The 71,653-nt window shown below is 34.6% G+C and overlaps 5 protein-coding genes and 2 long non-coding RNA genes across 23 annotated transcripts in view; 5 read left to right on the top strand and 2 right to left on the bottom strand.

Annotated features, from left to right (window-relative positions):
• The first annotated feature begins 2,967 nt into the window (after positions 1-2,967).
• Positions 2,968-4,579, top strand: LOC134277104 (uncharacterized). Its single transcript, XR_009994195.1, has 3 exons — positions 2,968-3,116; positions 3,209-3,292; positions 3,395-4,579. It is a non-coding gene; the product is annotated as an uncharacterized LOC134277104 (long non-coding RNA).
• Positions 4,580-6,476: 1,897 nt separating this feature from the next.
• LOC134277103 (uncharacterized) lies at positions 6,477-10,018 on the top strand. 8 transcript variants are annotated; one of them, XR_009994190.1, is made up of 7 exons: positions 6,477-7,288; positions 7,377-7,487; positions 7,578-7,739; positions 7,968-8,076; positions 8,571-8,671; positions 8,797-9,344; positions 9,640-10,018. It is a non-coding gene; the product is annotated as an uncharacterized LOC134277103 (long non-coding RNA). The 8 variants fall into 8 exon arrangements; XR_009994192.1 differs by having other exon boundaries at positions 6,479-7,288; positions 7,377-7,468; positions 8,834-9,344; XR_009994191.1 differs by having other exon boundaries at positions 6,479-7,288; positions 7,377-7,468; positions 8,831-9,344.
• A 12,500-nt stretch (positions 10,019-22,518) lies between these two features.
• On the top strand, positions 22,519-26,687 carry LOC134277081 (mammalian ependymin-related protein 1-like). Its single transcript, XM_062759352.1, has 6 exons — positions 22,519-22,708; positions 23,015-23,125; positions 24,357-24,432; positions 25,552-25,710; positions 26,279-26,385; positions 26,585-26,687. The coding sequence occupies exons 1-6, from the start codon at positions 22,568-22,570 to the stop codon at positions 26,627-26,629; spliced, it is 639 nt and encodes a 212-aa protein (XP_062615336.1). The 5' UTR covers positions 22,519-22,567; the 3' UTR covers positions 26,630-26,687.
• Positions 26,688-27,947: 1,260 nt separating this feature from the next.
• Positions 27,948-46,526, bottom strand: LOC134277098 (uncharacterized). 5 transcript variants are annotated; one of them, XM_062759383.1, is made up of 22 exons: positions 46,459-46,526; positions 44,339-44,428; positions 41,610-41,642; positions 40,790-40,959; positions 39,586-40,011; positions 39,373-39,405; positions 39,154-39,180; positions 38,848-39,009; positions 38,098-38,410; positions 37,810-37,883; positions 37,574-37,644; positions 36,981-37,172; positions 33,564-33,728; positions 33,016-33,084; positions 32,772-32,815; positions 32,477-32,681; positions 31,958-32,167; positions 30,738-30,822; positions 30,445-30,560; positions 29,784-29,951; positions 29,357-29,449; positions 27,948-29,050 (listed from the first exon to the last, which is right to left on the bottom strand). In XM_062759383.1, the coding sequence occupies exons 1-22, from the start codon at positions 46,497-46,499 to the stop codon at positions 28,916-28,918; spliced, it is 2,922 nt and encodes a 973-aa protein (XP_062615367.1). In that variant the 5' UTR covers positions 46,500-46,526; the 3' UTR covers positions 27,948-28,915. The 5 variants fall into 5 exon arrangements, with proteins under 5 accessions (XP_062615367.1, XP_062615366.1, XP_062615368.1 ...); XM_062759384.1 differs by lacking the exon at positions 46,459-46,526 and adding an exon at positions 45,890-46,105 and having other exon boundaries at positions 27,950-29,050; XM_062759382.1 differs by lacking the exons at positions 44,339-44,428; positions 46,459-46,526 and adding an exon at positions 42,038-42,774.
• A 4,426-nt stretch (positions 46,527-50,952) lies between these two features.
• Positions 50,953-58,845, bottom strand: LOC134277095 (NADPH:adrenodoxin oxidoreductase, mitochondrial-like). 5 transcript variants are annotated; one of them, XM_062759377.1, is made up of 13 exons: positions 58,511-58,695; positions 57,976-58,148; positions 57,221-57,316; positions 56,869-56,991; positions 56,223-56,267; positions 55,585-55,653; positions 55,392-55,493; positions 54,911-55,103; positions 54,462-54,652; positions 52,972-53,037; positions 52,757-52,865; positions 52,250-52,420; positions 50,953-52,092 (listed from the first exon to the last, which is right to left on the bottom strand). In XM_062759377.1, exons 2-13 carry the CDS (start codon positions 58,129-58,131, stop codon positions 51,962-51,964), a joined length of 1,452 nt encoding a protein of 483 aa, XP_062615361.1. In that variant the 5' UTR covers positions 58,132-58,148; positions 58,511-58,695; the 3' UTR covers positions 50,953-51,961. The 5 variants fall into 5 exon arrangements, with proteins under 5 accessions (XP_062615361.1, XP_062615362.1, XP_062615364.1 ...); XM_062759378.1 differs by lacking the exon at positions 58,511-58,695 and adding an exon at positions 58,489-58,510; XM_062759376.1 differs by lacking the exon at positions 58,511-58,695 and adding an exon at positions 58,778-58,841 and having other exon boundaries at positions 50,954-52,092.
• Positions 58,846-58,975: 130 nt separating this feature from the next.
• On the top strand, positions 58,976-65,395 carry LOC134277097 (rho GDP-dissociation inhibitor 1-like). Its single transcript, XM_062759381.1, is given in 6 exon segments — positions 58,976-59,046; positions 59,048-59,067; positions 60,311-60,493; positions 60,818-60,901; positions 61,828-61,968; positions 63,771-65,395. Coding segments are annotated over 6 exon segments (684 nt in total). The 5' UTR covers positions 58,976-58,990; the 3' UTR covers positions 63,971-65,395.
• Positions 65,396-70,232: 4,837 nt separating this feature from the next.
• The window catches only part of LOC134277094 (serine/arginine-rich splicing factor 7-like), a 22,899-nt gene continuing 21,478 nt past the window's right edge, over positions 70,233-71,653 (top strand). The window contains exons 1-2 of one of the 2 annotated variants that reach the window (XM_062759375.1): positions 70,233-70,435; positions 70,819-70,896. In XM_062759375.1, coding sequence (XP_062615359.1) covers positions 70,305-70,435; positions 70,819-70,896 — 209 coding nt within the window. In that variant the 5' untranslated portion in view covers positions 70,233-70,304. The remainder of the gene's footprint in view (positions 70,436-70,818; positions 70,897-71,653) is intronic. The other variant, XR_009994184.1, reaches the window with a different exon arrangement.

Genomic DNA, 71,653 nt, shown 5'->3' with positions numbered 1-71,653 from the left:
GGGTCGACCAACAGAGGAAGACGAGATGACGAGTCCATTTCCCATCTCTATACAGCAGCCAACATGGCCCAAAGTGGTAAGTAACTTTTCGTGATTTGTTGCATTCTTTTGAAGTTTTACTAACATTGTGCCAGTTTTATACTTTCAGGGACTGGGAAGAGGAACAACGATGGAGGAGCAGGGTCGACCAACAGAGGAAGACGAGATGACGAGTCCATTTCCCATCTCTATACAGCAGCCAACATGGCCCAAAGTGGTAAGTAACTTTTCGTGATTTGTTGCATTCTTTTGAAGTTTTACTAACATTGTGCCAGTTTTATACTTTCAGGGACTCGGAAGAGGAACAACGATGGAGGAGCAGGGTCGACCAACAGAGGAAGACGAGATGACGAGTCCATTTCCCATCTCTATACAGCAGCCAACATGGCCCAAAGTGGTAAGTAACTTTTCGTGATTTGTTGCATTCTTTTGAAGTTTTACTAACATTGTGCCAGTTTTATACTTTCAGGGACTCGGAAGAGGAACAACGATGGAGGAGCAGGGTCGACCAACAGAGGAAGACGAGATGACGAGTCCATTTCCCATCTCTATACAGCAGCCAACATGGCCCAAAGTGGTAAGTAACTTTTCGTGATTTGTTGCATTCTTTTGAAGTTTTACTAACATTGTGCCAGTTTTATACTTTCAGGGACTCGGAAGAGGAACAACGATGGAGGAGCAGGGTCGACCAACAGAGGAAGACGAGATGACGAGTCCATTTCCCATCTCTATACAGCAGCCAACATGGCCCAAAGTGGTAAGTAACTTTTCGTGATTTGTTGCATTCTTTTGAAGTTTTACTAACATTGTGCCAGTTTTATACTTTCAGGGACTCGGAAGAGGAACAACGATGGAGGAGCAGGGTCGACCAACAGAGGAAGACGAGATGACGAGTCCATTTCCCATCTCTATACAGCAGCCAACATGGCCCAAAGTGGTAAGTAACTTTTCGTGATTTGTTGCATTCTTTTGAAGTTTTACTAACATTGTGCCAGTTTTATACTTTCAGGGACTCGGAAGAGGAACAACGATGGAGGAGCAGGGTCGACCAACAGAGGAAGACGAGATGACGAGTCCATTTCCCATCTCTATACAGCAGCCAACATGGCCCAAAGTGGTAAGTAACTTTTCGTGATTTGTTGCATTCTTTTGAAGTTTTACTAACATTGTGCCAGTTTTATACTTTCAGGGACTCGGAAGAGGAACAACGATGGAGGAGCAAGGTCGACCAACAGAGGAAGACGAGATGACGAGTCCATTTCCCATCTCTATACAGCAGCCAACATGGCCCAAAGTGGTAAGTAACTTTTCGTGATTTGTTGCATTCTTTTGAAGTTTTACTAACATTGTGCCAGTTTTATACTTTCAGGGACTCGGAAGAGGAACAACGATGGAGGAGCAGGGTCGACCAACAGAGGAAGACGAGATGACGAGTCCATTTCCCATCTCTATACAGCAGCCAACATGGCCCAAAGTGGTAAGTAACTTTTCGTGATTTGTTGCATTCTTTTGAAGTTTTACTAACATTGTGCCAGTTTTATACTTTCAGGGACTCGGAAGAGGAACAACGATGGAGGAGCAGGGTCGACCAACAGAGGAAGACGAGATGACGAGTCCATTTCCCATCTCTATACAGCAGCCAACATGGCCCAAAGTGGTAAGTAACTTTTCGTGATTTGTTGCATTCTTTTGAAGTTTTACTAACATTGTGCCAGTTTTATACTTTCAGGGACTCGGAAGAGGAACAACGATGGAGGAGCAGGGTCGACCAACAGAGGAAGACGAGATGACGAGTCCATTTCCCATCTCTATACAGCAGCCAACATGGCCCAAAGTGGTAAGTAACTTTTCGTGATTTGTTGCATTCTTTTGAAGTTTTACTAACATTGTGCCAGTTTTATACTTTCAGGGACTCGGAAGAGGAACAACGATGGAGGAGCAGGGTCGACCAACAGAGGAAGACGAGATGACGAGTCCATTTCCCATCTCTATACAGCAGCCAACATGGCCCAAAGTGGTAAGTAACTTTTGGTGATTTGTTGCATTCTTTTGAAGTTTTACTAACATTGTGCCAGTTTTATACTTTCAGGGACTCGGAGAGGAACAACGATGGAGGAGCATGACCAACAGAGGAAGACCCCATTTCCCATCTCTAGCAGCCAACATGGCCCAAAGTGGTAAGTAACTTTTCGTGATTTGTTGCATTCTTTTGAAGTTTTACTAACATTGTGCCAGTTTTATACTTTCAGGGACTCGGAAGAGGAACAACGATGGAGGAGCAGGGTCGACCAACAGAGGAAGACGAGATGACGAGTCCATTTCCCATCTCTATACAGCAGCCAACATGGCCCAAAGTGGTAAGTAACTTTTCGTGATTTGTTGCATTCTTTTGAAGTTTTACTAACATTGTGCCAGTTTTATACTTTCAGGGACTCGGAAGAGGAACAACGATGGAGGAGCAGGGTCGACCAACAGAGGAAGACGAGATGACGAGTCCATTTCCCATCTCTATACAGCAGCCAACATGGCCCAAAGTGGTAAGTAACTTTTCGTGATTTGTTGCATTCTTTTGAAGTTTTACTAACATTGTGCCAGTTTTATACTTTCAGGGACTCGGAAGAGGAACAACGATGGAGGAGCAGGGTCGACCAACAGAGGAAGACGAGATGACGAGTCCATTTCCCATCTCTATACAGCAGCCAACATGGCCCAAAGTGGTAAGTAACTTTTCGTGATTTGTTGCATTCTTTTGAAGTTTTACTAACATTGTGCCAGTTTTATACTTTCAGGGACTCGGAAGAGGAACAACGATGGAGGAGCAGGGTCGACCAACAGAGGAAGAGGAGATGACGAGTCCATTTCCCATCTCCATACAGCAGCCAACATGGCCCAAAGTGGTAAGTAACTTTTCGTGATTTGTTGCATTCTTTTGAAGTTTTACTAACATTGTGCCAGTTTTATACTTTCAGGGACTCGGAAGAGGAACAACGATGGAGGAGCAAGGTCGACCAACAGCAAAAGACAGGATGACGAGTCCATTTCCCATCTCTATGCAGCAACCAATATGGCTCAAGGTTGTAAGTAACAAATTGATTATTTAAATGAAGTTTGTCATTTGTTAGGGAATGTGAGTGATTCTCCTTTGATGTGTTTGTTTTCTCTTTTTAAGCAGAAGAAATTTGAGGCTGACCAGGATCCTGAAGTGAAGAGCAGTCCCTCTCCCATTTAACAGCGTTCATGAGCAGAAAGTGCGGTAAGATTCATACTTGACCTCTGAGCACCTTTTCCCAATATTATGGCTTTCCAATTGATGTTGGCTTTTTCAGGCTTTGACCTCTTGAGTTTGAATTGACAGGAAGCAGAGATAGCCACCTCTGAAGGTCAGTCTGGAGTGTTTTCTGCTGCATTCAGAAAGTATGGGGTGTATAGTAGTTGTAAGTAGCGTTACAAAGGTGTTTCTTAGTCTTAGGTTTAGTTTGTATAGTATTTCCGGTAGGTGCAGTTGTGTTGTAGTTTGAGTTAGTAAGTAGGCTTTAGTTGATAGTTAGACAGCTTAGAGGAGTGTAGGTTATTATTGTAATTAAGGTATTTGTTAGTTAGTGCATGATTAGTGCTTGTGGTGGATAGGTTTGCATGATTAACACCCTAACAAGCAGGGTTCTCCATGAGCTGTTTTACTGTGTTGGTCCCGACACAGAAAAATGTTCTCCGACACAGTAAAGATTCAAATTTTATCTGTGTGACACATTAAAAATTTTGCTGACACAGTAAGATCTGTGATAATAAAAAAAAATTGAAACATACAAATTCTCTCTATCTGAAACATAATTGATCAAACAATTCTACCGTCTTTCAATTCTATACGATATCTAGATCACTTAATTATGCTTTCACCTTGCATAATCAATTATTTCCTAGACCCTCAATGGACTTGACGCATGAAGGAACAAAGACAAAAAATTGGATTTCAAACTTCCATGTAACGCTTAATTGGTACTAGTAGTTGCAATTAAAGTACATTGTATTATTTTTAAAAATATATTTAAATGTCTTTTCTTTAGAGCCATGGCTCTAGAATTATGTTTGCAATGTAAATCAAACATAACACTGTACCAAAATCATTTACTTGATGTAAATAAATAGTTTTCAATTTTCAAGGAACTTTTAAAAGTATTTTACTATTCCGAAGTCTCTTTTTTTGTAATTCCTTAATTCGATCAATAAAATTGACAAAAAAATTATGACAAATTTGCTTTAAAAAATTGTAAGTAGTTCAACTTTATAGACAAGAATTTCCTCTGCATTTCACAACATGTGCTAATATGTTCGACCATACTATTTTTGTAATGAATTGGTGATTTTTTTTTTTTTTAAATTGTGTGCATGTATTCTTAAGTAATTATAATGAATAGTGAGTCAGTTGCAAATTTGATCGCTAAAATACCGTGAAATTTTAGTGCTTTGCGTAAACTCTGCAACACAGTAAAATTTCAAACAATGGAGAACCCTGAACAAGTAACAAGCTACTAAAACTACTAACGTCTGCTAAATGTTGTGTGACGCGTCTAGTGTGTTGGTGTTAGTGTCTGTGTGCTTGTCACCTCTCGCTTTCAGCCATCACCGCTGGCTAGCAGCAATGCGAAAAGGGGGAAGAAATTCTAATGACTTCCCCTGCCAGTACATAGCCTCTCCACAACAAGTCCTATGCGATGCCTCCACGTGGAAGCAGACGGATACTGGGTATCATTTTGTCCCAGGCTAAGTTCGCAAGGACGCACGGGAAGATGAGTCTCAAAAGCATTGGTAAACATCTCATATAGGATCTCTCCTGATCACAAACCCAATTTAGTAGTAGAATCAATTGATATAAGTGCTGGTTTTTAAAAGAAGTGAACCTTTGTTCATTTTATGTCTTTGTCATCTTTTTAGCTCACCTGAGCCAAAGGCTAAAGTGAGCTTTTCTGATCACATTTTGTCCGTCGTCTGTCCGTTCGTCCATCTGTAAACTTTTCACATTTTCGACTTCTTCTCAAGAACCTCTGGGCCAATTTTGACCAAACTTGGTACCAAGCATTCTTGAATGAAGGGGAATTTAAATTGTTAAAATGAAGGGCCAAGTCCCCTCACAAGGGGAGATAATCAAGAACAGACAAAACTAGGGTGGGGTCATTAAAAAATCTTCTCAAGAACCACTGGGCCAGAAAAGCTGAAACTTCTGTGGAAGCATCCTGGGGTAGTGTAGATTCTAAATTGTTCAAATCATGACCCTAGGCGGTTGGACGGGGCCACAATGGGGAATCAAATTTTTACATAGAAATATATAGGAAAAATCTATGAAAATCTTCTGCTCAAGAACCACTGGGCCAGAAAAGCTGAAACTTGTGTGGAAGCATCCTGGGGTAGTGTAGATTCTAAATTGTTCAAATCATGACCACTGGGGGTAAGGCGGGGCCACAATGGGGAATCAAAGTTTTACATAGAAATATATAGTAAAAATCTTTGAAAATCTTCTTCTTAAGAACCACTGGGCCAGAAAAGCTGAAACTTATGTGGAAGCATCCTGGGGTAGTGTAGATTTCAAATTGTCTAAATTTTGATCAGTGGGGTAGGGTGGGGTCACAATATGTGTTACAAGGGGGAAATCTGGTATAAAACAGATTGGTCAAAGTTTCTCAGGTGAGCGATGTGGCCCATGGGCCTCTTGTTTGTAAAATTTCACATTTTCATCTTTGGTCAAATTCAACGAAACTTGGCAAAGAGTATCCTTGGATAAATGCCATTATGGGATTTAAGTTTATTCAAATGAAGGCCCACTCCCTCTTCAAATGGAAGATTACTACAAATAAAAGAAAAATTAAGGACATCTTTTAAAAATCTTCTTTTCAAGAACCACAGAGACAGGAAAGAGACACTTATGTGGCATCATCCTCAGGTAGTGTAGATTCAAAATTAGTCAAATCAAGACCCCATGTTGGTGTCAGAATAGGGATCAAAAATATATACATGTATAATACTGTAGATTCCTTATTTTTCTCGAGTAATTATCGCGAATAGGCTTTTCACCATCAAATCACAAGAATAATAATTCGCAAATGCATGGTTGGTTAAGAGATTTTACATAGATTTCAGCGCCATAAAAATAAAGGCGAGTAATTTAATTTTGTGTGTGGTGCTTCTCACAAAATTACGCAAAAATTAATTCCATGCACATATTTAGGAATCTACAGTATGTAGGGATATAATTTTTTTTTCTCAAACCACAATTACCCCGGTAGTTATATTGATAGCAAATCATCCTTTTTGGTAGTGAAGATTTCATTTTGTTCAAATCTTGTCTACCGGGAAAAGGTTTGGGCCACATTGGACAATCAAAGTTTTACGTTGGATTATATTGGAAATATTTTTAGAAATCTTCTCAAAAACAATTATGTCATGACTGGTGATATGTATACGGTAGCATCTTCATGTAGTGTAGATTTAAGTTTGTTCAAATCATGACTCCCAGGTGAAGGGCAGGGCCCCAACGGTGGATCAAAATGGACAGGGGACTACTGTAAATCACTTTTTCTTCGCGAGAACTTTATTTTCACATTATTACGCGAGACGGTATGGTCACGAAAATTTCATTCTCGCATATAATATAATTCCTTAAGATTATATAGAGTAATGACCACAATTTTGAAAATTTTGTCTCGCTAATGAAGAGTCATTGACTATCTCGCGAAAATAAGGTGTCGTGAAAATGAAGTGATTTACAGTATATAGGAAACGTCTTCTCAATAATACCAAAGCCATATATAGTCATATTGATATGGAAGCATCCTTAGGTAGTGTAGATTCAAATTTGTCCAAATCTTGATTCCAAGGGACAGGGAGGGGCATCAATGGGGATAAAATTTTAACAAAGGAATATATGGGAAAAAATTTTATGTTCAAGAACAGCTAAGACATTGTTATTGATATGAAAATGTCTCCAGGTAGTTATTCAAGCCCCCTTCTCCTCTTCCTAAATTTTATACTTTTCAATACTGGACTAATTTGTCATTTACTAGCCAATATGCTTAGGTGAGCATATTGCCCATTGGCCACTAGTTTATTTTAGAAATCTTCTCACTTGGTATGAAGTGCAAGTGATCCCCTTTTGGTGTCTGTTAATTTTTATCTTTGGAATACTTTTAAGGCTGAACAGGATCCTGAAGTGAGGAGGACTCCCTCTCTCATTGAACTGCATACAGCAGCAGAAAGCAGGGTAAGATTCAGATTTTACTTCTTGTATCTTTGCTTGCCTATTGGTGTTGGCTGTATCAAGCTTTAACATCTGGACTTTCAATTGACAGATTTCAGTTCCCCTTTGATTCAGAAGAGGAACAACAATGGAGGACCAAGGTCATTAATATAAGAAGAGTCTATTCCTGTCTGTGTTTTGCAGGTATTATGTTTCAAAAGTGGTAAGCAACAAGCTGCTTTTTACTGAAGCTTCTCACTTGGTATGAAGTGCAAGTGTTTCCCCTTTTATGTCTCTGTTTTATCTTTTTAAGCAGAAGAAAGTTAAGACTGACTAGGAATTCTAAGTGAGGAATATCATTCCCTTTCCCATTCCGCTGCAGCCATGAGGAGAATACTCTTAAGAATCAGACTTTACTTCTTTTTTACCTATGGAACTTCATCATGACCCACTTTAACAGGCAGGAGTCTTACAAGTATTTTTTATTTAATTATTTCTGACATATATTTGTCCTCCCTACTCTAAAGTAACTATGCTTTCCTCTCCTTGCCCCAATATTCCACCTTATTCCTAGCTATCATAACCTTATTGTCTCTATTTGCTTTTTGATTTTCAAGCTAATAATGTTGTAATGATTATGTTCATTTGAATTTCTGTGATTATTACATTGCTTTGTATTATTGCTTATCTTCTCTCCATCAAGTATTTTCAAGGAATTTGACAAGGGAAGAGGACCAGTGCTGACCAAGTGAAGAAAAAGAAGAGTCTATTGCCAAGCTTTGTACAGCAGCCAATATCTGATTAAGGAGTGGGTAAAAAGATTTATTTTTTGCAATTTACAAATTTTCTTTATTAACACTTATCAAATCATAGGTCCAGGGGGATTTACTTCTGCTGCACAACAGCAAGACTGTGTTGCAATAACAACAGGGCATCCCGAGGATGTGTTGTTTCAAATTACGTTACATCATGATCCCTTTGGACTAGGATTAGTGGAAAAAATATGAATTAAGAATTTTTCTTTTGATGACAAAGTCAAGGTGACTCAGGTGAACATTTTGGCGCAAGGTATTTTTGTTCATGTTTTTTTCATTATCTTTGGATTTCCTTTGTTAACAAGTAGAAGATGAGACTGATCTCAATCAGTTAACAAGAATGTGGAAAGTAAGGACTTACTACTGTCTAACCTAAACATTGATGGTTAGTCAGATCAGGTGCATGTAAAGCTCTAGACCTTGCATTATGTGAATTAGAGGAGATTTTGACTCTCTCATTGCTTGGATTCTTAGTGTCTTTTTGTTAATAGGCAGAGTGACGGTTATGCTGGCATTGATCCTGTTTCCAAAAGCAGATCAACATGATTCCTCAAGACTCCAAAGAGATCAACTATGGGACCTGAAAATAAAGGTAAGACACATGTACAAGCTCTGCAAAATTAATCCTTCTATTCTGTAAAAATATGTTAGCTATTTTTCATTTATTAAGATTTTATTAATATTTTTGTTGAGTCCTTGTGATTTCCTTTTTTACAGGCAAACTGCCATCAATTTCATGTTTCTTTGATAGCAGACAAATATGCTTCAACAATAGTGCAGAGAGTAATTTAAGGTTTGGACTGCAAGTGATGGACACACTACATAACTCAACTCAAAGAATTCAATGGATAGTGCTGAGTACAATATCTACAAAGTGATGGACACACTAAATAGCTTAACTTACAAAATTCAATGGACCGTACGTGCTGAGTACATTGTTATCTACAAAGTGATGGACACACTAAATAGCTTAACTCACAGAATCCAATGGACAGAGTTGAGTATGTACTAATATCTACAAAGTGATGGACACGGTAAACAGCTTAATTCTCAGGATTCAGTGTACCATGCTGAGTACATAACTCATTAAGGACAACTCATATGACATCCACAGCAGATTATTCAAAGTTGTGTTACTACATTATTGTACAACTTTTCATATACTACGTTATTTTTTCTGAATGTTTTTTTTTTGTATCTGTATATTATATTTTTTAATTTAAAAAAGTTAAAGATTGGATTTTTAAGCAAAAATATCAAGAGAGGTAAATCGGTGCTTGTCTTCAAATATCACGAAGCTACATAAGAGAAAGGGAAGTAATTTTTTTTATTGTGAATCCTTGTCCAGAGCATATGCTTTCTCCCCTTGGTCCAATGTGGCTAATACTTCTCTCACAGAGTGCCACTGTTCAATGGATGTGTAATGACCTTGAACAAAACAGTTTCTAGGATTCAACCATGAGTACAAGGTTAAAACCCCTTTCAGCTACTTTACATTTTTATGTTCATTGCTGAAAGTGGGACCCTTTGAGATGGCCACCATCTCAATGATATATCAAGAGAGGTAAATCAGTGCTTGTCTGAATATCGAAGCTTAAGAGAAAGGGAAGTAATTTTTTTTATTGTGAATCCTTGTCCAGAGCATATGCTTTCTCCCCTTGGTCCAATGTGGCTAATACTTCTCTCACAGAGTGCCACTGTTCAATGGATGTGTAATGACCTTGAACAAAGTTTCTAGGCCAAGAGTCAAGGTTAAAACCCCTTTCAGCTACTTTACATTTTTATGTTCATTGCTGAAAGTGGGACCCTTTGAGATGGCCACCATCTCAATGATATCTAATTTTAGTTTGAAAATTGCTAGAAAAGATAAAGTGATCTCATTGTAACATTATTATTTTTTAGTGTTTTAGATTATAAATAAATATAACAATATGCAAAATCTAAATTCTTTTATATTTTCTCTCCTTTGATTTACATAGCAGGCCTTGCAGTTTTTAGCTCATATGAGATTTTCTGATCACCTGTTGTCCGTCGTCCATCCGTCTGACTGTCCATTCATCTGTAAACTTTTCACATTTTCAGCTTATTCTTGAGAACCATTGGGCCAATTTTGACCAAACTTAGTACAAAACATCCTTGGGTAGTGGGAGTTTAAATTATAAAAATAAAGTCCCGTTCCGAGGGGAAATTGTCAAGAATATACAAAAATAGGGTGGGGTCATAAAAAAATCTTCTCAAAAACCACTGGGCCAGAAAAGCTAAAACTTCTGTGGAAGCATCCTGGGGTAGTGTTACTAGTGTAGATTCTAAATTGCTTGGATCATGACCCCTGGGGATTGGGAAACTGGTCAAGATAGGTATTAGGGGGAAATCTGTTTAATAACATAATGGCCAAAGTTACTCAGGTGGGTGATGTGGCCCATGGGCTTCTTGCATATCTAATTTAGTTTTATCTTTGTATGCAACACTTTTTCCTTCTTTTAGTTGTTAGGCCAAACAAAAAAATATCTTTGTTTACTGTTACATGCTGAAATAAAATACCGTATAGCGGGTTTTTTTTGGCGTTTTGCCTGCTCAAAAGTATGCCATTAATTTTGGCGTAATTTATTTTAGCGGGTACATGGATTCAGCTCTTTGCAGATGGATACTAAGAAGAGTACGGACTATTTACGCGATTAAATTTTAGCGGAGTATCATCAAAACGCCAAAATAAGCCAAAATTAGCACCCCGCTAAAATAACCCGCTATACGGTAGGGTCGGTAGGTAGGAATTTTTTTTTATTTTATTGAATTTTTTTATACAAAATTCACATGAATTGGTTGAATTAAAAAACAGTTTTACCATTGTATGGTGCCTTACTTTTGTTTGGCTTGTAATATGGGTGGTTTCTTGCCAACTGCCTTACAACTTTTTACTCAGGGGTGTGCAATTAAAAAAAATCAAGTACTAGCCCACAGGCTTGTAACAGCAATAAAGTTACTAGCCCGATTCGTTAAAAGTGAGCAGTCCAAATATAGGGGCAAAAAATTGTAAAAACAAATATTGTAAAAAGTTCATTGTTGAGAAAGTCAGGGTCTTAAGCCATCCCTTTTAAAGTTGAAATTTAAAAATTTTAAGAAATTATATTATCTTTTCTTTTCTGAACATATTGTACTAGTGTAGCTTATCTAAAATGAAGCAAAAATCATTTTATTTTCATTTCAAACCATTAAATACAATTGATATATATTAAAGTTTAACCACATAACACTTAGCTATTAGTTGATTGGGGGACCGTAAATAATGGAAAGAGATATCTGCATGTATCTACCATTACCAGAGGAATGGAGGAAATTCGGATTAGGAAAAAACGATCGTTTTTTGAAGTAAATAAGTCAGGTAGTACTTCAAAATGGATAAGGTTGAAGTAATTTAGGAACAGTTGGAGCATGTTGCCTGGAAAATTTTTATTAGTTGGAAATTAAATAGCAGAACAATGAGTGAAAATACCGTTTGTATTTCTCATGTATTATATTATATGCATAATTTTAATTTTTACTACCCCAAAAACGGTAGCACTGGGCACACCCCTGCAACTGCCATACAATGGTAAGCAAACTGCAACGAACTCGTTGGTGTAGAAATTGGTTTTGTTTCTGTACTTTCAATTTCGATTTCAAAGATGAATGTAAAAGGCGCAATAAAGTCCTTTTGAACTTTTTTTAACCTTTAAGTTAGTCTTTGACCTACTTTGGTAAAAAAAAAAAATGATGTGAATGATTAGTGCTAGGGCTTTCATATTTCAAATGTGTATTCCTTGTTATGAAACTTCTCTTTTTACCCCAAACAAAGGAAGGTTTAGGGATATATAGGAATCACATTGTCTGTGAATGTAATTTTGTCTAGGCTCTAACTTTGATATATGGAAACATTGGAAGCTTATACTTGTTATAGAGCTTGCCTGTAATGACCCGACAGTGAGTCCTGATCTGACACAAGGTCATTCCTGCAAGTTCAAGGTCACTGGCCTAAAAGTATGAAATTTTTGTCTGGGTCATAACTTTGTAGAAAGAATCACTGGAAGCTCAAACCTGGTACAGGGATTGCTTATGACCCAAAAATGTGTCGTGATCTTATCCAGTCATTCCATTTAGTTCAAGTTTATTAGTAGAAAAAAGTTAAGACATAACTTGACTTTGTAATAGAGAGTCAGTGGAAGCTCATACTCGGTACAGATATTGCTTATGATCGAAGAATATGCCTCGACCTTTATCCAAGGTCATTTGGCGATTTCAAGGTCACTGGTAGAAAAAAGAAAGAAAAAATGTCTCGGCTAAAACTTATTTGGAAAAGAATTGGTACAGGTATTGTTTTTGAAATAAGGAAAGTTCTTATTTTAATCCAGTGTCAATGCAGCAAGTTCAAAGTTACAGGCAGAATAGTGTAAAATTATTTTTTTAAGACTTTAATTTAACAATGTAGAAATACTAGGAGCTCGTACTTGATACAAAGATTGCTCATTGGAACCTGATACAGGTACTGTTTATGAACCTAAGGAGTGTCATGACTTTAATTCGAAGTCAAATAGCAAGTGAAAGGTTGGTGGTATAAGAATTAAAAATTATGACAAGCCTTTATTATCTGATGGAGAAATATCTGTACGTATGCACGATGATTCACTTAAAGTTTACTAATGATCAAAGTATATGTGAATTTTGACTAGTCTCAGTCTTTTTGGCAAGAAATTGAAATGAAATGGCAAATTGAAAAAAAAAATCATTTTGGACCAATCCCGATCAAAATAAAACCATAATGAATAAAATAACAATTTATTGCCTTCTTTATTGTCCCCCGCTTTAGCGAAAGCGAGGGGACATTAAATCTCATTCGTCTGTTCGTCCGTCACAAAAACTTTAACCTTGCCCATTATTTTTGATTTAGTGGAGCTATGACTTTCATATTTCACTTGTGTGTCCCTTGTGAGAAGACCTTTCTTTGGGTACCACCATATTTGACCTTTTGACCTAGACCTTGGAGTTTGACCCACTTTTACACAAAAAATCCAATTTTTTACTTTGGCCATATCTTTTGAATAGTAGAAACTAGGAATTTCATATTTCACATATGCATTTTTTGTGTCAAGGCCTTTCATTGGATACCAACAATTTTGACCTTTTAACCTTGACCTTAGAGACCTATGAAAAATCTTTTACCTTGACCATAACTTTTGAACGGAAAGGGCTAGGGCTATCGTACTTCACATATGTAATCCTTGTAAAAAGACCTTTCATTGGATACCAAGAACTTTGACCCTTTGACCTTGATCATGGAGATTGACCTAATTTTCAAAAACTTTGACCATGGCCACAACTTTTGAACGGTAGATACTACATGTAGGACTTCATATTTTTGCACATTTGTATTTTTTGTTGCAAGACCTTTAATTGGATACCAACAACTTTGACATTTTGACCTTGGAGATTTCCGTACTTATGAAAAAACTTTAATCTTGACCATATCTTTTGAATGGTAGAAACTAGGACTTACATATTTCACATATGTATTTTTTGTGGCAAGGCCTTTCATTGGATACCAACCATTCTGACATTTTGACTTTGACCTTGGAGATTTCCGTACTTTTGAAAAAAAAAGTTTAACCTTGACCATAACATTTGAACGGTAAAGGCTAAGGCTTTCGTACTTCACATATGTAATCCTTATGAGAAGACCTTTCATTGGATGCCAAGAACTTTGACCCTTTGACCTTGGAGATTGACTTACTTTTCCAAAACTTTTACCTTGGCCATAACTATTGAACGGTTAAGGTTAGGGTTTTCATCCTTCACATATGTATTACTTGTGACCTTTTTAATGAAATCAACAACTCAGATCCTTTCACCTTGGAGTTTGACCTACCTTTCAAAAATGTATCCTTGGCCATAACTTTCTTTTGAACAGGGGGATGGGATTTTGTATTTCACAATCGTATTTCTTGTCTGAAAACCCTACTTTGGGTAATATCAAATATATTTCATTTGAATTAAGAAATGTTAAATCTTTGTTATGTTGCCATACGAGGTCATCTGTGTTTCACAAACACATCTTGTTCCTTATATTGAGAAGAGATAGGACTTTCATATTTGACATGTGCATTATCTGTGACAAGATATTTCCGAGCATGCTATGAATTCTTACTCCTTGACCTTGACCTTCACAATTGACCTTATTTTTTTTTTAAAAATCAACTTCAGTGATAATTTCTAAATAAATGACATATGATAGGATGTTCATATTAGACACAATGTGACATAAAAAATGACATCTCATCCACAAAGACACCGAAAGCGGGGGACCACAATTCTTTGAATTTGCTTGTTCTATATATTCTCTTGCATCATTTACCTTATCTTGAACTGGCGTTCAGGCTAACAAATTATTGATTCAAATTTGAACTTGGCGAATCTTGACCAAGATTTCTGGAGAATTCTAATATGTGCAAAATTTGAAGACTATAAGGAGACAGGAATGTCGTTGAATTTTCAATACATTAATAGTTTATACATACTACTTTCAATTAAAAGAGTTAAATAAAAGGTTAATAAATGCTTCAAGAAAAATGAAAGTAGGACATTTTCCTACGCCGTAATATTGGTTATCCACTAAGTTACTTTCTTAATGATCACAGATTCTACACAAAAGTAGTCTGAAGTTGAAATTTGTAGGATGGTGGAGATTCATGACAATATTTATGTAGTTTTCGAAGATAAAGTCTTCCAACAGATTATAAGAATCCCGACATTATCTTTGTTTCTTTATTAGCTGACATGTTTTATATTCCTCTGAAACAAAATTTATTCAAAATCTTCTACAAAAAAGAAAAAAATGCAGTGGCCTTCATCTATACAATTAGATATATAGAAGATGCATTATCATTTAACAATACCTATACTTTCATTCATATGTCAGTTCGATATATCCCAGTGAACTTGAAATTAAAGACATCACAGAGTCTGCAATATGAAATATTATACAAATATGGACTCATTGTAGGTCAATATGCATTTATAATGACCCAGGATGACAGATATTGACCGAAGATACATGTAGTATCTCGACCGAGGGCGCTAGCCCGAGGTCGATATACTTCATGTATCTGAGGTCAATATCTGTCATCCTGGGTCATTATAAATGCATATTGACCGTGCATTGAGTCCATATTTATTATATTATATAAATAATAATTTCCCAAATTTATTAGTGCAATGAATATCATCCTATTATTTACAGAGATAGTATTATCCATAAATAAGATGAATGTAAATGTTTCAGAATTCAATGAATATTAATCAGAGGAAATTGTTTCGGCAATAAATTTCCCATATCATAATAATGACGCAAGATATCTATCTCCGAATAACACAGAGTACCCCCTTCCCCAGATTGAGAATCGCTCTCGTTTACACTTGCAGACGAAATGCACTGACAAAATATGAATACCTATGTCTTCTAAGAATAGATACAATCTTACATGGCATGCTTGTCTATATTTTCTTTAGTCTCCGTAATCGCGTAAACAGCGTCAAAACTCTGCTCGCCGAGTGGAAAGGTCGAACTCAACCATGAAATGGTATGTGCTAATTATTCCCGAAAAATATTCACAAATATCCTAGTAATTGTTTTGTATTATCAGTCTCAGAGTTCTTCAGTATATGTTTTAAATTTTCCTCACCTACAACTTGCGAACTTCCATGTTTGTCTAAAGCGAAAGTGAAAACGAGGCAGCTCGTGCGAGTCATTATTCGCTTTCAGCGGTCGTTATTAAAAAATAAGTACTTCGTATTGACCAATCAGATTACCGGATTTCACAAAGTTATATAATATATAGAGATAACGAACAGCATTAAAGTTCAAGAGTCCATAAAACAATACAAAGTGAACATTTTCGGAATCTCGTACAGCTGACACCGTAGTACGGACTGCGGACTTTCGAACAAAAGACCGCTTTCAGGGAACGTATAGAAATACGTTTTCGGTCTTTCTTAACTTTAGTGTACCTATTTTCACTATTCTGGGATTTTTTCCATGCATGTGACACAATTTAAACATGGAAACAGTTAAAAGAATCAACATAATTACAAGCATAATTTGTGTTTATTGAGTAATTAAAATGTATCTATATGCATCTTGATTATATATGCACAAACGTGTAGGTATTGTACAAGTATCTGCAATACTTTTTTAGCAATGGGAATAAATCAAAGATTGTGTTGGAATCTTCAGGGGCTTATGCCGCATAGCTTAGCTTCCGTTGCGGCAATGACGCAACTGCCTCACTAGATTTTTTCATCAACATTTCCCTTCCCATAATTAATTAATAATACATCACAGGAAACATTTAATTTATTTCTTAAAACCAAATGCTTTTATTTATCATTTAGATAAATCTGTAAATTACTGCTCTGCTTCAAATTTCATGAGATCGGGCTCTATAGTTCTAAAGCCTAAATTTTTTTTTGAAAAAAATATATATAGACCATAAAAACTAGGGACAGACAAAGTTGAAAACCTTTCTATGGAAAAGGAAAAATGAAAGTCTAGAATCAGCCGTCAAGTATTTCACAAAACCTGTTAACTAGTGAATAATTTTAGTATTTTCCAAATGATGCCGAATTCAGTTACTGATTTCGTGAATAAAAAGGCTCGTAACTCTAAGGTCTTATGTAAGTATTTCAAGCATTAAACATTTTTGGGGGAGGGAGGTTAAATCACTTTATATCAACTTCTGTAGGCAAATTTTAAAACTTTTGTTAAAATTTAAAGCATTAAATTGAATAAAAATAAATTGGAGATACATGTATTTATAATACTCTAACAAACGCACAGAAATAGAACGTTCTTATGATAACAAGATCCCTTGCTTAGTTTTGGATTAATACAAATCGTTTTCTAAAATGCTTCTTTTTATTCATTTTAGTCCAATTGATTAGATAAAAGAGAGTGCATTTTTTAATATGTGTTTTTTTTTCTAAATGAATATCTATAAATTGATCTTAGTCTAACCCCCACCCCACACCATATATTCAAGGTGATATATATATATATATATATATATATATATATATATATATATATATATATATATATATATATATATATATATATATATATAAAAAAAAGCACTAAAAACCAACAACACTGTATATCCTAAATGTCGGATCTACTAAGTAGATACAAGGTCACGGATGGAAATTTATATAAAGCACTAAAATGACCAACGACACGAACAATAAAAATTGTCAAATTTTCACGCCCTGTCCCTTCCTCAGGACAAAGAAAAAAGTTAAAAAGTCATAGAAACAAAGGAAAAAGAGAAACAAAAACAACTAGCACTACTACTAAACTACTAAACACTAGATATTTACATAATTACATGTTGAATTGGAAATTTTTAAGAACACTTATAAAGAAAGAAATCCGGATTTATGAAATGCGTCCGGTCTATCGGGTATAATTGGGTGAAGTGCGATTTACATAATTGAACGAATTAATTATGCTAATTAATTACGATAATCAGTAAATCGTACATTGTTTCATTCTCTCAAAATGGCGTAACTTTACTTAATAAAGAATACTAGTAATCAAAGAAAAATAATAAAGCAGGGATATTTAAACATATGAATTATGATCCATTATAAATTTTGAAATATTTAAGGATTTTTTACCGGAAAAAAATTAAGCAAAAGCGTAAACAATAAATAGTTTTCTGGGTTGTCCGAGAGTTGTCGACGCAAATTAACTGTAGAGTTAACACTAAATTGAGAGAATAATCTTGTTTAGTATCATCAGGAATTGGGTCTAGTTTACGTTCATTCTGGTGAAGTCATTCAGTTTGTTAATGCCATTAGGGCGGAATGACTTCAATCTGTGCATCCAGAACTTTTCTTTGCTTTTTCTCTGAGCATCTGTCCATCTTGGGTTATGGTCAATCAAAACTGTCATGTCCTCCCATTTGTGACCCTCAAGGTTGAAATGTTCCCCAACGGGTTCATTGAGTTTTTTTGTCCTAATGGTCGAGCGGTGGTTATTGACTCTCCTGCGGAAATCTCCTGTTTCACCAATATACTGTTTGGAGCAAACTTTGCAACTGATGAGATAAATGCAGTTGTCAGTCTGACAGGACAAATTCCCTAGTATTTTGTAGCTGCGGCCTGTAACAGGGCTGTTAAAACTATCTGTGTCAGTGCTGTGCTTACAAAGAAGACATCTTCTGTCAGAGCAAGTTTTAAAGCCCCCGTTAGGTAATGGGTTGTCCAGTCTGGTTCTTACTACCATGTCCTTTAGGTTCCTTGGGCGTCTGTATGCAGCCAGTGGGGGTTCCTTAAAGACCTCTGCCATTCGTTTGTTTGAATGGAGAATTGGAAGGTTCTTTTGAAGGATACCGCTAAGGTTCTTAAGGACGGGATGGTATGTGGTTACCAGAGGGACCCTGCCGCTTCCAATTCTCCATTCAAACAAACGAATGGCAGAGGTCTTTAAGGAACCCCCACTGGCTGCATACAGACGCCCAAGGAACCTAAAGGACATGGTAGTAAGAACCAGACTGGACAACCCATTACCTAACGGGGGCTTTAAAACTTGCTCTGACAGAAGATGTCTTCTTTGTAAGCACAGCACTGACACAGATAGTTTTAACAGCCCTGTTACAGGCCGCAGCTACAAAATACTAGGGAATTTGTCCTGTCATACTGACAACTGCATTTATCTCATCAGTTGCAAAGTTTGCTCCAAACAGTATATTGGTGAAACAGGAGATTTGTGGAGAGTCAATAACCACCGCTCGACCATTAGGACAAAAAAACTCAATGAACCCGTTGGGGAACATTTCAACCTTGAGGGTCACAAATGGGAGGACATGACAGTAGTGGTGATTGACCATAACCCAAGATGGACAGATGCTCAGAGAAAAAGCAAAGAAAAGTTCTGGATGCACAGATTGAAGTCATTCCGCCCTAATGGCATTAACAAACTGAATGACTTCACCAGAATGAACGTAAACTAGACCCAATTCCTGATGATACTATAACAAGATTATTCTCTCAATTTAGTGTTAACTCTACAGTTAATTTGCGTCGACAACTCTCGGACAACCCAGAAAACTATTTATTGTTTACGCTTTTGCTTAATTTTTTTCCCGGTAAAAAATCCTTAAATATTTCAAAATTTATAATGGATCATAATTCATATGTTTAAATATCCCTGCTTTATTATTTTTCTTTGATTACTAGTATTCTTTATTAAGTAAAGTTACGCCATTTTGAGAGAATACAAACAATGTACGATTTACTGATTATCGTAATTAATTAGCATAATTAATTCGTTCAATTATGTAAATCGCACTTCACCCAATTATACCCGATAGACCGGACGCATTTCATAGCGGTCCGGATTTATTTCTTTATAAGTGTTCTTAAAAATTTCCAATTCAACATGTAATTATGTAAATATCTAGTGTTTAGTAGTTTAGTAGTAGTGCTAGTTGTTTTTGTTTCTCTTTTTCCTTTGTTTCTATGACTTTTTAACTTTTTTCTTTGTCCTGAGGAAGGGACAGGGCGTCCCGAAAATTTGACAATTTTTATTGTTCGTGTCGTTGGTCATTTTAGTGCTTTATATATATATATATATATATATATATATATATATATATATATATATATATATATATATATATACACTGTCTACCTTAATACATTTAATGAGTAAAATCACTTATGAGTTATATACTCATCAATTGAAAATAGAACTTAGTGAAATATATCATCATTAATTTATCATGTTAATCATAATTTTAAGTTAAGTTATTGAAAAGTTTGGAAAATAAACAAGATATTTTGGATTGGATAAACAATTAGCAGTATGTATTTTTATGAAAGAAATATTGTAAAGAAGGCTTTAATACTCTCAAATTTGTAGGTTTGCAAGAGATTTATTGTATCTTCATAAAAATAATTAATAATAGTATTCTACTCGAACAGTAGAATTGCAAGTATCAATTTTAAAAAGAAATGCAATACAGAGAGGTATATTCGTTAAATTAAGCTTTTGACATGTTCCCTCACATGTAAAGTCCGCAGTCCGTAGTACGTTGTCAGGTGTACGTGATTCCGAAAATGTTCAATAGGAGCAGAACAAACACGCAGACCTCTAAAATATCAGAGGTGGGATCAGGCGCCATGGAGGAGTGAGCATCCCCTACCGACCAGTCACACCCGCCGTGTGCTCCTTGTCATGATCGGGAAATGACGGGAAAATCCGTCGTCAATTCATCGTATAAATAAAGGACTAACAATTAGTATGAAAAACGTCAGTCAGCATTTGACTCAATGATAAATTGTATTTTCTGACAAGGTCATTATATCGACCATAGAACTTACGAAATATTGACTTTAAAACGAGACTGCTGATATTCTTATTTCAACTTGTTTGTCAATAATTTACCTCGTATCAGAAATTGTTCATAAGTAGAGCATGCTCTTGCGGATCGAACCAACTGAGATATATAAAATCCGTATGCAGGTGATAAAGGTATATTGCTGCATAAATAAGGGAAGTTAGAAAAGTCATCACGTTTATCATAGAGCTTGACGAAGATGACGATAGAAAAATCATCTCGTTTATCATAGAGCTTGGTTGTTAGATTACCATTAACCTATTTTTGTCAGGTTTTATGGTATGTTTTATCTCAAGCTCACCAGGATACATGTTTATCGTATCGACAAAAGAATGAAAATTACTATTGTTAATGGACAATACGTCGTCGATATATCTAAATGTCGAGTTGAGGGCCACAGCCAGTGTTTTTCTTCTTTTCACGCATAAGAATTTGCACAAATTCTGCTTCATATGAGTACAAAATTTGGTCTGCTAATAAAGGATCGCAACTGGTACCCATGGGAATTCCAATATATTGTATATTTTACCAGAGAAAAGGCGTTAATCGTAATCTAACAATAGAGTTTTATGATAAACGATATGACTTTAACTATTCAGTCTATATATGAGCATTTTTTAACGTGGCAAGATATTGACAAACAGATTCATGAAACAAGAATACCATCAATCTCCTTTAAAGTCATCATTTCGAAGATTCTATGGACGATACAATGACCTTGTCAGAAAAAAAAACAATCTATCATTAAATCAAATGCTGACTTACATTTATCATATTTATTGTAAGGGTACTGAATTGTCGATGGATTTTTCTGTTATTTCCCCATAATGACAAAGAGCACACGACGGGTGTGACCGGTCAGTAGGGGTAGCTCACTCCTCGATGACACTTGATCCCATCCCTGATGGTTTAGATGCCCGTGATTGCTGTGCTTCAAACTTTGTATTGTTTAATGGACTTAAGCTTGAATACTGTTCGGTATTTCCATATATTTCTTTAACTACCGACGAATAGGGCTTATACTTACAACTAAATTGTATGACAAACGAGATTATTAATTTTCAACTTTTACTCGTTAACTGTTATTTGTGTTGTAACATTCCGCTATCACCTGAATATAGCGTTTACATGTACATCTCTCAAATTATTCAATACTCAAGAGCATGCTCCAAATTCGATCAGTTTTTTAACCGCTGCTGGCTACTCACGCATAAGTTGATGTTGCAGATATTTCAACATCTTCGTTTAAAGTCAGCAATTCGAAAATTCTCTGGTCGTTGTCATGACCTTGAAAGCAAATATAACATCACTGGGTCGTATTTTGTCTGACTTGTTTTATACCAATGGTTAGGGCTTTGTATTTATACTGATTTGGACTAAGGAATGTTCAGTCTTCCTGGTCAATACATAGGGCTTTCGGTGGATGTGACCGGTCAACGGGGGATGCTTACTCCTCTTAGGAACCTGATCCCGGAATCTGTGTTTATTCCCTCTTCACATTGTTGTACTGTTTGTGATTTTGAAAAGAGCGATCTCTGTGCGTTATCTTCACCCTTTTCTTGCAGACATTGCATGAGCACGAAAGTAAAAAGCTTATAAACAGTCTCATCAGTCCCACGTTCTTCTAGAGATCTGTATTTTAAAAGTTATCAAAAATGAGTATTATTGTGAACGTAATAATCGTAATATTAAGTTTTGTGTTCAAAATAACGTACCAACAAGGTTTTTAAACTGAATGGTGATATCTTTTCGACAAATTTAGATAAAATATAGGGAAATAAAATGAGATTTGGATCTGGGGTGCGAACAATGTATATATCGAAAAAAAATTCAACAATTAATTCCATGTAATATTTTTTTTCTTAAATTTTGAATGATAAAAATTACAGTTTATCACTGGGTCCATGGCTAGGAGCTTTGTCTAGTACTTTATATTCTCTGTGATGTTCCTTATCTCGATTAATTATTGTCAACAAAGATAAGACACGGCCTGCACACTTCTATCTCCTAAGTAAGCTAAAGTCTTCAGATAGAACTATTCTGCAAAGACTCACAGAAGCATGCTGCGTGTTTTGATCTTTCTCTCTGTTGCATATGTTGCTAGATGCAGCATTTGTTGCGTGCCCCGTCAGTGGGAGGGCACGGAGGGATCAGCCATCGGAGTCGTGCGGGAGGGAGCACCAAATTCTAATTTCATCCAGGTTCGTACTCTCAGCATCCGAAAACAAGGCACACTAACACTCTAGTCATACAGTTCTTGTTGGATTCTTTCCCATTTTAAAAGTTTCAATTGATAAAAGTATTTTTTCTGGTTAGAACATCTTCGGATGACTCGTTAAGCTGTTAAGATTCAAACAAATTCCGACAAGAGCACAAGGCACACAAATAATGACTTTTGTCTAAAATTAACTTTCTATAAAATCCATTTGCAGCACGGTCAATTTTTGGTGATACTAACAACCTCAGCTATCTTTCTGTCTAAATTGTTTAATAATGGACATTTTCAGAGCTCGGTAAATATAGCTTATGACGCTATTAACCAGAGGGTAGCTGCAACGCAATATGTGGATGTCGATGGATACCCACTTAATGTAAAAATCATCATGGATTATAAAAATGTGAGTACTACCAGAGGTACATATACATGTAATTAAAAGACATTTAGGGTATCGGAGAGCAAATTTTCTGCACGTGTAATTTATCTAACATGATCGTTTTACAATAAGCATCCAAATATGAAACAGATGATGTGGCAAACCCTGTGGTATCTTTTATTTCAATTTCCTTGGATAAATCCAGTCGACATAGAAATGGAAATAGCTAATACTAGTATTATTTAATTGATAAAACGTCGTCGATATATCTGAATGGCCACAATAAGTGTTTTCTTCTTCTCGCGTAGAGGTTTTTGAATGAAATCTGCTTCATAAGAATATTAAAATAGATAGGTTTATATAGCAACATAATTATTATATCGTGAGGATCAGTTCGATAAAGTGTAGAAAAGTCCTTCTGTTTGATGATGTAAACTTTTGAAAAAAAAAATGTTATAAGATTTCATGCCTTGCATACAGGTACATACATGTATAACACATTTTCTCATAGGCATATCATGTTTAAACTACTTAGAATAGGCAACTTTCAAATTTGAAATTTAACTCGACAAATTTATTTCTAATTTTCATAATGATGTAGTGTCAGATATTTTGATTGATTCCATTCTATTAAAGTTGTACAAATTGACTTTGTGTCATCATCTTCCCTTACTAGCAAATAACAATATACTACAGTACCCTTGTCACCTGCATATTGGGAATGTATCCCAGTATAAGTTGATTCGATACACGAGAACATGCTCTATGTACTCACAATTAATAAAATTATGCAAACGATTGACAAACAAGTTGGTGAATCAAGGATATCAGAAGTACCGTATGAATTCATTATTTCGCAAGTTCTATGATTGTTACGACGACCTTGTCAGCAAGTACAACCTATCGTTAAGTTGAATTCTAACTGATACCAATTGTTAGTCCATTTTAACACTCTGCATTGTCAATGGATTTTCCCAATTACCGATTATGACAAGAAGCACACAACGAATGTGACCGGTCGACAGGGTATATACTTATTCCATCATGGCACCTGATCCCAAATTTGATATATTAGAGATTCGGATTTGTTGTGCGCCCGATTTTTATTGTTTCAATGGAGTTTGTAAACTGTTCATTACCATATTTCGTTTATCTGCCTGTCGAGGCAGTGGATTCCATTTGTGAATGAGTGGGTTTGTTTCAAAGGTTTTGTGTATAACTTTCATTGTCCATTATCCTATATTCATGTTTACAGGGTGTACAATACTCAATTAATGGTACAACGTGTGTACGAACAACTCTACCACCATTCCAAGAAAACTGCATCCCAGGTAAGTCACACTGACAAGACCTTTCCCAATGTCTTATGATTTTTGCAATCATGGCCTTAACCTTAAAAGTTTGACCCTCTTTACAAAAATGTTTAATTTTAGCTTTTGAACCTGAACAAACAGGGGTTTCATATTTGTACTTGATCAATGACCTTGACCCTTCTTTTTCAATTTCAACCTTTATCATAACTTTTCAGCCATTTAGCATCGTTTTTGAAAGGGGGCAGGCAGAGAAAACTAGAAAACTGACCAGTCAGCAAGGGCCCCGCCATGGGGTAGAATTATAAGGGTGCAGCTTATGGAATGATTAAAAAATATATTAAGAATGTGCGACAGCAACTGTATTCTTAAAATTTCAAGATATTTCATGGGGGGGGGGGGGGGGGGGTAGTAGCCAACTTTTTTCAATGCCAATTTCTTTCATTACCAATTTTTTTATACTATATTTTCCTTATACCGGGTATTACAAAAAGTTGGTGGGCCAACCAGCCTTTCAAAGAACATTCCTATACTATAAGTAAAGTTGGGGGGGGGGGGGGGAAGTGAGCCCCCCCCCCCCCCCCCCCCCCCTATTGCTACGTACCTGCTTTTGCAAGAAAAGAGACAGTGTTCTGATATTTTTAAAATGTATATTTCCTGTGATTAGACTTTTCTGAATGAAATATGAATTTTGATCTTAAAGCCCTGACCAAGTAGATTGCAACATAAACAGTAAAAAAATCAGGCAAGGTTACACTGTTGCACCTGTTTGTACAGGTTTGAAATGCAATGAGGGCAGAGTGTTCTAAATTCACAAAAAATACAATTTTTAATAACTACAGTAAAACTCGTTTAATACGAATATAGTACGGATATTGCGAATTAACGAATATAGAGGTCATCTTGCATCCCCAGCTACATCTCTTCTTTTTCAAACGGATACAACGAATACCGTATATAGCGAAGTAATTTCATTGGTCCCGGTGACTTCGTTATAACCGAGTTTTCCTGTATGTACTTCAAAAGTGCAAAACTTTATAGTATGGTATTGACAAACAAGAATGTCATATATCATAAGACCCAGAAAACAAGGTACCCCAATATGTTGTGCTCAAGCTTCTACTTTCATCACTGAGACAGATAACGCTCAGGAGACCCAGACCACTATTGGTGCCGGTGGTAAGACTCTGTCCCTGAAGAGTTACGTCATGGTGGTAGGAAACCTGACTGTCACTTCCTCTGTGACGGAAGCCGGGTGTATTCCTGTCTCAGAGAGCATTGTGGGACACTCCCCAGGACGTAAGTTTCAGAACATCCAAAACGCAAACTTCTAGAATAAATGTCAAGTTTAGCAAATAAAATTTAAAAGTGCTTATCTATACTATTAAATTACTAATACCTAAATACATTCTTATGCATGCACAAATTTTTAAGCAATGGCAAACTCACTTGTTCCAAAAAGTGGGCAGGTAAACAAAGAAATTTTATTGAATTTTGACACTATTTTTTTGCTTTTCAATTTTGTTTACTTTTTTTCTTATAATCTTTCCATCAGCTAGAAATCTTTATAAAAGTTGTACAATATAAATCACTTATTGTGCTAGAACTTTATTTTTGCTTAATTTTCGTCTCATCAGTCATGTACTCGGTATTTGTATTCTCAATGATAATTAACGAAACAAAAAGCATGAAAACTGTGTTTTGATTATTAAAAGAAAATAAATATCTCACAAAACAGAGTGACCTTGCAAAATTTTGTTCATTCTTTGCCTGTCTATAATTATAGTATTTCCCTTTGGACTTTACCATGTCCCTATACTTCTTCAGAATAATTTAAACTGACATTACTCTTTGCCTTTTTTTACAGAGTATATCCATATGACTACTGGTTACAGCGGCATTGTCCCTGGAATTTCAGATCCTTCAATTTTCACGCCACCATTTATCTGTATGGCTGGTCCCATTTATCCTGCAGTAAGGCCTGTTTCCAAAATCAAAAACTAACTAAAAAAAAAAATGTTGTAAAAGTTTGAGCTGTCCAATTATCAACTTTTTCTCCAATTTCCCCCCAATCATTTAAAAGACAACTGTACAAATAACAGTATTTGTTTATGGTTTATTGAACAATTCAGTTCTTCAAATATCACTGTGAAGTATTTGTTTTATTTTTCAGGAGGTTTCTATGAGGAAAAGAGTTTCATTCCTACGTCCTTTTTAAAATATTTGTTTAGCTTCTGTACAATTTATCATTCATTAAATTTTATATTCTAATAAAAAATTCTCATATTTTCTTGAAGTTTCATTACCTGAATTATCTATAAATGCACAGCTCTAACAAATATTGTGATAACAATCTAACAAAAGCATATTAAAATGCATATTATGCAATATTCATTATCCTTTTACATCTTTTTTTTTTAAAAAATGGTTGACTGTCTCTTGCTTCAAACTCTTTTGATAGTGAACACAATGCATTCAATGGATGACTCTAAAACTGACTGAAATGAACACATTTTATCACTGAGGAGATTCTTAAGCAACCCTGAGACATAAACTAGTTAACATTTCATCATCTAGTCACCTTAAACAAGAGGCCCATGGGCCACATCGCTCACCTGAGCACCAAGGGTAGGACTAGTATAAAATGGCTTTTTATTGTAAAGTTTAAATCCAAAAGTAGTCCCATGACCAATCATGGATTTGCTATTTTTTAGAAAATGATTGAGAAGAAGATTTTTAAAGAATTTTCCTATATATTTCTATGTAAAACTTTGGTCGGCCATTTTGGTCCCGCCCTACCCCCGGGGGTCATGATTTGAACAAAATTGAATCTACACTACCTGAACATGTTTCCATATAAATATGATGAATAATGGCTTTGTCATTCTTGAGAAGAAGATTTTTAAAGAATTTTCCTATATACATGTATATCTATATGTAAAACCTTGGTCGGCCATTTTGGCCCCGCCCTACCCCCGGGGGTCATTATTTGAACAAACTTGAATCTACACTACCTGAGCATGCTTCCATATATATATGATGAATTATGGCTTTGTCATTCTTGAGAAGAAGATTTTTAAAGAATTTTCCTATATATTTCTATGTAAAACATTGGTCGGCCATTTTGGCCCCAGCTCTAATGATTTGAACAAACTTGAATCTACACTACCTGAGCATGCTTCCATATAAATATGATGAATTAGCTTTGTCATTCTTGAGAAGAAGATTTTTAAAGAATTTTCCTATATATTTCTATGTAAAACTTTGGTCGGCCATTTTGGCCCCGCTCTACCCCCGGGGGTCATGATTTGAACAAACTTGAATCTACACTACCTGAACATGCTTCCATATAAATATGATGAATATTGGCTTTGTCATTCTTGAGAAGAAGATTTTTAAAGAATTTTCTTATATCTTTCTATGTAAAACATTGGTCAGCCATTTTGGCCCCGCCCTACCCCCGGGGGTCATGATTTGAACAAACTTGAATCTACACTACCTGAGGATGTTTCCCCTTAAGTTTCATCTTTCCTGGCACAGTGGTTCTTGAGGAGAAGATTTTAAAAATATACCACTAAATTTTCATTAATTCCCAATAATCTCCCCTTGAATAAGGGGCGTGGCCTTTCATTTGAACAAACTTGAATCCCCTTCACCCAAGGATACTTTGTGGCAAGTTTGGTTGAAATTGGCCCAGCGGTTCTTGAGAAGAAGTCGAAAATGTGAAAAGTTTACAGACAGACAGACAGACGGACAGACAGACAGCTAGACGGACAGACGGACGCCGGACAAAATGTGATCAGAAAAGCTCACTTGAGCCTTCGGCTCAGGTGAGCTAAAAAACACTACTGGCACTATATACCCTATCTGTTTAAAAAGTAAAATAATCAAATATGAGTCAATCATATCCAAAAATTCAGCAACAACAAAATAATGAACATAACAATTTATAATTTAAAATTGTTTCTGTAAACCTTTACCTCTAAAATCTATCATCAATAGCTACTAAGATCCAGAGTTTAAAAAATCTACCATTAAAAAAACAACAACATATTGCTATATTCCACTAGGAAATATAATAAAGATAATACAACATGGATTAAAATAAAAGAAAAAAATATATACATGTACATCAATTAAATTACTTATTATATAAAAAATGTCATTACAGACACCAAGTGAACACAGTTATGGTGGTTTACAATAATTTTCACTGAGCAGTAACAGCACTTTATAATAACGCCTTCAGTACCATGAATAAAAATTGTCAATTATGCAAAATGTACAATCTCTAAATGTACCACAAAGGTGTAGGTCCATTATTTTGATTGTTTTTCTCCCATGATCTAAAGGAAATCAAGGTTTCACTAAAAATTTCTAAAGACACCAATACATGTATTATGATTATCACAGATTCTACTATTTTTGCATTGGTAAATCTTTTTCTGTGAAAAAAACACCATTCACAGATTTTCTTGAAGTTTGTGTATAGCTCTATATGAGGTTAATTTTTCTCCCTTTTCTTTGGTTTGTGTGGTATACCATGCACCCTGAATCTGTATAGGCATGTATACAATGGATTTCCATGGTTACTTAAAATACTCAGTTGAACAAACTTGTAAACACCAACATTAGGCTTCTGAAATGATAAAAATTCAGAGGAATGATTAGAAACTCTCTGGCAGCCCACAGAAATGTTTCCATTTTAAAGTTACCTTGTAATTTTAACACAAATGAACTAGTTCTATATGTATTGCTGCAATTAAAAGATACTCTGATATCACAAGTGAACTGCTATATCAAGACTGAACTATTCTCAATATTATCAATAATATTTAGTCCCTAGTGAACTACTTCCTGATACTACTTGTACTAGATACTGTGATATCACTAGTGACCTACTTCCTCTCTAGTGACCTACTTCCATATACAGTGTATTAATTACCTGTACTTTGAACGTCTGTAGAGGGGGTCCCCTATCTGTATAGGTGAAGTTTCCTAAACGCTCTCCTACTTTGTCATTTTCATTGTTCAGGCCCTAAAGTGAAAACAGCATTATATTTTACTTTATTTAAAGCATTTAAGCAAATTGAAAAGTACATGTAATTTGATACAGTAAACATGGACATTTATGTTTGGGGGTAATTCACACTAAAAACAAAATAAGAAAAGCTTTTGCATAAATATAACCCAATTTAATCAATATTTATTCAATTTAATCATTATATATAATACATTAACCTGGTATTGCAGAAATAATATAACATGATATTTTTGTTCCCATCAGCATAATTAACATCCGTAAATATTTCTACAAAAACTCTTCTAAGAGTTTTCAGGCTACAGTCAGAAAATATATCCTGTTTACTTACAATGACTGTAAAGTCTTTGGGGGCGCTATCAATTTTTCCCTCGGGGGCCAGGGACTTGGGGATGTGCTCCAGGGTGAATGCTGTGGGGGTGATGTTGTCTGATAACTCAATCACAAGGTGACCCTTATCACCCTGAAAGGCCCAGCAGGACCCAGGCTGTGTCTCCGGCTGTAAACAGATGCCAGGACATTAATAGGATCATGTTCTATACAATTCAAAAACATGGCAGGGTGTAGAACATATTTTATACAAATTAAATGTGTACATGTATTTATATATTCTACACAATAATATACAGACATACTAATACGAGATACTCAAAATATAATCCTGTAATCTATTAAATATGACAAGAATCTGTGTTTCTCACAATTGGCAAACAATAATCTAGTCAGCAATAGTTAATTAAATGCTGAACTGAAATATATATGCTTAACCCTCTCCACAAATTTAAATCCCCAGAATGATAACATCTGCATCAACATATATCAGTTTATTGAATCCTAGGAACACATGAATTACCCACAAAATGACATCCCTATGAACCAGCATATGGTTACCCAAGAAGGTATGAACATCGTCCCTATAAATTAGAACTCCACAGTCTTTTAACTGCTCTGACTACAGATGAAGATGCCTGCACTCCTAACTAACGACTTACCTGTATGACGCTGCGAGGCGAGTTGGAGACGTACCAGAGGGGAATCCCCAGTATACTCAGACGAGCGGTGTTTTTGTGGAATGTCTCGGAACACTTTGTACTGATAATACTACCACCTGTAAGATACATGAGGTTGTTAATGATTGTCAATATTCATATCGTTCATGTTATACATTTGAAAATGGATCAAACTTCTGTTCTAAAACCAATGTTAAAGAACTAGCATACACAATTTCTATAACCATATCAAAGGACAAACTATGGTGATATTTATTCAGTAGATTAGTACAGACCTGCAGACTCCAAAGCAAAATCTGGCAGGGCTATTTTGTCTGCACTGAACTTTTCCAAAGCTTCAGTCACGATCTGTCTCACAACCTGTATAAAACAAATCATCAAAACTATTCTAACATCGAACTTCTGTCAAATAAAAGTATTTAGAAACAGAAATTACATACTGTATAAGTAGAATTTTTAGCAAGGATTTAATTTGGCATTATTAGCCAGGGTGCTGACATCCCTAAAATTGAATATCGCTAAAAATTAACTGCGTATTATTTGTTTTTTTTCCAAAATGCAGTGTGACTTAAAAATTCAGTGTACTTTTTGTATCCTGTCACAATTGTACCTAGGCAAACCTGGCATTATAATGAGGTAAGCGATATAACAGTGACACATAGTTTTGCAGGTAAAAGAAAAAGAAACTAAAATTCATTGTAAAACCCTCAATGAATTATTCATACTCAGTCAATTTAGGAAAAACATATGTACTGGTGATTGTTTTCATGGTTTTATCTTGATGTTGAACCTTAAGAGTGAGTTATGTCATTGGAATTTTATGGCAGTAGTGAGAGTGGTGGGCAAAGAAGCAAGGGACTTTGTGGAAATCAATGTCAAAATTTTACTTCTGTACTTAACTTCCTTTAATTTATAACTAAGCTAACAAGAACATCTACTGCGAGTATAGGAGTATTCTTTTATAGGGATGTGCAATTTTATTGGTATACCGGTATATCGCGATTTTTTGTTGCGTGATACATTTATAACTAAGGTCTTTAGGTACATATTATAAAGTCAAAATTATTCATTTATTTGTTCAACTTTCAAATCACAATTACAGAAAGTATAAAAAATGTTGTAAAAAGTGATAGGAGTACATAAAAATTTTAAGAAAGTAAAATTTTGTTTTTCTTTTTTTTATAATGACTTTTCATACAAAATCATTGTAAAAACTGCTTTTAAAAATATCCCTTATTGTGGGAAAAAATCCGATATGAAATTTTTGGCCCCATAATCTAATATTTGCAATAAGTAAATCAATAACGAATTTTATATATTTTTAAATAAAATACATGTATAAACTAATGCAACAGTTTCAGAAAAGTAATTGAAAAAATTCAAAAGTTAACATGTTTCAGTATGACAAGCAATGAAAAGAAATACCAGAGAGCAATAGGTGTGAATTAGTAGATTAGTGATCTAATATTCCTGACCAATCAATCAGTGCCCTTACCTTCTCTGTCACCAAACCCTGTCCCCCGGAATCTGATACGTAGACCTCCGTGGCCTCAGTTCTAGACATTTCCTGTAGAATTTTATTGCTGAGCTCCTCACCAAAGTCTGCCATGTATTTCTCCAGGTCACTTTTCTTGATAAAGGTGGAGTTTAACCAAGCTCCAAACAGGTACTGGTCAGCACCGCCTGTATCATTCCCTGACATTATCTGAGTAACAAACAAACAGATTTAATGTGAGTCGATTAGTATGTTTAAAATGCAAACACTGAAATTCATCTCTGTAAATACAGGAAAAAATGTTTAAAAAGAACAAATTTAAGGACTCAAAACATTACAGCAGAGAAAATCTACATGAAAGAAAATGAATTTTACAGAAAAGTAAACTTCTATCTCTAGAAGAATTAAACCCTTCAACAGCCATACCACATACTGAACAGTTGTCACAATGTAATGCATCTTATTGGTATTAAAATGTTCCCTTTGTAATTTTCAGGATAAAGTCAATAAAACTCCTACCTGACCCAGAATTAAGTTGACCTTGTCCTGCACCAGGGCTGTGTAGAAACTCTCGTTCCTGCAGCAGTTCTTGAGCTGTCCTGCTAACCACGCTTTCTCCAGCTCTAGGCTATCTAATCGAGCTCGCACTGAGGACAGATCGTCTTGTATCTGTAGAAGGCTAGCCGAGGCTTCCACTGTCGTATCACTACCTTCCACAGTGTGACTAAAATGTTTAAAATAGGCTAACACTGGTCATTCAACATACATGTACCATAGAGAAATCTGACTTTTTATAATTAAGCAAAATTCAAACCTTTTTATTCTCTCCAGTTCATCAGCCAATTTTTGCTCAAGATTCTGAAATGAAAGACTAGTTTAATACAAAAATACTTAACAACTAACTATTAATGCTTTTTTTTTTCTTTAAAAGTTTTGCTACTCAAATTTTCATAAAAAATGATTTTATTTACCGGTAAAGTTTTCCCATTGATAATGTTTATTTGCACAAAACAAAATGCAGCAATTAAAATGCCAACATCAATCCGAACTTGACTTACTGTGATACTCGTTTTAAGATCATTTTGAAGAGTCAGCATCACTTCACCATTCTCCTTCTTCTCTGACACCTTTTAAATTCAAAATTATCATTTACATTTTGTAATTTCTTGTTAATTTTATTTTAGTCAATTTTTGCTGCCCATTTGGGTAGCATGAGGAATAAATTTCTGTTGCAGTCATGTCCCCAACATCATTTGTGTGTTGGTAGCACAGCATTTACATTGTATTACTGAGACATAATTTTCACTTTTCAAAAGCGAGATCTTGACGAGTTTTTCCAAATAATATTGATGCTGTATACAGGGTTATTTTCGCCCCGTGTTATTTTCACCCATTCACACAGAAAATATTTTGCCCCATTTTAAATTCACCCAATTTCAATTCTTTTTAAGATAATTTTGCCCCATTTCATTTAAGGCAAATAAAACGGGGACGAAAATTTCCCTGTATACAGTAATTTTGAAGGTAACTATCAACTTTTTCCCCTCAATGACGGCTACCTGTGTGTATGTGATGTTATAATTGCTATTAAGCCTGACTGACTGACCTGTGACTGTGCCTGCTCTGTAATGCGGTCCTGTATCCCTGTGACCTCATGCTTCACCACCTCCCCGACAATCGTCCTGATGTCCCTCTCAGTGAGGCTATCCCCCCGCACATTCAGGTCCTGCAGCACCCTCAGTATCTCCTCTGTTATGTTGGTCTTCTCTACCTGTCATTTAAAGCCATTAGAAAATTATTATAAAGTTATATACATATTGTAATTCATTAAACATCAATTAGAACATATAATAAATTTCTTTTAATTATAATATTCATGTTTTACATTAAAACAGTCTATTATCAGATATTAACTTTAATTCATAAAAATTATTTGAAACAAAACATTCAGCAAACAGCAGCTTAAATATAAATTCACATGCTAAGAACAAGACTGGAAAAATGAATGTAATACTGTATACAGGGTTATTTTCGCCCCATGTTATTTCACTTGAAACGCCCACATATATGTCTTTTAATGTCGCCCAACAAAATTAAACGCAAAAATATACAGTAACTAAACAGAAACACATATATGTCTGCAACAGCAAAAAAATCTGAAAAAAGAAACATTAACTTAATTAAAAATCAAAACTGAAATTCAAAAACAAATTTAGGAAGTCAAACTTCATGCAGGCTTGATTACATACAAATCCTTGAGCTCTGTTTTTCTCTATCCAGAAAGGTCTTGCTTTACATTTTTTATTTCGAGAAGTATTATTCATTGCTTTTTCCTTTCCTGGCAGTGGAACATATTTGCACTTCCTACCAGGGCTTGAAAGAATTTCTTTGTAGACATTTCTGCCAACAAATGGGTTAGGTGAATAACATGCAGCACTGACTGCGCTAGAACCTCCCATCTTACATTTAGAAGACATTCCCTCTTTTTTACGAAGTTCGTGTCTGAGGTTTTCCAGCTCCTGATCTGCTTTACATATTCCTACATCATCTTCAGCTGGATCTTCACAGAACAAAGCAGCAGCATCTGACTGATCTTCATCAGGAAATTCCTCACATATATCAAATTCTTGTTCTGAGAAGGATTCAGCAGTATGTGTTTTTTCAGAGTCTGCACTTTCTGTGAGTTTTTCATCTACAGTGTCTGAAGAAATTTCTTCTGAATCAAAATCTGCTTTAAGAGTTTCATCTGCCTCTACATTTTCTTCACATGTTTCCTTCAGTGTCCACATTTGTTTTTGGCTTTGTTTCTTCACATTTTCCTTCGGTGTCCACATTTGTTTTTGGCTTTGTCTCTTCACATTTTCCTTCAGTGTCCACATTTGATTTTGTCTTTGTTTCTTCACATTTTCCCTCAGTGTCCACGTTTGTTTTTGGCTTTGTTTCTTCACATTTTCCTTCAGTGTCCACATTTGTTTTTGGCTTTGTTTCTTCACATTTTCCCTCAGTGTCCACATTTGTTTTTGGCTTTGTTTCTTCACATTTTCCTTCAGTGTCCACATTTGTTTTTGGCCTTGTTTCTTCACAATTTCCTTCAGTGTCCACATTTGTTTTTGGCTTTGTTTCTTCACATTTTCCCTCAGTGTCCACATTTGATTTTGGCTTTGTTTCTTCACATGTTCCTTCAGTGTTCACATTTGTTTTTGTCTTTGGTTGTTCACATGTTCCTTCAGTGTCCACATTTGATTTTGGCTTTGTTTCTTCACATTTTCCTTCAGTGTCCACATTTGTTTTGGTCTTTGGTTCTTCACTTTCTTCACATTTTCCTTCAGTGTCCACATTTGATTTTGGCTTTCTTTCTTCACATTTTCCTTCAGTGTCCACATTTGATTTTGGCTTTCTTTCTTCACATTTTCCTTCAGTGACCACATTTGTTTTGGTCTTTGGTTCTTCACTTTCTTCACATTTTCCAGGAGAGTCTCCAACTGGTTTAAGGTTTTCTTCTTCCTCTTCTCTACTTTTTTCAAGTTTTCCTTTAATTTTGGGCTTTTTTTCCTCTTCTGTACTTTTTCCACATTTTCCTTCAGTGTCCACACTTGTTCTTGGCTTCTGTTCTGGTTTAAGGTTATCTTCATCTTTTCCTCTACATTGTTCTTCAGTGTCCTCACTTATTTTTGGCTTTTCTTCTTCTTCTGTACTTTTTTCACATTTTCCTTCAGTGTCCACACTTCTTGGCTTTTGTTCTGGTTTAAAGTTATCTTCATCTTTTTCTCTACATTGTTCTTCAGTGTCCTCATTTATTTTTGGCTTTTCCTCTTCTTCTTCTGTACTTTTTTCACATTTTCCTTCTGTGTCCACACTTCTTGGCTTTTGTTCTGGTTTAAGGTTTTCTTCATCCTTTTCACTACATTGTTCTCCGATTTCCATGCTTATTTTTGGCTTTTCCTCCTCTTTTATACTTTTTTCACATTTTCCTTCAAAGTCCACATTCTCTTTGGGGTTTTCTTTTACTTCTTCACTTTCTTTTAAATTTTCTTCAATGTCCACACTTGGATTGAGATTTTCTTCCACCATTTCATCTTTTTCACATTTTCCAACACTATCTAAATTTTGTTGGAATTTTTCTTCATCTTCTCTATTTTCTTGACATTTTTCTGCTGTGTCCAGACTTGCATTGGGTTCTTCTTCCTCTTCCATACTTTTTTCACCTTTTTCTTCAGTGTCCACAATTCCTTTGAGGTGTTCTCCCATTTCTCCACTTCCTTCAAACTTTTCTTCATTGTCTATAGTTGGTTTAGGTTTTTTATCTGCTTCCCCTGTTTCTTTACATTTTATGCCCATGTCCACACTTGGTTTTGGTGTTTCTATTGTTTCTTCATCTGGTTTAAATTTTTGTGTATCTGCATCAATGCTTTGATAATAGTTTTCCTCTGCATCAACATTTGATTTACATTCTTTGTGTTGGTCAATGGCTGGCTTAGGTTTTTCCTCTAAGTATAAGCCTTGTTCCCATTTTTCTTCCTTTGAAATGCTTGCTTTACATGCTTTTTCTGTGTTGTTGCTTGCTTTACATGCTTTTTCTGTGTCATTGCTTGCTTTACATGCTTTTTCTGTGTCATTGCTTGGTTTGTATGTTTCCTGTGTGTCAATGCTTGGACTATATTTTTTATCTTTGTGAATATTTGGTGTAGCCTCTCTTTCTGTATCCAAGCTTGGTTTAGATGATGCATCCTCTGTCTCTATATTTGGTTTACATGTTGGTGTGTCCTCCTCCTCTCTGATTTTGTTAGTTTTTTGAGCTTCTATGCTAATTAATGCATCTCTAAGCTGTGTAAAATGTTAAACTTATTACAACATGCAGATTACTTTTACAGAAAAAAAGCTGTTTGGTGCATTAACAAACTAGTGGAAGTTTACAAAACTAGTGCATGATGAATTGATTACATTTCTAAAAGTTATGAAATATACACTATACTGAAACAAGGACTATATCTATCATCTACCGCATTCTTTCTGTCGTATGTACCTGTTTAGCCGCCTCTTCCTCCAGCCAGCGATTCTGATTGGCTAATTTTTCTTCATTCAATCTCTGTTCCACCATCGTGGCTACTATTTTCTCTACTTCCCCCACAGAGAGAGATTCATCTCGCCCCTCGCTGATCTGTATGACTATTCTTCTCACGTGCTCTCTTAATTCATGAGGACTTATTCCGTTCATCTAAAAAATGTTGGGTTTTTTTCTCTCTTAATATGTGAATGAATCATTGTCTCCTTCTACATGAAAGCTTAACATAGAAACTTTTACAGTAAATCTTTTCTTCTTTAATTAGACACCTATTTGTAGTCTTTATAGAAGTCTAAATGTGATGACATATTTATCATTAATAGTGATTCTCAGGGAAATATTTTAAAATTTTTTTTTATGTCATTCATGTTATGAAAATACAATGCAATCACAAAGGGCTTTTCCCCTTTTCTCTAATAAAATTAAAATTTCTATTATCATGATTACTTGGCAGAAAGTAGTCAGTGCCATTTAGATTTCTTTGCAAGTATTTTTCAGTAATACTCTACTTATAGAAAATTTACAAAGCCTCAAGGAAAATAATGAAAAGCTACCTTTGATAAATCCAGTATAGAATCATTATCCCTGATATCTATGAAAGCTGCCGGTGTAATGTAAGGATATACTGGAAAGAAATGACAACTGTTTGTTTCAAGGAATAAAAACCTATATAAATACCAAGATAGCAATACAATAAAAATAAGAGAATAAGAACTTTTTGTGATAACAATTTTTGAGCTTCTATTAAAGCGTCACTTGTGCATGTATATACTCGTGATATAATTCTTACTTGCAAACAATAACAATGGTAAAATCAGTAACAGTGGCAAGACAATACAACACATCCGGGATAGATAAGACATCCTGTAATGTATATAAAAAACTCTGTTACAATAAATACCTCCCCAGGCAGAATTACAAAACCATTCACTTAATTATTTAAATAACAATTTTATATTATATAATTCTATAATTGTATATGATCAATCCAGCAGTCAAAATTATTCTAAATAAATGTATATATGTGGTATACTCCTCCTTTTCGTTACATAAACAATTAAAGAAAATACAGTTTTACCTTGAGAAAACTCCTACTTCCCAGACAAACATTTGTACAAAGACGGATTGAGCAGCTGAGAGAGTTTTCCGTGTCACAAAAGCACAGCCATTAACAAGATGTCGTAGTGTGGAGGTCCAGATAAGGTGATACAACAGGAGGAGTACCGTGGACACCACCCTACTGGTCAGTGATAAGAGTGGTCGACACACGTATCTCCAAACCGGCCTCCCCACATGATTCCACACAGGTCGTCCCACATGATTCCAGATTGGTTCTCCTACAGTATTCCAGACTGGTTCAGTAACAGGCCTGGCTGCTGTTGTAATGGTTTCTGCAATGATAATGCAAACAATATTGTTTTTGACAAAAGCAAACTGGTCTTTTTTTGCACCTTAATATATCAAAATGACAATGGAGATGTGTGCTCAGGTAGTCTGTGAAATACACTGAACCCTGAACAAAGCAGATGCTTACCACTATATAGCAGCTGGAGAATGGTAGTTTTGAGAAGACTAATGTGGCAAACAAATTTTACTCTCTTTCTTTTACAAATCAGGTTCAGATTTAATATCTAAATATGAATTACCACCTTTATTTCATCAATGATTTCAAAATGATATTTCCCATATAAGGTTGGGTTTTTGTATTTAATAGGTTTACTTTCTGCTGATATTCTGTTAAGCTTTAGTAAATAAACATCATGCCAAAATGTCAGTCATTAATGCCTACAATATCTTTTTCCCATTACAATACCAGGTTTTACGTTACCAATGATTGTGGTGACGACGGTGGTGGTGGTGGTGGTGGTGACCACTGATGACGAGGAATCTGATGTGGCGGTGCTGCTGGTGGTGGTGGTGTCTGACTGGGAGTTCCTAGTGTGGCTCCTACTGTGTGAAGAGTTTGAGTGGTAACCTGACATGTTGGTCCCTGTGAAATACATAGCATGTATGTCATCATCAAAGAATTCAACAAACATACCGAATAAAGGGAAAATTCAATTCTGGTGAAAAATTTACCAATCTGTACACATATAAACACCCCCCCCCCCCAAAAAAAAAGTATAGTACATACCAGTAAACTCTACTTCAGATTCAATTCCTGCAACATTAAAAGATCACACTGAATATAACATGATTTTCATTGAAGATTGTATTTCAGAAAACTAAACAAGACAAAACTGCATGTAAAGATATCATTTAAAGTTAAAACCTTATACTACTGTGTTTTATATGTATGTATATGAAGTGTTGCATTAGTCTAAATGTGAATAGAATGCACTAATTTCCATACCTGACATTTCATCTGAGTCTACTTGATCCAAACCTGGAATGAAAGAAATGTTACTCTATAATAGGCTACTGTGAAGCTTGGCAACATTTTATTTACGCAAGATACCTCTTTTATTCAATAAAAATCAGTTACCCGGTAATAAGTCTGAATACAATGTGTAGTAGTAGAAAGACTTGCAGGAAATTAATTTCAAATGGCCATATAAAACATTACCATATAACTTGATTTTTCTGTTAGAGTTTTGGATTTCCTTCATGCCTTTCTCCATTTCCAGATCGTTAAACTCTCCAATCAGAGTTTTCCTGACCGAGTCGATGAAGGATGACTTTGATGACATCAGAGATGACATGGAGGCTGAGGACGACCTTGTGGATGACCTTGTCTCTGACATCTGATTGGTGCTGGTGATGAGATTGGAGGCCTGGGATCTCCGCGATCTCGACGTCCGTGTGATGCTCCGGGACTCGCGGCCATTGTCCAGTGTACTCAGCGACTGTAGTGACCTCCTGGACTCCCTGGCGTTCTTGTTCACGTTCACACCCTGCAGTGACCTCCTGTTCTTTTTGTTCTGCTTCTCTATCACAGTCCTGGCATTCTTTAAACTGTTGCCTGACCTAAGTAGAATCCCATCCTCATAAACTGTAACAAACAAAAAATGACATATATTTCAAAATCTATTCAGTTATTTAAATGCCTTGGTGTCTAAATTTCAAAGACTTTAAAAAGTATATAAAAACTATAATTAAGAGGGTAGCTATCTTTCAAGCCAGGAGAATAAGTCTAAAAGTCTATTGTTTGTGGAAGTCTTTGACTCATTAAATGACATATTATAACAGAATAACACACAAACTTCTCTATGAATTAATAGAAACATACTCTGGGGAAAAACAGTTTATACCAAATGCATAGCTTCAAACAAGTGCAATTTTAAATTACATTTTTTTTTAGTTTTTTATGCCATCACTTTAATGTAACTTTTAATTTGCATTCTAATCTAAAAGAAAATCTAAGATTTTTTAGTTGCCCAGAACTACATAGGGAAAGTCTGTGTTTTAATAACAGCTCAGGTAAATTTTATGGGGATTAACAATTTTTACATGCTTGCAGCGCTTACAAAAACATGGTCTTAAAAAGATAATATCTGACCTTGATATTTACAAAATTTAGGAAAAATAACTTTTTTATTCAACATTGTTCCCTTATTACCATTTGAATTTTTCAGGTAAGATACTGCGCACTAAAAATAACTCATTAAAATTTCTTTAAATAGTAAAGATCAACACATATAAACAGGAAATACTAAATGCTACATTATACAACACTTACAGTGGATGAACACATTATGTCTGAGTAACCCTGTATAAACATTGCCTTATATTACTGTCTTGCTGTGAAATACAATCCATTATATACCTACCAGTTCTTGTGGACAGTCTCTTCTCTGTTATATAATGGCTGTCCTCCTCATCAGAACTGACATACAAATCACCGGTCGTCACATAAGGTCTTACTGACCCCTTCACATGTGCTCGAGACATGTTGGGAATTTGGTAATAAGAACTTTCTGCTTTTCTTCTATAACTTGGACTGAAGTAAAAAGGGAATAATATACCAATCAGCAGTAGAGAAATCTTACTTCAGACATCTTAATATTGTAAGCACTTTAAACCGGTGAAGCACATTAAACAACATCCAACTTGAAATAATTCATGCAACCAGTGGGCCATGAAGTGAATGTATAGAGTTATTACTTGTCTGACTAGAACACCTCTAGTTTACATTAACTCCTATCTCCAGTCAAGCAAAATATCCTTCCCATACATCATTATGATACAACATGTAATTATCATACACAAAATTTAAAACATCTATCAGCATTTAAAAAACTCTAAACCCTTTAACTCCCACACTAAATGATTTATTTCCTTTATCAAAACATTATTTCAATCACTTTGCACTTTCTTTCAAGCTGTAAAGAAACAGAACAATTCCACAGATATATAATTCATAATCACAGCACAACACACATGAGCAATATATAACTATTTAGTACATGTGATTAAGCAGTATTAAATCCCTGTATTTTGAGTTTTTTAATTCATAATAAAACTGAAAACCCCAAATCTCTTCTGAAACAATTTGTTGGAGGTTCATGTATCTATATGTACACTAGCTGTTACAATAATACATTAATATTTGATAAAATCCTACAGAAAATACCAGCAATAAGAACTTACCTTCGTGAATAGGTGTAATCTGTTTTACTCATCCTGAAGAATTTAAATAAAGAGTTGTAAAAAAAATGCACATCCAATAGTGTAAACAAGAGAAATGAAGAACCGTTATTTAGTGCCTATTCAGGGTACGTAATGTCCACACTATACATGACATTTCTCCTGGCCATTATTAGCTGGCTTATATAACATTACGCCTAGGGTCACCCAGTCAAGCCAAAAGCTAAAACTATTCAAAAGATTACAATCCAAATCACTAAGCATTTCAATTTTGTAAAATTTCAATTCATTACTGAAAGTCAGATAACACTAGTCTATGTCAATTTAAAAGTTCATTTAAATCATAATATGGATTATAGATTCATGTTTTTTCATAACAGCTTTTCTATACAATTGTATGTAGCATTTTGTGTAAAATCAGACCAACTCACCATTTACCTAAATCTTGCCAACTTACTTTGTGGCTTGCAGCATTGAAGGCCTTGTTTATTTTTCTTCTAGATAATTGCCTGTTATTTTTATTAACAAGTAAACCAGCCCCATCTTTTCTCACAGCCAGATTGACTGGGATAAACAAATTCAGCATCCAGCATGCCTCTCTCGGCAAAAGGATTCTAATATTTTCTACATAAACAACATTTTAAGCAGCCAAGCATCTAATATTTGATACAGCCCTTGGAATAAGAATTGAACCTGAAACATCCCCTCCCTGGGCATTGTGAAGAATCAGATGAAAATAATAAAAGCACTTAAATATAGACTTTTTTTCCTGTCATTCACTTTCCTCCCCTGAGTGCATTAAAAAGACACTTGCACAAGATTGACCAAGAGTATTTTTTATGTTGATTTTATTGATGCCCATCTGTGTTGCACTGATGCCCCAGTCAATTTATGCTTTGTTACCCCCCAGTACAGCTTATAGTGGCTAGCTCAGTGATGTGATGTTATTGTTACTGCAGGCTAATCATTATTGATCCTTGTCTCTGTGTCAGGGCTAACAGCTTTTACTAGATTAACATATCCTTATCACAAACTCTCAAATATTTCTCCTCAGAAACAATTAGCATAAACAAAATGAGAGGAAACTGTATCCATGTTATCTACATGTAAGCATATCACTCCAGGTTCTAATGACAGCAGAGTCATAAGCTCTAAAGGACTCATATTTATATACTAGTAAACAGATGTACACAAATATCATTCCAGAAGGAATCCATGATGCATTTTTTTTTAATTTTCTATAAGATCAAGGAAAAAAGCAAACATTCTTAAGATGAAAGGAGGAGTACTAATAGTTTTGGTCATAAAAAGTTCATATGCTGTCAGTATCTGGGTGTTAAACAAGTTCAGGAACACTTGTTGGAATTTCTACTTCATTTGTATTATACACATGTGACAGTGAGAAGACAAATGGACAGACAAATATGAAAGACACAATTTATAACAAATATTAACAATTAATGAATAAAAATATGAAATTATCAAAAGATACTTCATTAACCTTATCATTAATGGGAATAATGAAAAACAGAGTAGGGATAGGGTCCCTTTAAAAATATCAAACCTTAAACATGTTTATATCACTCTTGAAGAAAAACAGTAAAAAGATTTTCATTACGTTTTCTAAATGCATGTTGAACTTAGTGGGTTTTTTTTTCAATCCTTAGATTCATTTCCATGAAAATTTCATATTTTTAGATTAAATAATGAAAGTTCCTGAATTGGATGCAATTTCAATTGATATTAAGTCCAAGTTGTTAGACTTATGTAACATGTATATATAAACATTCTGAAATGCTACATCCTTCTGTAAGTTACATCCCTTCACTCTGAATTTTAAGTGTCACAAAGTCGTTAACAAGTCCGTGAGCATTAATATAATGTTGTTTGTTAATGCATACATGTACAAGATTTGAAGAAACATTTCTTTTGGAACTGCCATGCAACTGTTTACATGCATTAAAATTCCAAACTCAAATCAAATGAACACTCACAACAAACCACAAATCTGAAAAAACATAATATTTCCAGTACATCTATTTCTGCAATTAAATACATTTAATAACGATATTTGTGTAATAGTTTAAACAAGAAGTACAACTCAATGGGCATGAATTGGTTCAATAATATATTGAGAAATAATGGACTTCAGACACTAATTAAAAAACTTTTAGAGTTTAATAATAATACATCTGACACATCATATCAGCATGGACTAGCTTCACAATTACCTTTTAAATATATGTTGAAACAAAAAAAAGATGAATAATGATGCCAATACATCATAATCTATTTAGAGCTTATACAAATTTGACATTATGCTGTGATGATTACAATGTCCAATAAAAAATACATTCGGAACAAGTTATTTCCACAACTCAATGCAAACTAGACAAAGGTTACCACAGCATGCAAAGAAAATGATGCTTAAATATCCATAATATACTGTACATGTACATAAATTAGCGTATTCAAAATTTATCCCATTAACTGGGTATGGAGTTGTTGATGTAATCATGAATTTAGCGCTACAGATGTCTGTGCCATGTAGTGTATTTATGAACGATTTCTTAGTGGTATTCATGAATTAGCGCATCAGTTTCCGCGCCAAAGCCACTAAATTATGAAGCCCGCTTTTTTAAGTACACATACAGTACTTTAAACAAAAGTAAAACTCCAGAGCTACTTGTCTATGAAATAAAACATCCTATACTATAAAAGCTAGTACTTACTTTTTGAAATAGTCATCTTCGAGAAAATCAGTGGACACTGAATGTACTGTTCTATTGTATTGGTAGGTCTTTGTTTTCTTCTTTTTAGATCTATAACAAAGTGAAACTATATGTAGGCCTAAAAAAAATGTTTCTTAACTATCACATGCCAATAACAAAAATATAGTCAGTGCACTTGAGGTTTTTTATATATTTTTTTTCAAGCGTAACTTATGATATATAATTTTCTTTAGACAGGTTGAAGTTCTCTTTCTAGCTGTAATTTTTTTTCCTGATCTACCCAACAATAAATATTAATCAAAAAATTTCACATTGCATCCTTTGGATGTCTCAAGAGTGTGTCATATTATACTGGTGATGAAGAGGAGCTAATTATGAGCAGGCTTAATTATGAGACAGAACAATAACATTCATCGAATAGTTTCTCCTTTATTTCTAAGAAAACATTCACAAAAATTAATGTTTGATTTTAAATGCACCATTGTACATTCATAATGCAAAAGTTCATTTCATCTCTAAACAATTTCAAGTCTGTTTTTACCCTACATTTCCTCTATCAACATGTGATGACCTTAAGATGACCTCTGAATGTAATTTTCCTTTCTAGTAAATGACCAAAAAAAAATGACAAAAAATGACAAAAGCTTTTTACACAATAATTTTAAAACACTGCACGATTATATATTTACAGTTTTTTTGCTGAATGTGGATGCAATTTAGGCACAGTAGCACTCCATTTAAAGTTGCATGCCTTGTCGTGATTAATTGTAGTAAAAAATATCAATGTGATATTCCTATAGGTATATACATATATGCACATGAAAATAAACAGTCAGCAATACACTAACAGGTCCAGTTCAAAGACTATTTCTACCAACATAGCTATATATTAATAGCTACGTAGGTATTTAAACCTATCCATAGTAGCTATTTTTACCTTTCTGCTTTACTTGCATTTTGCGGCCAAACGCAGAATGGCGCACCATGGTGAGCACTGAATTTCTTGATACTGTCACACTGATGATGGATAGGACAAAAATTTGGCCAAAAAATGATTACTTCCTATATCAATTTTGCATAGAAACTAATGTAAAACTGCTGATTCAGGAAGTAAACATTTTTTGGTCAAAATTTTGTCTTATTCATCATTAGTGTGACTGTATCAAAAATTATGGTATTCACCATGTTGCGCCCTTTATTCATTAGACCACAAAATGTAGATAAAACAAAAAATTGGTAAATAATAGCTACTTTTGGTAGGTTTAAATACCTACGTAGCTTTTAATAGCTATGTAGGTAGATACAGTCTTTGGACTGGACCTGACTAAGCACCCAAAAGTGGTTTCAAAGGGACTTTGTAACTGTTTGTTATTGTTATAGCAATTCTTCAGGACAGGTTGCAAGTACAGCCTTATATATTATAAATGAAATCTTAGTTTTCATTCCATTATTTAAAAATATGACCAGTGTCCCTTTTTATTCTGCAAAACTACTCCAATTTTTTTAAGCAAACTAAGCAGCAAAGGCCTACCAAATGACTAAGCTACTTACGAATTTTGTACTCTCTCGATTCGCATTATGAAAATTTTTTCCGTCAATCAGACATCAATGGTGCATCCAATACACAGAATTTCTTCGTGTATCAGAATACAAACTATGCAAAGTATTCTAGAGTAAAATAAACAAACAACTAAACCAGACTCCTTCGGCATCGAGCTCCGTTTTCGCGACAACACTTTACAGTGCATCACTCTCGATGAATCGACATTTTTGATTGGTCAATGTGAACCTTGTAAACAAAGGGGGATGGGCAGAAAAGGTGCGGATCAAACATCTACTACAAGTGATAATATTAATAACAGGAAAGTTTATTCAAAATTACTTATACATAATATCTTATAACATAACCATTAGCATTTGGAAATATATAATTCTTCTTAATAAGGTGCATTAATTTTAGGTGATTAAATGGAATAGATAATAAGAATAAAATAGGTAACGTTAAAATAAAGGGAAATACACATAAAATAAAACTTATACTTCAAGATAAAATACCTCTCTTGATTTCAATACGCTATACATGTAAAAGCTGAAGTTATTCAAAGCGTCACATTCTTTACCCACAATCTTGAAAACTCAAAGACAGCAGAAGTTCGTTCATAAATTACGCAACGGATAACTCCAAAACGATATAAATTAAAAAATGAATCTCGTATTCCACAAATCCGGATTGCATTTTATCAAGTATTTATGACGTTTTCGTGCAAATCATAGGTGTTGGAACCGGGGGGGGGGGGGGGGGGGGGAGGATAACCCCCACTTTTTTTGCAAATATATACATTGAAAATTAGGTATACCTTTTTTTATTGGTTTAGCCCCCCTTTCAATTAGCCCCCCCCCCAACTTGCAATTTGTTTCCGACGCCTATGCAAATATTTTTCTGAGTAAAACATATAACGGATAACGGATAATTGCATATTAGTGCAGAAAAACCATATTCATCCCCCCCCCCTTGACTCAGACCAATGTTATAAGTTCACGGAGCAAACATGGACCTCTAAAACATCACTGAGAGGTGGGATCAGGTGCCATTGAGGAGTGAGTATCCACTGCCGCCCGGTCATTACCGCCGTGTGCTCCTTTGTCATGATTGAGAAATAACGGGAAAAATCCATAGACATGCAACTCGATCAGTGTGTAAATATAATGGCCTAACAATCAGTATGGAAAAGTCAGTCAGCATTTGACAAAATGATAAATTGTACTTGCTCACAAGGCATTGGCTTCGGAAACAAATTGAAAGTTGTGATTCTAATGGCTAATTGAAAGAGAAAAAAATTAAACCTAAAAACACACACACCCGAACAAACAAAAATTGGCACTTGAATTTGAATTTTTGCTAATTAATATGAAACAGTAGCATATCATTATAGGTAAAAATGGATGGAAAAAAATAGATTTTTATATGCTTCCTCTAAAAATTATGTTACACAATACTTAGTTTAATTCTGTGAAATGTTACCCACTTGATCTTTTGTGTTTTTAAAGTAATAAGTAATGTGAAAACAGTATTCAAATTTACATTATGACAAAATGATAAATTGTACTTGCTCACAAGGCATTGGGTGAAAAATACAGAGATCGAGGATGTTTATGTTTTATGTGCATTCTTTAATTAAAAGCATAAAACATATACCTGTTATTTTTTTTATAGAATTGAGAATATCAATACACATATGAAACCAAGTACCATTCATAAAGTACTTGTGGACAGGAAACAACCCCCCCCCCCCCAACCCGGGGCATGTTGAGCATTCTTCTTCACAAATTATTTTTATTTCATTCATTAATCATGTGTACCGTAGGAAAAAATCGCAAAACCCCCAAAATAATCGTTCCACAAAAATGTCTCTCTTATAATATAACCAGAGAAGAATCCTACCATAAATCTCTTTCGCATTCGATCGTTGTGTTCTACAAACATGTGTCGTTTACTGGCTAATCATATAATGAGTACACGGTATCTCATTATATGAAAATAGTAAATGAAAATATAGAATTTTATATATACCATGGGTATGATTAAAAAAAAAAAAACAAACAGGCACTCTAATTAATGTGTCCACAAAACACTACAAGTATGTTTAGCACATTTTTGTGAATTTAGCAAGCCATGCATACATAACTTAGCAAAAGATCAATGTGGTTAATAATAGTTGAATCGTCCTATAAATTAAAATCTGCAACTATTCTAATTTCAATACCAACCCTAAACTGATGTCATATTTTCATTAGTGAAATACTAACGAACAGTATTCGACATAAAGGTCCACAAAACAATACAAAATCAGAGGCGTAGTCAGAAACTTAAAAGTGGGGGGGGGGGGGCTCAACTCCAGAAATTCTTTGACAAGCAAAAAAAAGAAAAAAAAAGTCATCAGACGGTTTTAACGTGGGGGCACCAGCATATATACCTATGTTTTATGTAGTACTCTATATATTGCAAACTCTCCAACCCCCAATTCCAAAGCCTTAAGGCCATGCGTGTTATATAAAGAAATATTAAGATGTACAACATGTAATATCCATTGGCGAATACACTGGATATGTATGGCATGAAATAATATTAGTCATATCACACTTTGAATGGTGGGGCCTAGGGGGCGAAGCCCCTGGAAGCTCCTAAATTTCGTGTAATTGAATAGTAAAATCAGAAACAAAAATAGTGGCATTGATTAAAAGTATGGCATTAATAATATTAATCATATCAATTACTTTAAAAAATTTTAAGGGTGTGCGTCCCTCACGCCCCCTTAAATCAGCTAGCCAAAGTGATATCAAACCCCTGTCTAAGCTGAATGAGAGGATTTCAAATAGTGTTTTTAAAGTTGATTGACATTCATCACAGGTATACCGAAATCAGAATCTCCAATACTGCAGCTATATCTTGTAGAAATTACTCATTTTGATGAGATTTGGATTGACTAGAATTCTATAGTACAATATATGTAAATTAAAAGAGTGCTAATGAATCAGCAAAATTAAATAATTAAAAACCCGGAGGTTTGACAAAACTTACTTTGTGACTATGTGTTATACAAGAAATGGGATACAGCAAATAAATAATGACTTTCAGATGTCAACACAAGGGGTAGCTAGTGATTCTCATTTAATTTTTTTAGATAACAGATGCTGAGTGAAACAAAAATGTCTAAACTTAAATTTATGATCCGCACTCCCTATCACAAACTGGAGAACACAAGAGGTCTTGACAGATTTAATTGCTTTATTACATTACTATATTATACAACTATTACTTCCAGAGAAATGCTTACTCGGTTGTTGAAAATAAAAAAAAAATTGCCATAAAATAAGGTTTAATATTATTTCAACATAGCTGTGATTTTGTTCTACATTAATAAGTGGGTGGGGGGGGGGACAGACAGACTGGGTACCCCAAAGCGTGAAAGTGGGGGGGGGGGGGACAGACTAGACCCCCACTGCCCCCCCCCCCGTGACTATTTCCACATTCCATGAAAATATTATGAGCAGAGCAAAAAAGGACATCAGGTGTCATGTAGGAGTGAGCATCCTGACGACCGGTCACACCCGCCGTGTGCTCCTATCATGATCGGGAAACAATGGGAAAACCCGTCGTGAATTCAGTATATAAATAATAGACTAACAACTAGTATGAAAAATGTCAGTCAGCATTTTGACTCCAATGATAAATTGTATTTGCTGACAAGGTCATTGTATCAACCATGGAATTTACGAAATGATAGCTTTAACGAGACTGCTGATATTCTTGTTTCATGAACTTGTTTGTCAATAACTTACATCGCCTTAGAGATTTATCAAATTATTCATACGTAGAGCATGCTCTTGTGTATCGAATCAACTGAGATATGTAAACTCCGCATGCATGATGATGATGATGATGATGGTGATGAAGGTATATTGCTGCATAAATTAGGGAAGCTGATGATTGAAATTTTAAATTTATCACAAAGCTTGGTTGTTAGATTACCACCAAAGTCATTTTCAAGTAAAATATCCAATTTGTGTGATTGGTCGGCAGAAGATGCTCACTCATCCATGGCACCTGATCCCACCTCTGATATTTTGGAGGTCCGTGTTGCTCTCCTCAAATTTTGTATTATTAAGCGGACATTTGAGTTTGAATACGGTTCCTTACCTCCATAAACATTTTTATATTTCTTGAATGAAAATAATCATTGCTAATTGAAATACGTCCTTGATATATCTAAATTTTGAGTTATTAACTCAAAATTTTTTTTCTCAAGGACGTATTTTTGAATAAATTCTGTTTTATATTTATACAAAAATAGGTCTGCTAATAACAGGGTGCAGTTGGTACCCATGGGAATTTCAAAAGATTGTTAGATAATCAGGCGCTGGCATCATGAAACATCTAACTTTAAGTCAAAATCTTAATGTTTTATTAAAATGCTACAGAAGTCATACAACTAAACAAAAAAATTCTCTACAATTTTCTCAATCTGCAAATTTAGAGATTATTTCAATAATTAACTAGAGGTACTGTGAGCAATGAGCTCACTAAATGATACCCCCACCTCCCATATGAATATAATGGCAGTGTCCATGTTTTGCTTTAAAATCTATATCTGTTAAAATAGGAGGTGCACAATCCTGTAATTAAGCCTGGTCCCCCAAACCAGGCACTTAGCAACAGGTGGCCAGGGACTTTTTCCCACTTTTCAAGCGGGGGGTATTAATATTTTACAGGTGATTGAAAATGTTTATCTACAGGTCTGTTTCATGATCCTGGGGCCTGGTCCCCCAAACCAAGCACGTAGCAACAGGGGGCTGGGGGGGAGGGGCACTTTTTTCCCACAGTAAAGTGATATCCCGGGAATGTGCTGTATGCAAAAAAATGGGTACTGAAAGAAGTTGGCATTGAAAAAAGTTGGATTGTTGAACACCAACAGACCGCTAGACAGAGGGATGAAGGACACCTGCCTATTGCATAAGCTATTATGATCTTTTAGATTAACCAGTAGAGCTAAAAATCTAAATAAAAATATAAATATCTTAATAAATATATGCATAATTTTATTTATTTTTACACATTCTGCACTTAGCATACATACATTGTATGATTCAAATCTTTAAATGCCCATGTTCAAAGAGATAAAACAGTTAAAAATCAATAACTATAACATTATCCTTCAGTTTCTTAAAGATTACATGCAGTTACAGGTACTATTAATTAAGAAGATGGGTGAACAAGGCAAGCCAAGTTTGACAAACAAGAAGGTGAAAAATTAAATCCCTATTATAATTTTTTTTAAATTATATTGAAATTAAAGTATACCATGTGTAAAATCTCCTCAAATTTCAAAAATTAGCTCATATAGGTTGAAATTATTTGCCTAGAAATAGTATACATACACTGTACACTAAAAAGGAAAACAAGGATCTTCTCACACTAATAGTAACTATAACCCTATTTCTCATTATAAGTGGGTCTTCCATCCACATTTTTGAAAGTGGTGCAAAGACCCACTATACCTTAAAATTACACTTTTATGACACAACATTGACATCTTTCACAGAAATACTTGAAATCCATTTCATCCAGGGTCATATCAAAAGGATGAATCATATGCCACCATTCATCATGAGCTCCATAGCATTGTTGATAGTGTGTTAGTCTCAATTTTTGTTGCTAAGGTTATTAACCCCACCAATACCAGATGTTTTAAATTACAGAATAACTTTTTGGAAAAAAAAAATCCTCAGGAAATTTTTTTTTATCATATGGTCATAAATATTACTGACAAGAACATAACTCTAAATACTAAATTCACAATGATTCTTATATATTTGAAGCTATAGGCATTCTGCACACCTTGTTCACCCATCTCCTTTAATTATTTGGTCAGATCTGTGTAACATTTTGAGATGTGCCATGGGGATTGTTAAAGGGCATCTGCATCTTGATGCTGCATGATATCTAATAAATAAACACACACCCCTCCCGTGTAAGACAGTCATTGTTTTTCTTGATAGGATTTGGCTACTCTCAGCATAAATACCAACCACCCCCACCCAGAATAAGATAGTCATTGTTTTTATTTAGGACTTGGCCACTGTCAGCATTTCTGAGATGTCTGTAATCTTTTCTCTTGGTTTTCCTAGGACACTTCCCCTCTTCATCTCTTCCTCGTCAATCTTGTCCCAGTCCAAGAATGTCACCATCTGTTTACCTGCATTATTATAAGATGTTTTTTTTTAAAACCAATTTCTAGTATATACCAGTCCTCCAATACTTATCATGCATATACATCATAGACCTGGATATTTTTACATTTTGATGCATTGTTTATTAAAAAAATAAAGACAAAAACATAAGCCCACAGCTACCTTTAGATTCTAGGATTTCCTTGATCATTTTATTGCCTTGTTTTCCCTCAGAAGTGATGACACCATCCTCCAGATCTTTGAGAATTATCTTTCCTGTTTCGAATCCCCCTGTCATGGTGTTGAGGATAACTCCTACCGGTCCTGTGCTGACCCATCCACTACAGTACAGACCTAAAGCAATCAAGATAAGGATGAGTAAGATTTATCCCATGTTGTCCCATCAACTACAGTACAGACCTAAAGCACTCAAGTTATAGACCAACGGACCATTTGGTTAGTGGTAACTTTATAAAAGTACATTGAAACACTTTTAAAATATTTATTAAAAGTTTAAAGTTTCTTGAGAATCAGAATCCAATGAATTTTAAAGTGTAACTTAAGACTTACCATAACAAGTTTAAATACATGTAATAGAATAGCTTGCAAGGGTTATCTTTCGAATTAGTAATTTACCGGGTACATTAAAAATTACTTGCCTGATACACATGCACCATTAGAATTACTTGCCTGGCTTATCTTTGACTCTTCCTTTTTTATTAGGGATAATCCCTTTATTTGTATCAAAAGGTAAACTTGGATCTATAGGAACACTTTTATATCCTATACTTCTGAAAACCTGGAATCAGAGTTAGAGGATTAACATTTTCAATACAAAACACCTGTCATTTTTCTGATAGATTCTAATAATTCATTTCTTGTCATTTCTGTAGAGAAATCCTTACTAGTCCACAGTCAATGTGTTCTGTTGCTGATGTGGCCACAGCTTTCTTGTTGATCAGATCATCTCCCTAAAACAATAATAAAAAAAAAAACAATATTAGACCAAAATAAACTCACACTTAATTTAATTTTTTGTGACTTAAGGAAAAAGGATTTTATTTTTCTGGTTTTGATGAAGTCTTGAGATGACATATATTTGCAGTTTCACAATTCATGCATCGTCGCAAACCACGGCATAAATTTGTGGTTAAACTCAAAATTCTCTCATTAAAATATTGACCAATGCGAGTAAAGCATAGTCGGATGATGAACTTTATCGCAACTTTTCAATATCCAATCGCAGTAAGGCCAGATAAAATTAATCTTTAGATTCTCATCCTAATTTGCTAAAAAATTGATTTTATTATATAATTGAAACTATCAAGAAAACATGGATTTTTCTTACACAAATTTTCCTTATGTTAATGCCTATATGAATAGATTTGTATGACTTCTCATAGGCCTCTCCCCCAAATACTTTTTAGTTTCACCAACAAATCCTTCTGTTTAAAAATTTGGGTAAAATATCACATATTTCCACCTTTCTCAAAAATCCGATTGTTCTTGGGCCTTTACATGTTTGACATTGAAGTAGGTCATAATTGCAAAATCTATAAAATATTCTACTGAAATAGGCTTAAACAGTTTTGATATTTAACATATTCTTAACACTATTATTCTCTAAATTCTGCCAATGATGTATTATTTATATATTTCTTTTATACAAAATCACATACAGTGGAGATCGTTAAACCTTGACCAGGTGCATTTCCCTCAACAATTTTTACCTAGTAGTTTAAAGTCTCTTCAAAAACTTGCTTATCAAGAAGTGTTTATGCTATTTTTTCTTCTCTGCCTTCTCTATGCTGACACATTATCTTTTCTTTTCATATCTAAACTGCTTTTATTGCCGATTTTTCTCCATTCTTCACATGGCTCTTTGCTATAAATAGCGACACGCGACTTTTGATACAAACGGGAGATAACTCTTAAACTTTGATCCAAATTCTTACTGAATAAAAAGACATAAAAATATACTTTTAACACCCAAAAATCAAAATAAAAAACACTGGGGCGGGACACTTTGAGAGGGGCGGGCGGGGATGAGAATCTAAAGATTAATTTTATCTGGCCTAAAGGAAACATTTCTTGTATACTGTTGACGTCAGTTGTTGATTTCAATTGTGATGGAAACAAAACTTGCCACTGACTGAATATGACGTCACAATAGAGAGGCGTAAATATTCAAGATTACAACACTTTTTGTGATCAAGCAGCCACGGGTAGGAGAGAGCTATATATGCGGACTCCGGAACGTGGCTTGAGACGATGAATTCATGGGAAACATAAATTTGTGAGTCTCAAAATTCTCTTTATACCATGAATACAACAAAAGTCTCCCCCCCCCAAAAAAAAAATTTGTGATTTCATTATATATTTAAAAGTTTCCCACCTGGAGCTGGTTGACACAGAACTGGACACCTGTGACTTTCCCCTCCCTCTGGTTTATTTCTACAGGACTGAGTCTGAACCTGAGCTCCCACTCCCTGGAGGCCTGAGACCAGATACGAGTGTCTGTGTCAGAGGGCGCCATACATATCTTATACAGAAGTTCTGTCAGCCTCTTTCTAGGGCGGGGGAGATCTTCAAAATTAAAAGTCAAAATGAACTGAAGATAGGGTGTTGAATATTTTTAACTTCTTTTAAAACTGAAAAAAAAAATTTACAAAAAAATTGGACAGTTATATACTGTTAAGTTTAAAGAAAATATAAACAGATAAACGGACAAATAGACGGATTACGGACACATTTCACATGCGTAAACTCTGCCAGACTTCAATTGGCAAAGCTAAGCATTCCCTTTTATGCATGTTGTTATACCCATTTAAAATAGTGATCTACCTTTTATGACCTGGTCTAGATTTTCTACGTCCTCTTTATGAATGACGGGTCTACAGTCAGGTAGCTTGGTCATCTCTCTCAGCTCTTTGATTGTAAAGGCAACCTGTAAGGGACCTCTTCTGCCCACAATGTACACCTTTTTTACTCGACTTCGTGACAGAGCATCCAATGCATGCTGAGATATATCTGTTTTCTGAAAATTAAAACATATTCTGTCAACTTAATGTCCCCTTGGAGTTTATTTTAAAATTCAGTTATGTTAGAACTAGTTTTACTGATGCTCCAAGTTTCAAAGGATAAAAGAAACTATATGTGTTTGTAAAACTGAATTACAGGTCAAGACCAAGGTTATCAAAGTTTTTAAAATTTGGTAAAATTCCAAGTTAAGACATATAACATTTTGGTCTCAAAAAAGAGCTTACCAAAAAGAATATACAAGTGAACTATGAAAGATTTAACACTGACAACTCAGAAGTTGTACCTGTAATATGCTGATTGGTGTCAGCAGAATCCGGGCCACGTCAAGAGCCACATTTCCCTGTCCTAGGATAACCACATTCTCCACATCTAAATCTACAGGCAGCTGTAAAATACAGAGGACCATGTATAGATTCCTAGTTTTAAAATTCAATAAATAGACATCAACATTGAGCAAGGATATACAATATACATACATCTTTGTCTTGTGGCAGTCCATTGAACCAACCAACGAAAGATCTGGCTGAGATCACATTTGGATTATCCTGTAAAATGAGAATCACATAAATCATCATTGTATACCAATGGGTGATCTCATCTTTTACTCATCTGATGCTTGTACTGTGTTATTTCAATTTCCAACAAATTTCTTTCATAATTTTTCTTCCAGTGGCCTTGAGTATTTAAGAATGACTTTGGGTCAAGGTCATGATATATAAGTAATATTTGTGGGAAGTATGAACTTCTAATGTTATGTTAATCTATTACAAAGCCATTAGATCAGACATGACTTTAACATTTTATCAGCCAATGACTTTGAACTTGGCTTATGTTAGATCAAAACACAACTTTCTTAATGACAAATATAAACTTCTAATTAGCCTTAATTTGAGAGTTATAGACAGGACTTCCCAGTGACCTTGAACTTGCAGGAATGACCTTGGATCATGCTGAATACATACCCTCAGATCAGATGTAATAGATGTGTTACATATATTTCTTTAATTCTCTCCATTACAAGATATGCATAGGACAGGAATTTTAAGATTATTCTATAAGTGACTTTGAAATAAATGTTAGTATCATAAGCTAATATAAAACTTCTGGACCTTACCTCTCCCTTTATTGCAAGTGTTCTGTCATCATCAGCACCATAGGCCTGTAAAACAGAGTTTTTACCATTACCAATGCTTTTTAAAATTTATATACCATTGTTTACAAATAATCATCTAATCTTATATGTAGAGTCGTATTTAACCATTTAAGACCCAATTCATAAATAAAGACAAGTTTCTTTTTAATTTTAATATACCAATCCTGACATTCTTTTCCATATCACAACCTGTATTAGTCAAAAGTCATAGACCAATATCAGTCCTCAGTCTTTAACCCTCTGTCTGATACATGTATTGGTGTCGAGGCTGATACAGGGTATCATATGGAAAAAGCTAAAAAGTTAAGCTACACATTTACAAGGACTACAGCTGTGTAGACAAAATACTGTAAATCACTTTAAATTTGCGAGAACTTTATATTCCCGTAATTACAGTGTGCTTGCGAAATTTTAATTCTCAAGTTTAAAAGTATTCCTTAAAATTATATAGAGCAATAAAGTTAACACAATTCGTAAAAATTTTGTCTCACTTATCAAGGGTCAATGACTATCTCACAAAAATAAGGTGTTGTGGAAATTTTTAATCTACAGTAACAGATTTCTAAGGACCCTAGCAGTGTAAACTTCAGCACAGTAATAAATTTACCAGAACTACAGCAGTGTATGCCTTCTGCAGGTCTTCTATTGAGATGTCTTTACCGACCTCCACATTTCCTATAAATGTACATCTCTGATTTCTGGCAGTCGTGGTGAAAGTGTGGATAACATTCTACAAAAGATTGGTCTCTCTGTATGAATTAAAAATGTAGGCACTGGATCCATAATTTGTCTTTTCCTGTCCATCATCTTCTTCTTTTTCTCACAGGATTTAATAGAATCTGATAAAAATAGTCTAAATTTAAAGGATTCTAACAACTACTAAAAACCTCTACATGTAAATATTAATTAGCTTATTCGCCTTTAGACAGCTGTAAAAAAAAAAGGATTGAAAAAGTAACCTTGACTTCTGGGTGATCAGGAGCTACCCCAAATCTCACAAGTCCAAACGGAACTGGCAATTTCTCCAGTATGTCCACCCTAGCTGCTGGATTTCCCTTAAATTGGAATAATGTTAATGTTAAATACTGTCCATCAGTGAGTTCATGTACATATAGAAGTCAGGGACAAATTAGGAATGGAGGAGAGGAGCTAGGAGGGAGTTGTTAAATGACACCATTCCTCTCCCTCTGAAATTTTCAACTTTCTCATTTAAAATATAACTTCAGGATACCAAACACTGAAATGTTACTAACAAGTGAGTATCAAATATGTTAGATACCTATGCCCTCCCTCCCCCACAATTCCCCTTATGCTCAAAACATTTTTACAAGAGGGTTAAACCTTAAATGAAGTAAGTTAATGAGTGGCGCGGGTATAATCCCAAATCATATTTCTGTTAAACCAATAACTGATGCTAAATTTCTCCAATCTCTGTTCCAGTTTTCTGGGCTTTTTAATGGTTTGGCCTGTGAATATATGTTAACACTTGCACCACCCGACCAGTGATGTAGGGGTCCCAGGTTCAACTTCTCTCCAGCTATACATTTTATCTTTTCCTGTTAGATACAGCTTGTTAACTTCTAAGCTGACTCTACATAGTTCAGCAGCATGTCGAGCCCTGGGGAGGGTCAGTATAGGGGTTTTCAAGAAACTTTTGCTGGAAATTTTTTTTTAGCTGCATCAATTTTAAAACACCTAAAGAAATGTTATATACCTTTAGAATTTGCTGCGTAGTATAAAATCCTGCCGGGCCACTCCCTACGATGCAGACATGAGGGACATCGTGTGATGATGTTGAGGCATAGCGGAAAAAAGATTTCCGACAGAGCTGTCGCAGGTGCCGGGAACAAATCCTCGGTAGAATATACATGTTTAATCAGAGGAAACCTAAGCAATAAAGACCTCATATTTAAAAAGTTGACTTTATTTTGATATCATCAAACAGGTAAAATCTTGTACAAACAGCTATCTACTGTACAGTTGAACTAAAGTATCTTTAAAACGCTGGTATCGTCTCAGAATATAATCATCGAAATGTTGAAGCGATTTGGAAGCCCAATCCACTTTTTCTTTTGGTATTTTACAATTGATATCTTGGAAATCAAGTTTTCCATCAGTCCCACTGAGTTTGAGATAATGAGGTTTTACTGTCTGTATAATATAACGTTTAATTAATACACTTGCGTGCCATTTATGGTCATTGCAAAAATGTACTAATTAATGTTACCACTTAATTTGTATGACATTACTTTAGTACTGTTTGTTAGCTCCAAATACATCAATGCATACAGTAAGTAAGAACATAATGAAGTGAAAAAGTAGGCAGGCACTAAACTTTGGAGCATCCAATATGATTGTCAGGAGGCTGCAGAAATAAGGTCGGGTTTGGTATTCACAAGTGATTAACACCAAGATGCTCTCTAACTCATATCTTGTCAAAGCACGATAAATAATAATGCTGAATGTAATTTTTGCTTGATATATTCTAATGACTAATAACTGTCAACTCTGCTTACCCAAAATTACATCACATGCAACATTCAGCATGTTTCAGGGTCAAAGGTCATGCGTATTAATTTGTATCTGCAATCCATCAAGAATTAATCTCAAAATAAATAATTTCTTAAAAATTTTGTTTTACCAAGTATTTCAATATTTGTATTAATGTATATGAGGTTAATTTCATTCTACTCACAAAAATTTTCTAGAACTATTTTTTACTGCCGCGAATGACGAAAAAGAGCCGCTGTAAAAGCCGGAAGCGTATTCATTGGGCGAGGAGGCTAACCATTGAAAAGGATTCAGGGTATAAACACATTTATAATTTTATCACATTTATGCGCCTTTGTAATTGTAAACATTATATTTAGATAATCTTTTATTCATCTATGGCAAGGAATAGAAATGTCAGATTTTTGTAGTGTTTTCCTGGGAGGGAGATGGGCAGGTGTACACATCTGTCCATAGCTTCCTGTTTCTGATACTGTATCACACCCTTACCTATATATACAGTAGACTTGTTCACTTACTTACTCAACTCCCATTGTATGTTTTTCTTTGTGCAACCATAACCTAAATCTGATATTCCTTTTTTTGCAAATTTGCATTAATTATCTGGTCAGAATTATTCAATAAGGTTTCAGTGTTCATGATTTTCATAGACATAGTTAAAGATTTATATTATATTCATGTGTGTGATGGATACAACCTATCCATGAGTATTCTATAACAATAATATGTTGATCAATGATGCCATCTTTAGGGCAAGCACAGAATCCTTTTCAGTGTACTGTTTATAAACTGTATGTAGACGTGTCTCTTCAAACTGCACTTCTAAACTCTGACATCAAATGACATAGTATATAAGTTTCATTAGCAAAACAAAGCCTGAGTGTTGCTGATTTTAATGAAGAATGTTTCATTTTCTATTTATCTGCAATATATCCATTACATCAATGTGAGTTTATTTCCATTTAACTTTTGTTGTTATTCTTCCTAGAATTTAGAACAAGGAATGCATTGTGGGTCCAGAGTTACTGCAGGAAAAACATTCTAATAGGTTACATTATAGTCTTGGGAGTTAAGTTTGATGCAAGATTCCTTTTGACAAAATAAATAAAATTATTGGTTGTTTAGAATTCCTCCCGCCTCATTAAAATGCCCTCTCGTGAAAAAAAAATTATTGATCAAAAGTAAGAAGATATTTTTTTCATTTTATCAATTCTTGGCCTGTTAAAACATGCACCTCACAAAACATTTATGTAGTGTCAGATCTGTGCAAAATCAGGATTAAATTTTGAATACACCAATTTTTGTACACATACAGTATCAGAGAAAAATAAACGAGTCAGTGGTCCTTATTCTTGTTGTATTACAACTCCCAGTCAAAAGTTTATATGAAATTAAACCATTTAACACTGGAATATTAACTCCAATTTATAAGGAGACATAGTTTTAAACCTTTTTTAAAAAAAATCATTGTGAGGAATACTAAACTAGCATATCAATACAAATTATTTGTAATACATGTAATTCATCTTTCTGTGCAGAAAATATGGCAGAAGCAGAAACGAAACCCGAAGTAGAGGGAGACCATGAAGATGACCCTAACTACAAACCCCCAGCACAAAAATCTGTGCAGGAAATTCTCCAAGCGGACCAGGAAGATGAAAGTCTACGCAAATATAAGGAATCTCTATTAGGGGGCGCTGCCAAACAAGTTAATCCTCCATGTAAGAAATCCTGTATCTCAGATCACTTGTGTTTTAAGACTTGGCAAGTTGCTCTTTGAAAAACATTAAACAGTTTCTTGATTTAATGAATTCAAAGTTCATCAATCTATGCATATTGTTAATTACAATTTTTTGTATTTATACTAAAAGTGAAGGGAAACAAAATAACTAAATTCCAATTTTCCAGGACAATATTGAAAATATCTTTTGAATTTGGATTAAAAGTTGAGTAAGAATTACGATAAACATTTTTTATTGAGGCATATTAAGTAAGACTATAGATATGTTCTATATGTGTTGATATAAGGCATTTATTTTTTACAGTTCCTGAGGACCCCCGTAATGTTATAGTTTCCAAATTGTCCCTGGTGGTCGAGGGCCGATCAGACAAAGAGTTGGACCTTACAGGTACGGCAAACAGTTTAAGTAGAGCACAATCATTTATTTTCAAATATGTCAATTATTTGCTTTGAATTATTTATCATAGCAAATGTGCATGTATTAGGTAGATCGTATCATTGTTTAGTAGATTAGAAAGGGGAAGTGAAGAGTCTATACATATTTATATATAAATGTACTACTTAAGCATTTATGAGTTTTTTATCTGTATGTATTGTAAATGTGACCTGAATTAATTGTTAATATTTGTATTCATTTCTCTAGAAATAGGTAAGTGATTGAATGGTTTAAAACATTAAAAACAATGGCATTGCTTCACCAATGATGGGAAAAGTGATAGTCAGTGTTCTTCATGTTGTATAGAACTCTGTTAACAAACATCACAGAAAATATGATGCACAAAGTGCCTCTTTTGATCCTCCCCCATGCAGCCTGGCCTTCAAGTTTTCTGAACCATATGCATGGTGTTCAAATTTTTACACATTCCTTAAGACTAGAACAAACTGTATTGAAACTGTGAAAATTTTCACATTAAAAATACAGTGTTTGATATGTTGGACAAAAATATTGTAAAGATAAATGAAAAAAGAGTATGGCTTGAGATTTTGACTTAATATCATCTGAATTATTTGGTAGCCTTATTTGGGGGGGGGGTCACAGTAAATGATAGTGGAAGTGGGTGTTTGTGCTGTGTTATTCATTGTGTTACCAAGAAGTGCATGTTAAATGGAAAGTTTTATAATTATTGCATGCATTAAGGAAATAATTTTATTGATAAAAATTGAAAAATCATTTTGTGAGGAACCTTTAGGATCTTCATTATTGAGGTAAAATGTACCTTGTATTTGAACCTTTAATTTGAAATGTACTTTTAATATGAAATTTAAATCTTACTGAAATTATAGTTTCTGATTGGTATTTTAATATTTTTACAGGAGATCTATCTAAACTAAAGGAACAAGTGTTTACAATCAAAGAAGGAGCTACTTACAGAATGAAAGTGTCATTCTATGTACAGCGAGAAATTGTCTCAGGTCTACGATATGAACAAAAAACCTCTAGGAAAGGAATTCAAGGTTAGAGCTGAAGTAACAATAGATTTCATGCACATATGATTAGTAATAAGTGGGGCTCATAAGGAAGCTACATTTCACTTATTGAAAGAACTTCAATGTTAACTCCTGTTGTAATTTAAATATAAACTGAAAAAGGAAGTGTATATCAGTAGATAAGTTTTCTTTTTACCTGTGCTCAGCGATTTTACCATTTGACAACAATGGTACAATTGTTTTGTAGGTTTAATTTTAAGGAGACTTTTTAATCGAGGGTTATTGACTTTCTTTTAGATGTTCTCGGTGCTGGTAATTTAATATTGTCCAATAACATTGATGTTACCTATACTAACAAGCTATTGTGAAAATACTCAAATAGATGTATCATTTATTGTTATGGTATAAAAGTTGTTATCTGCAATGATGAATGTTTCAAAAAAATAGATGACATATTTATAACAGTATAGAATGTGCCAAATATTTCATCTTGGAATGCCACACATTTACGATGTAGTAAATTATTTTATGGTGTAGTAACATATAGCATAAATTAAGACCCTCTGTCATGTTTGTAACCAGTTTCTTTAGAATAGCCCTAAAAAATAACAAAGAAATTCAAAAACTGCTCAAGATAAACTAGTTTTGATTTATGGAAATCCGAAATATATAAATGGAGAAAAAAGCAATGTTTCTGATTAAGTTTTAAGGCTAAGTAGATTTGCATGACTGAATCCAACTGATACATAATTAACATGTTCTATGGCTACTCATCTGTACATCCAATTCCATACTGCATTATTTACTGTTGTATAGAACAATAGAGGGACCTTTTTCTGGTACTTTAATCAGCATCAGCAATATGATTCACAAAGAAACAATTAGCAGCATAATTAACCATCAAAAAGCTAAGCACTGCCAGCCAAAAAAATCAGCATTGGTAGCATCAGCATGTCTAGAATATAGATAATAAATATCTAGGTCCAGTATTAAAATAGTTTTGGTCTTATGATTACCTTACAAATTTTATACTTGTAAGATAGACCTCAAAGTCAGTTCTTTTTTCAAAACAAGCACAAATTTATTACATTATTATGATGATAGAAATAATAATATTTCTTAGTTATATTTAAAAATTAACTGCCACAACAACTGTCATCAGCATCATAGCATAGTCTGCATTGATCAGCATTAATTATGTTTACCGGTATTTACACTTTGCAATTGATAAATTTAAAGAAGCACAGTTACAGGTCATAACAAGGAGGATATAATCATGGTATTAAATATTCCTAGCATTGCTAACAGCAAGCAAAGCTAGCATTGAATAGCAAAACATTTCTAGCATTGCTAACAGCAAGCAAAGCTAGCATTGAATAGCAAAACATTTCTAGCTTTGCGTACAGCAAGCAAAGCTAGCATTGAATAGCAAAACATTTCTAGCTTTGCTTACAGCAAGCAAAGCTATAGCATTGAATAGCAAATAACACTGAAAATGTATATCATTCCATGCTGTAACAGAAGAAGGTTCCTGTATTTTACTAAATACATTTATGTCCAGCTAGCATTAGTTGTAAATAATACAATCCTATTAAAGTATTACCTTACTTATGTCATTATATATGTGTAGGATTTATATTGGTTTGTTTCCTAATTTAAGAATTAAAATGGACAGGGGAAATACTTTCAAGTAAACATATCTTATATGTAGAAGGATGTGCAGTGATATGAACGCAATTATTTAGGAGCTAGGATTACATTATTTAATGTCCATTTATTTAAAATTATTTTCTCCATAATTTTTAAACAAGTACTTTCTTTTTTAACAGTTGACAAATCGAAATTCATGGTTGGTAGCTATGGCCCTAGTGAAAAGGCCCACGAATACCTGACCCCTAAAGATGAGGCCCCATCTGGCATGCTGGTACGAGGGTCATACACCGTAGAAAGCAAGTTTACAGATGACGATAAAAATCCCATTCTGGAGTGGAAGTGGAAATTCGAAATTAAGAAAGATTGGGATGATTAATCCTGGACATATATTCCGTAGACGTAGATCACTCACTGCAATATATTGTGGCCTTTATTTGATGAGAACTGCGATGAAAATGATAGAATTTTTGTTTTGGAAATATGCTTTTTTTATGAATATATGTAACAGATATGATAATTTACAGCTGAAAGTTAGAGAGAAATTTAATTCCTGTAGTCTTGCCTAACAGATAAATCCCACCTGAAAAGATTAACGTGTGATTGATTTTAATTAAGATAGACTAACTGAACTTGTTACATATTTGGTATTTGATATTAGCTAGAGCTAAAAGCGTGAAAATCATGACTTATAACATCTCCTGTGCCAATGTTTTATTCTTTAATTAGTATGAACTGTTCCAACAGACCTGTATATCTTATGATATGCATTATACTGTACTAGTCTCAGTTTGAATTTAGCCAGAATTTTAACTGGTAATTAAGTTATAGCTTTGTATTTACAATTGCTTTATTAGTATTTTTGTATACTTTTTTTATATCTGTGTAAGTAAGCGTGTGAAGCATTCACAGATAATGCTAACATGCTGAACTCTACTGTTTATATTTTGGTGCCTTTTCCTCTTTGACTTGTTTGTCTATGAAAGCTTATTTTGAGATGTTTTTAATGCAATGATTTTTGGTGCATTTAAATATAGGGATGTCAAAAGAAACAATAGTAGAAAGAAGAAATTGGTTATTATTTTCTAAAATTGAAGGAATATAATACTTAATATACAATGTAGTTGTGGATTTTACAATCTGTAGTAGGCATTATAGACAAATTGAGTCCATTATCATAGTATTGCAGTTCAAGGAAAAATCCTTTTACCAAAATTATTCATATGTTAGATTATATGTTTCTGAAGTTAATAACAAGTTAGGCAAACATTTTGATTTTCTCTCTCTGGGGGATTTCTGCCAGAATTCCAACTGCTGTATATGCTTCAGAAATGTATGCAAGATTTGTGACTGCTTTGTTCTTGTTAGCAATTATTAAGAATACAGCCAGTTCCTCTTCTACTTAGAAAAATATCAAGAAGAAACACAACTGCCTGAGTCTGTTAATTGTCATGAGCAAGCTACACAATTGAAATGTATACAATGTATGGAAACTCAAATACGAGTATAAATAATTAACATAGCAAAAGATACTCTAGTGCTAATATTGCTAGTGAAACAAACGACAATTGCTTTAACAAATTTTGCATGTATGGTATTTGATCTGTATCCCATTGTGTATTCCCGTTAGTGTATACTACCTAGTGCTTTGTGTTGATACCTGTATTTTGATGCTGCATGCTCTATGCAAACCGAGGTCTGTGGAGAGGGGGGTATTGTAAGGCTGGCCACACCTTCTTATTGTTTCTCATATCATACTCTGTAATATAACTGTCACTTAATAAACGTGTACATCAATCTTAAACACTGTTGTACTGTTCTGGTAGAGAGCTTCTCAAACTATAATCACACCAGTTACAAACAAGATGTGTTTGTGAAACACAGATGCCCGTACATGGCAACATAGCTAAGGTTAAGCTTTCTCAAATGCAGATCAAATATGTTGGTACCTAAAGTAAGGCATTTTCACAAGAAATACACATGTGAAATATAAAACCCTAGCACCTACTGTTCAAAGGTTATGACCAAGGTTAACATTTTTAAAGTAGGACAAACTCTGGGATCAAGGTCAAAGGGACAAGTTTGTTGGTTTCTTTAAAAAAAAGGCCTTGTCTCAAAGATTACATATGGGAAGTGTGAAATTGCTGGCCCTTACCGTTCAAAAGTTATGGCCAAGGTTAGAATTTGTAAAAAGTAGGTAAAACTCCAAGATCGAAGGGTCAAAGTTGTTGATATCCAGTGAAAGGTCTGTCACAAGGATTACATATGTGAAATACGAAGCTCTAGCCCTTACTGTTCAAATGTTATGGCCAAGGTTAAAGTTTGTAAAAAGCAGGTCAAACATCAAGGTCAAAGTCAAAGTTGTTGATATCCAATTAAAGGACTTCTCACAAGGATTACATATGTGAGGTCAAAAGTTAAGATTTGCCAAGGTTAAATTTGTAAAAAGTAGGTCAAACATCAAAGTTGTTGATATTCAATGAAAGGACTTCTCACAAGGTTTACATATATGGTGTATGAGAGCCCTAGCCCTTACCATTAAAAGTTATGGCTAAGGTTAAAGTTTTTTGTAAGTACGGAAATCGTGAAGGTCAAAAGTGTTGATTTCAAATGAAAGGTCTTGCCACAAGGATTAGATAGATGGAGTATGAAAGCCCTAGTCCTAACCCTTAAAAATTATGGTCAATGTTGTATTTTAAAAGTAGGTCAAACAGGTAGGTCAAACTCCTCACAAGGATTACATATGTGAAGTCAAAATTCTTGGTTATGGCCAAGGTTAAAGTTTTTTCAAGCGGTCAAGGTCAAAGTTGTTGGTACTCAATGAAAGGTCTTTCCACAAAGGATTATATATGTGAAGTATGAAAATTCTCCCCAAAAGTGCAAAAAATATGGCCCTTAATTGCACCTTTTTGCTTTACGGGATCTGAAGTTATGGCCAAATATATTTGGTTAAAGTTTTTCATATAGTAACGAAAATGCTCCAAGGTCAAGGTCAATTTTCAGTGAAATAAAATGTTGGTAGACATAGACTTAAATTACACGAACTTCCATGCCAATTTCAATAGTCTTTCCACAAAGAATAAAAATATGAAGTCTGAAAGTCCTTAGCACCTGACCTATCGACCTGCCTAATTTACATTCCGGCAGAATTATCAAAAGATTTCAAAGAGTTATCCAAGAAAAAAATTAGAAATAAATATAAAACCCTAACGTTAGCTAAGAATAAAAGTTTTTTTGTGTAAAAATGGGTCAAACTCCAAGGTGAAGGTCAAATTTAGTGGTACCCAAAGAAAGGTCTTGTCACAAGGAATACACATGTGAAATATGAAAGTCATAGCTCCACTAAATCAAAAGTTATGGGCAAAGTTAAAGTTTTTGCAGACAAACAGACAGCTAGACAGACAGACAGACGGACACGACAAAAACTATATAGAAACTTCGTTTACGGGGGCAAAAAAACTGATGTTTTCCTGATAATATCTTTCTTGGAGTTATTAGGAAAATTGAGAAATATTTGTATTTAAATCAGTAAAGCATCATCTTCAACTTGAGAAAAAAAGAAAACCAAAACCGAATGTTCTGTATCTAGATTAGGCTTTTTGTATCAGATATACATTGTAATGAAATGGTGAAGACAACAAACAGATATCAATCTCATAATAAAATCCGCTGGTTTATACAATACAGATGTATGAAGAGGGCATAAAACACAGACTTCTAGAAATCCCAGAGGCTGAATCAGGTGGTTTAGAGGAATAAGCATCCCTTGTTGACCGGTCAATGTGTACAATAGAGGAATGTTTTATATTCATGTACATTAGGTAATCATACTAACTGACACAGAGGATGAGTTGTTCTCTATTGGAAAATAACTGAACTAAAACAGGAAATGAATGAGTGTGTTCATATTACAAATCAGCTCACTGGTAGGAAAACTGAATTGTGCTGGAAAATGACTTGATACTTGATCACTAAGGTGTTGAATTACTTCATAATTTATTTTATATTTACCATAGTAAATGGTAATTTCAGGGAAGGAGAGGAAAGATGACCTGAGAGAAGAGATATACATAAAGAACGGGAAGGAACCGATCTTTCAACCATAGGGAGTATCTCGGTCATAACAGTTCATGTATTCATACACTTAAAATGACCCTCACGCGGTGATTTAAGAGTGGAAAACTGGTCGACGATCTTCTGATATTTAATGTTGCTCTCGATTTCGTTGGTGCATGCTTAAGAGACAGGGGGAAAATGTTTAGCAAATGTTAGTGCTTACATATTGAGTTTCAAATAAAGTTCCGTCTTGTTTTCGTCTGTGCTTGAAAAGAATAAGCAGAAAAGGGCTATATAGCTCTTACAACACATGCAGAAAAGCGGATTTTTTTTATTTTTATTTTCTGAAGGGCCAGTGAACTATGAACTACAATTGCTCACGATTATACATTGATAATAAATAACACTCTTTTTTAAATCTTAAAATAGGAGAAGTCTAGGCCCAGAGAGCACTGATGACCACTGTCTTCTGAGGCGTGGTTCAAAAACTAAACCGCTCCCCAATTTAACTTTAAAAAAAACTATTTATAGCCTATAATTTCTCAAAAATATGAGATTTTCCTATCAGTCAGATGCAAATGTCGCTCTATGGAAGCAGGTTTTATTTTGGGGCACCGAATGTTTTGGGGGAACACAGTACGTAATTTTCAGCTCTCCACCAGTAAGTGGTGGCGTCTCCATATGAGTGAAAAATTCTCGAGAGGGACGTTAAACAACAAACACTACATCAAAATTGTTAGTACGCAGAAGATCTCGTCACAAATACAAGAAGTAACCAAAAAAAAAAAAAAAAATAGTACAACTGTTCAAAAGTTTTAGCCAATGTTAAAGTTTTCAAGATCAAGGAGTCAAAATATTATTGTTGGGATCCTAGGAAGTTTTTGCGGACAAACAGACAGACGGACGAACAGGGAAAAAACTTATGCATGTTAAATTATGTAATTCAGCAAAGGTTTTGAAACGGCGTTGTAATGTTTTATTCAAATCCAGAAGTTGGAAATTTGAAACCAGTTATTTTACCACTGATCAGATCAGAGAGGGAGTAATTGAAAAAAAATTGTAAATGAGTGCCATTGAACGAAAATCACATCTAATTGAATGCCATTATATAAAATCTCAAATGTAAGTCAAGGTCAAGAGAAAAATAAATTCAAAGAAGGGTCTTTTCATAATTTTACAAGATTGTGAAATACGAAAGCCCTCGCAGAAACTGTTCAAAAGTTTGTCTTTTATTATTCTTCAAAATTTGAAACGAGGTTTCTGTAAAATTTGAAGAAAAGCTGTACTGTCGAGTTACAATAATCAAAACTAAAAGGTATGGATAAGTCAACATCCAACGCAGGTGCACGAAGGATGAGTTTCAACTGAATGAATGCATGTCTGTTTAAATAATTCCTTCATAATATCATATCTGGTTATATTTCCATTTCTAATTTTTTTCTCTGTGATAACTCTTTGAAAGTTATGGGTAGTTTATTTCTTGATAATTCTGCCGGAATGTAAATTAAAAAGGTCAATGGTCGGGAGCTGGGAGGCCATTGAATAAAATGCAATTCTCTTGCGCATCTATATAAAATCTGTGTCTGACGCTAAAGTCAAAATATGAATGTAAATCTCGTGCGGCTTCATTTATGTCTGACGTCAGTTGGCGAGGACTATTGAAATTGGCATAGAAGTCAAATTTTCTACATTTTTTAAAAATTTGAAATTTTATTTCACAATGAAAATTTGAAGAAAAGCTGTGCTGTTGAGTTTGAGTACGTTACAATAAACAAAACTAAAAGGTATGGATAGGTCAACATCCAACGCAGGTGCTCGAAGGATGAGTTTCAACTGAATGCATGCATGTCTGTTTATTAATTCCTTCATAATATCATATCTGGTTATCTTCCATTTATTTTTGGCATGATATTCTAATAATACGATGATTATATAGTAGTAAATACTGGCCGTTATGAAAGACATCTCCTCTCATTGGAAAGATTTTTTCAATCGAACCGATGGCAAAATCAGTTAAAGATCTAGACATTCTGCGATATTCTAAAATAAATGGGGTTGTCCAAAATACTGATTTTTTTCACCCCACCCCACCCTCTTCGACCTATACTGCTGAATCGGTTTGTCATTAGATATTATTGGAATAAACTTGACAGTTGACTAATTTATCATTTAGAAAATTTTAAAACATTATCTTAATGAATTAGATATATGGCGAGTGTCAAGATTTTTGTAGTAGGAATCCCAGGTGAGGAAGAAGCAACAGGGAGGAAAAAACATCAGCAGAAAAAATCACTATACTTATAGGTAAAGGTCTACCTCCTTTTACTGATATAATCATCTCTAATGGTCAGAAGATTTTACTCAACCAAATAGAACATTTATTCAGACGGTTTTATAAAACATTGATTATGGTCCATGACTTGTGTAATTAGTTTTTATATTTAAAAAAGGTTACAATATTTTGATGCATTATTTTCTTTTATATATATGCCATATTGACATTGTGATAAGGTACATGTGTATTCATAAGCTTTCTCCGTGTTAGTTTCCGTGTCCAACTTTTGTACAGTCCTGTAGTGGGAAAACCCCTATCTATATGGGACACTATTCCGTGAACCGTAGAGGGCGCCATCAAACGGGAGCACGACGACAGTAAGATGGCAATACTGGACAAGAGCAGAGGGGGGTACCGAGTGTTTGTGGGGGACCTCGGCAGCCGTGTGGGAAAGTATGATCTTGAGCGGGAGTTCCAGTATTACGGCCCCATCCTTGACGTTTGGGTGGCCAGGTGCGTGTTCTCAGTTTCACGTTTTTTTTCTTCCCTCTTCTCTCCAAACAGTAGCATCGTTACAATTTGTTCTAATATTTTCTGAAAGAGGTGTATCTAAGTGTTATGATGAGAATGTTCATTAGAAATACATAGTTATGTCATTTAATGTCATATATGTTCAATGAACATTCTATGTAAACATTTCTGTAAACACCCCCCCCCCCCACGCCTCCCCTTCTTTCAGTAGGAATTTAGTGTTTTAATTATTTTTAACAGAAAGTTAAGAAATTATATATGACTAGTACGTACCTTCTTTGTTTTGTAAATATAATGATTTGCTTATATAATGTTATTTATGTTTGTGACCATATGCCATTGAATTAAAAAATTCTGTTCTTTAGGAATCCACCGGGATTTGCATTTCTGGTGTACAAGTATGGTGAAGACGCAGAGAGAGCAGTTAGGAAACTTCACGGAAAGTATGTATTAAGTGTTGTATCTATCTGACCTTATCGAAGTCTTGTTCTCCAAGTTATTGTTATCTGTGAGGGAAATAAAACACCTGCTTAGAAACAGAGAGAAACATGAAAATTCTATCTACGGAATCACTTTACAGACATAGTCAGGCATAGGAACAAATGGATCCGGTCATGTTTACTCAGCCTCTAATTGTGCAAGCTTTGTATACATCATTCATACTTAAAAAAAAACAGAAATAGAATCCTTTCTAAGATATTCAAGATTCAGGTTTATTCTTGTGTATACATATAAATTTGACTTTTTTATATACTTACAGTACATCTCACAGGGGGAACTTAGGGTACCTTGTCACTTAGTGTATATACCCACTTGTCAATTTGTCTGTCAGTGTCTATAAAATGCTATGTGCATCTGTCTGTCAGCAAGATTTTGTAGAATTATTGACTTGTCAATCACTTATCCATCTGTAAGTCTTTTAGTTTGATCGCCAGAGATGTTAACGCATACAGAATAGATCTCCCCACAGTTGATGCTATATAGTGCCTGAAGTGACTTTGACCTTGATGTGATTGAACTTGACTTTCGAAATGTCATATAGCTACTGTAAAATCACATATTGTCATGGGAGTCAAATTATAGTGGTTTGAGGGGGAAAAAATGGGTTCATTAGGGATTTTATGATATGGTGGATGAAGAATTAGTGAGTAGCTTAATATGTATATGACATCTTACATTTCATGGTTGACATGATTTTGT

Source organism: Saccostrea cucullata, unplaced genomic scaffold (genome assembly GCF_032062105.1).
Source record: "Saccostrea cucullata isolate Sc308-1 unplaced genomic scaffold, CSIRO_AGI_Scuc_v1 ctg564, whole genome shotgun sequence".
Lineage (NCBI taxonomy): Eukaryota > Metazoa > Mollusca > Bivalvia > Ostreida > Ostreidae > Saccostrea > Saccostrea cuccullata.
The sequence above is the reverse complement of the archived record's forward strand: the minus strand, read 5'-3'. Positions and strand labels throughout refer to the sequence as shown.

Bases quoted from the DNA above. Each gene is read 5' to 3' on its own strand.
- LOC134277095 (XM_062759376.1), bottom strand. From the start codon at position 58,131: ATGTATATTCTACCGAGGATTTGTTCCCGGCACCTGCGACAGCTCTGT. The intron at 55,654-56,222 runs GTAAGGTCCAGA...CTCATTTTACAG, and splicing joins CACTTGCAATAAAGGGAGAG to GATAATCCAAATGTGATCTC. The intron at 55,494-55,584 runs GTATGTATATTG...TGTATTTTACAG, and splicing joins GACTGCCACAAGACAAAGAT to CTGCCTGTAGATTTAGATGT.
- LOC134277081 (XM_062759352.1), top strand. From the start codon at position 22,568: ATGCTGCGTGTTTTGATCTTTCTCTCTGTTGCATATGTTGCTAGATGC. The intron at 22,709-23,014 runs GTTCGTACTCTC...GGACATTTTCAG, and splicing joins CAAATTCTAATTTCATCCAG to AGCTCGGTAAATATAGCTTA. The intron at 26,386-26,584 runs GTAAGGCCTGTT...TTTATTTTTCAG, and splicing joins CTGGTCCCATTTATCCTGCA to GAGGTTTCTATGAGGAAAAG.
- LOC134277098 (XM_062759382.1), bottom strand. From the start codon at position 42,192: ATGCTGAATTTGTTTATCCCAGTCAATCTGGCTGTGAGAAAAGATGGG. The intron at 40,960-41,609 runs GTAAGTTCTTAT...TTTTTACTTCAG, and splicing joins GATTACACCTATTCACGAAG to TCCAAGTTATAGAAGAAAAG. The intron at 32,168-32,476 runs GTAGGAGTTTTA...TTTGTTACTCAG, and splicing joins TCAACTTAATTCTGGGTCAG to ATAATGTCAGGGAATGATAC.